We start from the raw sequence: 72,089 nt of genomic DNA on the forward strand, positions 1-72,089 counted from the left end.
GGGTTTATAGGGCCCTGATATAGGCCAGGCTATATGAGCAATGACCAAACAGACTCCAGTTTACCCTGATATTCCATATTAGGTAAGAAACGCTTCTTCCATGGGAAAGCCCCACCTCTGTACTCATTAATAATTGCCTAGCATAGTATACTTGACAACACAAAATAGCAATTCTTACACAATGTAAAATTGTTTCCTTTGGTTTCTATTAGCATCAGATCAATATTGGCATCAGATTCACCATTTTAGGTCAGAAGCCATTTTATCTAGAGGCACCAAAGTTTCAATTTTGAGGCAATGCTGCTTAGCTTCCCGTGAGAACATGTGCCTGCTAAACAATCAACCCCCCTTCAGCTTAAGCTTCTAAGCAGCTTATGAAATTCCTCTTGTGAGCTATGAATTTTATTTGTGAGTGCCGACATGCTGCTGCTCTCCTCAGAGGGACAGCCTTGGCGGTTTGCCTTGTGTTACCGACAATAAATCTCTTGCATGAAATTCCGGTGTGTGGTGTGGTCTTTGGACTTTGCATGTACTCTACAAGTGTCCTGTCAGTTTCCATTTTTTTGAGCAATGTACCCTGTCAGAGATTGAGGGTCTAGATGTTAGCAACCATTCCATAACCTGTACTCAACGAGGGTCATTTTGACCCACTTCCCTTCTGCTTGCTTGCTGCTATGCCAACCTGGAAAGTCCCGTGGGAATTACCAAGGTACCTATTGCATTGTCTTGCTAACTGCCTAATTCAGCTTCTGTACCTGCTTGCTTGTAGCTAAGTCAACTGGGATGTGTTTTTTTGCCTTTAAATACCCTAAAATGTTGAGGCTCAAGGATGTTTTCTGCAGAGATAACTTGGTCTTGTAGGAAGCAGTCCTGAACAGTTGGAATAAAGACTTTTTCAATTTGGACAAAACTGGGACTTGGTGTGTTTTCTGAGTGACCTGCTCCATAACAATATAACACATGGGTCAATGCTGTTTGTCCAAATTTATGCTAATCAGGGTTTAGAAAAGCACTAAAATTATTGGTCCACTCTTAAGTCTGAGCTACCATTCAGGTCTTTCTTACTTCAGTTTCCTCGCTGCTTGTCTGAAATTTCTCTTTTCCAGGCAGTTGAGGTCACAGTATCATACATGCTCAGGGGTCTGAAGCTGTAGCATTGCATGAAAGGGATGTCTGCATCTGGCCAGCCAGGCCACCATGGATGACTGTTGGCCATGTCCTGACTTACCTTGGCCCTCACTTGTCATGCCTCTGGCCTGTACCAGCACAGCACATTTTGTGTGGCTGGGGGCCCACCACCTATCTGTGCTTCAGCCTTCCCAGGCTGCCCCTCTAGCACTCCATAACTGCTTCTCAGTAGGGATTAGTGGACTGACTCTGAAGCTTAGCAACTGGGGAATCATGTTTGAGGTGGGAGATTTCTTATTGGATCTTCTTGATTTGGATCTCATCAGGACTTGGGACCTTCAGAAGACGCCCACCACTTCTTGGCTTTGCCTCTAATTTTCCCTGGGTGTGGAATTAGTGATCATACCAGCTCACCTGTGATATAACTCTAGAAGTTCCCCTCCAATCTTTGGAGTGTCTAGGTACCTACTAGCTTTCTTCTGGATCAGAGGATATTGGTCCTAATTGTCTGTGAATTATCATCCAGGTCACTTTCTCTTAGATGACGCAATCTTGTGTGCCATCCTGAAGAAAAGCTACATATATCCAACACTGTCAAATACAGTGTGGGTTCCCTTATGTATATTTTGGAGTGTGTGGGTTGGGGAAGTCTAAGGTAGAATTGTATAATACCTCTGGTTAAAGTGACACTATGTGGCCCATGGGAGGTGTAGGGCTAATACTCTTGGAAGTGCATATATGGAAGATAGGTAGACTTGTATCTAGGCACATTGGGTGGTGGCTAGTATCTGTGGGACACTCCTTTGTATACCCTTTGTGGAGTGTGCTGTGTTGAGTATGCATGAGTTTCTCCACTGGCTGTTGGAGTTATTCTCAGGAAATGCCCTCTGTGTGTCCTTGGATTTGAATGAGAATTAAGTTAACTGGCAACTTGAGAATTCATAGCTGTGGACCTTCTGAGAGGTGCTGAGGCACAGAAACTACTTCCCTTGTTGATGTGTCTCTCTCACTAGCCAGTGCTTTTTAGTCAGCCTATAAGCCCAAGTCTGCATTTTTTGGAGGGTACTGCATCTGGTGGTTATTCCTGTTGGGTTCAGGGGTGGTTGGCACAGGGTTTATGGCTGCTGCTGTATACTGTAGAGTACTAAGCACCTGATTCCCTCTTCTGGGGCTTGTTTTTAGTGGTCCTAAGCAATTAGTGACTATCTGAAATAGGAGTCATAAATTCAGGCTCTCTCTGGGTGCTCTGTGGCACAGAAGCCCCCACCCTGGCTGATGCAGATCACCAGAGTATCATCCCCATGCCTGGGACAAACTGTCAGCTGGCCTGCCTTCACCTGTGTTCCTACAGTTGGCAGTTGTAAATTGCTGTTGCTCCCCTCTGCTGAAGATCCTTTGTGTTGGTATTATCTAAGAACTTGGTGGCTGTCTGCAACTGTGAGCCTCTGAGTGCAGGTTCTGTCTGGGTGGTCTGTGACCCAGAAACCTCCACTGTGGCTTCTGCAGATCACCAGGATTTTACCTGTCAGGTGATGGGGTAGCGTGTCCCATGGCTCCTTAAAGGCTGTGGGGAACACTGGGATGGGATAAGCACTCTCTAGAAGTGATTTGTTCTTGGTCAGGCCCTCCCCCACTCCCCTTATGCATGGGAGGGGGAGGGGGTTTCAATGAGCTCCAGCTGACAATGATCACTCTACAAGTTCCTTCAACATAAATTACTAAAACAACCCATATCAGAAGTGTTTCCTGTGGAATTATTGGTTGCTATTTATAGTAGGGAAAAGCTATATTGGTTTAAGTTTTTCTAGAGAGACTTGCTAGCTGTGAACTAAAAAAAAAATGCCTACCTTGCCCAACAGATTTCAGCAAAAAATGTGGGCTAAATTATGTAATTTCATTCATCATCTTTATTGTCTTCTGGCTCATTTTAATGTGGATTGTTTTTCTTTCCAGCTGTTAAAGAAGTAAGTTTGATGCTTTCCCTCTGTTTATCTCTTTATTACCTCTCTCCTTACCATACCAGGATCAGGGCTAAAAGTCAAGAATTTTTTTTTTTTTCATATTTTATGCTCTAGTAACCAAACTTCAAGTCCCTCCCAGCCTCAAGCTGTCCAGTATATGTTTTAGATAATTTATCCTGTCACCCACATATCTGGTCAGCTGTTCTTTCACTGCTTCATTTCTGAGCTGTGAAGGGGTCAAGGATGGCTGCCTAGATCTGCTCCACCATCTAGAGAAACAGTTCCTCACATACTCTCTACTTTAATCATTTGTCAGATAATAGTTGGCAACGAATTTCTCTGATTCTGTTAAGTTTTTCCTTTACTCTGTTAAATGTCTCCTTTGTTATGCAGAAGGTTTTTAATTTAATGTAATTCCATTCATCCATTTTTTACTTGTTTCCTATGCTTTTGGGATTCTAACCAGAAAATCATTGTCTGTATCAATGTCTTGAAGTGTTTCCACTATGAATTCTTGCACTAGTTTGAACGTTTGAGTCTTACATTTAGGTTCTGATCCTTTTAGAGTTGGTTTTTGTGCAGGGTGACAGTTGGGGCTCAAGTTTCAATTCTTTTGCATGTAGATATCCAGTTTCCCCAGAATCAGTTATTGCCTTTTCATCAAAATATGTTTCTGGAGACTTTGTTGAGAATCTGTTGGGTATGGATGCACAGGATCATTTCTAGGGTATTTATTCAATTCTGTTGATCTAAGTACCTGTTTTTATGCCAGTAAAATGCTGTTTTGGTTACTATATCTCTGAAGTATGTCCTGAAATCAGGTCTTGGGATGCTTCAAGTTTTGCTCTTTCAGTTAAAGATTACCTTGTTATTTGGAGGTCTTTTGTGCTTTCATATAAATTTTATGACTGCCTTTTCTAGTTCTAAGGAAAATTTCAGTGATATTTTGGTGGGGAATGCTTTGGATAGTACGGATATTTAAACAAAATTAAGTATGGATATTTAAACAAAAATTTCATGAACATGGGAGATCTTTCTATTTTGGGGGTCCTCTACCTACTGTCATTGTTTTGTAATTTTCACTATATTTTTGCTTCCTTGATTAAATGTACTTCTCAGGAATATTTTTAGTACTTATGGTGAGTAGAATTGTTCTCCTGGTTTCTTCCTCAGCAAGTGTGTCATTAGTATGTAAAAACGCTAGTGATTTTTTGCATGTTGATTTTGCATCTTGCAACTTTGATGAATTCATTTATCAGTGCCCATAGTCTTTTGATGGACTCTTTAGATTTTTCCACATATTATCATATGACCTACAAGAGGGATAATTTGACTTCCCCCCTTTTAATAATAGATTTATAGCTTTATGGGCCTCAATGAGCTAAAATTTTTCCTAAGAGATTAGAACTGGAACCTGACTGAGTGTTGTGCATGTCTTAAAGTGTAATTACCTGATAAAACACACACACGCGCACACACACACACACACACAGAAAGGATATTCATAACAAGTCTAATAGATTGGAAATCTTTAAGATGAACAGAGAAGATGGGGGGAACTCCCCCTTAATCATGTTTCCTATATTAGCAGAGCCACAGATATCCCCACAAAGGGGGACCAAATGTTCATGAAGGGGACTCAGATGTTCTCACAAAGGAATACCAGATGTGTGGAAATAGATTCTAAGCATACTCACCAGGGGAGCTTACCAATGGGCCAAGAACTTGCAACTTTACTATATTCAGTTTCCTTTTTCTTAAATAGACCAGATGGAGGAGGGCACTGCACCTATTCAGGAAAATAAAGAAGGAAATCTCCAAAACACAGGGAATCCCGGCAGCTTCTTCAAAACTCCCTCAGACTCTCCACCTCACTTATGGAAGCAGCTCCTCCAGTCCAACCTGAGGCTCACAATCAGAAAGCGAGACTTGCCCAAGAGAGAGCTAGGGTCTCTCTCAGGTACTATCTGGGGTGCCAAAATTGAAACAAAAGCTCCGTTTTTGTCCCTGATGCTGATTCTATAATGAAGACCAAGTTTGGGGGAAAAGGAAAAAACAAATCATTGCTTTGCAGCAAAGGAGAAAGGCGAAGGAATCACCCCACAAAGGCTGCCATTCATCACACTAATACTCTGCTGGGGAGAGCACAACACTAAAAACGCGGACACAGCAGCTGTTTTCTGAGTAGTATTATCAGTTAACTTAATTAATGTTTAACTTATATCCTTGAAAAAGCTGTTTTTCCAGTTTCCAGGTCCAGAGTTTCCTTATTCTTGTGGGCAGTAAGTGGAAGGGAAGATTACTTGGTTAAAGGTTGTAAGAATGTCATTCTTCTTGTCCCTTGGCTGGGAACAGGAGAGAGAGAGATGATGAAAGAAGAAGAAGAAAAAAAAAAGGTCCGTTTTAATATAAACTGCCAGGTGTTGAACAGCAAGGTTTGTACCCAAAGCATGACGTGGACCCCTGTTTCAAGACCACTGCCTACCAACAAGGTCAAAGATTCATTTTCAAAGCCAAAAGTCATGTAAATGGGATCCACCAACAAATCTTCTACACATCACTTTAATGTCCATAGTTGTCTTCTAACAAATGCCCTTGTAACCATTACTGAAACACATTCTCTTTTAAACTAAAAAAAAAATTTTCCATTTGTCATAATAAAAAATATTGAAAATTCCTTCCAAAAATTTATTCCTTCTCTTATTGTAAATTTTAAATCTTCTTTGGTTTTTGTTTTAGGTTTCAGCTCTTTCCTAGATTCAGTGTAGATGGAGTTACTTTTTCTACTTTGGATTTACCTCAGTTAAAAGAGTTCTGAAATATTTTACTCTACATTTTCACCAGAAGTTCACTCTGAATTCTAACATGTTTCTCTTCATGTAAATTTTGGAATGTATGGCTGGCTGCATATTTCTAGCCAGCCTTAGAAAACAAAGAGATAAAAATGAATTAATATACATATAACTGGGGCACGATGGTCAAAATTATGCTTTTCTTTTCTTTTTTTTTTTAAAGAGAGAGTGAGAGAGGGAGAGAGAGAGAGAAAGAATTTTAATATTTATTTTTTAGTTATCAGCGGACACAACATCTTTGTATGTGTGCTGAGGATCGAACCCGGGCCGCACGCATGCCAGGCAAGCGCACTACCGCTTGAGCCACATCCCAGCCCCGAATTATGCTTTTCCATTAGCAAAAACTAAGTAGGCCATGTAGGTAACTATAAGCAGAAAAACAAAGAGCTGCAGATGAACATTTCACAAATCACCACAATCAACCTTTCTTGATGTTCAGATAAGATTCTGTACTGTTTTAGCATTAAGCTTGATTGCACAAGGCAGAACACTCAAATTAACAATATCTTCTAAAAGATGTAGTTATGTGAAAAGTATACAAATAGGTAAGAGAAGATGATTAGGGCATTGCATGGTCTCAGGAATTTGTTTCCTATTTTCCAATTTTGCTTGGGATAAGTATTTACTTTTCAATTCTGCTTCATTTTTTTTGTGGGGGGGGGGCGGTCTTTAACATGTCTGCTTCCATTTCCAAAGTTATCTCAGACATTGAGAAGCCTGAGTTCCTGCCATCAAAATGTCTTGTCAGTCTGCAATTAGGAGAAACAGAAATGTTAAAACACACCTTCTTCCCTTGTCTTCAGATGCACTTTGCAGGAGTTCTGCACCCCACTGGTCAGACTGAAGTCATGTGACCGTTATGGGTTGAATTATTTTCTTTATTTGATTGAATAAAATGAGAAAAGTAGTTTGATTCATCCCAGATAATAATTAGGAAGGAAATGGAGGACTCATTCTAAAGGAAGTGGTAAACAGATTCTGGAAAATAATGAATGGGCTGTCATATAACCACATTTTCCCCAAGTCTAGTATCCATTTAGTTATATAGATACACAGTTGGTAACAAGTTTCATCTGACTGGGAACTCTGGAAACAATGGCTCAAATATGGCTTATGAATCTCATTACTCTAATCATGCTTTTTTTTTTTACATTTTTATTGGTTCATTTTTAGTTATACATGGCAGTAGAATCCATTTTGATATAATTATACAAGCATGAAATATATCTTCTTTTAATTAAAACCCTTTTAGTAAATATTAAATTAAGTGTGAATGATGAGATTCACTATGGCATATTCATATATGTACACAGAAAATTTATATCAGATTCATTTCACTGTCTCTCCTTTTCCTATCCTTGCCAAACATGCTTCTTTTATTTAACTATCCCAACTATTTGATTTATTTTTTATCCCAACTTTTTCTTTCCCCCACATCTAATATATTAATGTATCATCCTTTTATATCTGTGTTCTTCAAAAACGTGTTGCTTTTTGTGTAGAAATTTAATTGTAACAAAAAATAGAGAGCTATGCTTCATGCATAATGCATTTCATTCAGCATCCACTTAAACACCTTCCCATATCAGTCTATGTCTAGCCTGTATCTTCCCTCTATATAGGATCCCATAGTGTACATCTACCACATTTCACCAATGTGTTCCCAATAGGGTAAACGTATCAGGTGTGCTTCTAACACCTCATTACCATTAAATTGTTGTGCTCAACATCATTGTATGTTCGCTCATGGAACTGTGGCCACAGTATGTTCAGAAGTGGGATTTCAAGTTCAACGTGTACATACTTAGATAAGATACTGCCACATTAGATAAGACACTGCCACAGCTCTCCCTAATCACTTCACCAATCACTAGATTTCCCAACTAGTTCCCATCCCTGCAGACTCTGGGTTTCTCTGGCTTTCTGATTTTCCCAAGTTAGTAATGTAAAATGATACTACTTTCTTTTAATTTTTATTTCTCATATCACTAGTGGATTTCAGTATCATTCATATGCTTTTATCTTTGGGGGTTTTTTATCTGTGAATGGCTTATTCACATACTTTGCTTATTTTGTAAATACTTAATCGTCTTATTAATGCCTGTGCAAAATTATCTTTACATTCCTGAGAGCACTGACAGGATATGTTCTGCCTTCCTTTAACTGAGGAAAAAAAGATAGAAAACTTTTCAAAGTCACTCATTTATTCAAGGAACATAACCACCACTTTGATTCCTCATCAGTGGTTTTACAAAAATCCATGAAGATCCCAGAGAGGTGCTTATCCACATGCCACAGTTAAAACCAAAACAGGTTAAAAGTTTAAAACTGGTATGAAAAAAATAAAAGAGATAAGTTTTAGAGAATAGTTTATTTCTGGAAGAAAGGAAGAGGAAGAAAGAAGTAAAATAATGCTACAACCAAAAGTAGAGATCAGCTGAGTCCCCCGACATCTGTGTGCAGTAAGCAGGATGCTTTCAGTCTCCAACAAGAGGACACCCAATTTGAAGACCTGAAAAAACCCAAGAAAGTGTATTGACCAACAGGACTGAGAAGTCCAGGATTCATTCAGGCTTTGAATGTGGTTTCATCTGGACTCTTCAGTGAGTTTGTTCCCTCTAATTTCTTGTCCATCTGATTTCATCGGTAGAATTGTTTTTCTGGTGCTGGAAAAGTAACGAGTGATGTATACCCACCAGGGTAACATCCAGAACAAGATAGACCATCTTTTTCCCCCACCATCAAAAATGAAATTCAGGCTGCACATAAACTGAGACAGACCCAATAGGACAGGCTCATATACTGACTCACCTCTTCAAGAAAATGTAAATGGATCTCTGTGATGTTATCTTGAATTAGAGGCTACCTGTTTATTCTTTAGCCCATCACATTGTCAAAGGAGGGATATCATGATTGCCTTGGGCTGAGCATCACAGCTGAGAGTGAAATCAATCAACTGAAACCACATTGCTCACAAGCAAATGTGGAAAAGTGAACTGGAAGCTGCATGAGTGGTAGCCAGTCATGTCCCATACAAGTAAAAACACTTCAGCTGACACCCGTTTACTTTCCTCCATTTCATGTTTTTACCTTTTCCTCTGTTCTTCTTTTCTAATTATTTCCCTGTATTTTGGAGTTATTCTCAGTAAATACGTTGACCACACAAACAGTCACAGCCAGATGTGTGATGAATGAAGACACGGCACGACAAGTGAATGCAGGAATGCATTTTTCAGGAGGAAATCCATGGGAGAATTTTCAACGTGTGCTGTCACCTGCACCTGGTCTCTCTAGATGTTTTCTTTTTCTTGGGTTCCCTCTTCTCACTCTCTAAGCAAAATAAGGCTAATTCCATTTCCGCAAGCTCACCTCAAGTAAATTCTTCCATGAAGCTAAGAAAGAAGCAATGAAAATAATAAATAAACTGCAGAATCAAATTGGGTAGACAAAATTTTCAAGCTCTGAACACAGTGATGATCTTTTTTCCTTCCTTCCTTTACACTCAATATGCACCTGCCGAATCGTAAGTGTATAGTAGGTGCCTAAGAACTGTTTGTTGAATCAATTTATGAATTTTAAAGTAATAGAGTCTGGTCACGGAGGTCTTTACTCACACTGATAGATGTGGTCATTAGTCAATGCCCATTAGTCAGGATTTCTGAATTTTCTGATTTGTCTACCTGTGGAAATTTATACCCCAAATTAGGTACTCACAGTGTTTTGCAATCATTCATAGATATGGACAGAGTGGTACAAAATGTAAGTCAAATGAAAAACACATTTCCTATGAAATATTAAAATGATGCTCTGTCTTCAGGTTTCACTTCTCACTACAGGATGAACTGCACGTTTCATACTTTGTGCTCTTTGTTACTATTTTTGCCAATTAAAATGACCTCAAACATCTCTAAAATGCTACCTAATGATCTTAAAGTGAGAAAAAAAGTTGTAATGTGAATTACAGAGCAAGTATGTGTTTTAGATAAGTTTTGTTACAGTTACAATACTGTTGCCTGAAAGTTCAATGTTAATAAATGAACACTGGAAAAAGAAAGATGAAGTTTGATGATTAGTATGTGAAGCTACTTGTTATGGAAAATTTATGCTATGATAAAGTTACAGGAAAAAAAAATTAAATGAGTGGTTTACTGAGATGAGAACTAATTATTTTACATGTGGAAAACAGCATCGTAGGAAGATTAAATGCCAAGGAAATTTGTGATCACATTAATCAGCATCAGGAAATTGTTAAACACTTCTCTGATAATATTTTTGTTTAAAGAAATACTGCATACATTGATTTACCTGCATTGAGTGTTTTACTTGTAAGTATATATTAAATAAGATTTTTAAACAAAATACACAAAACCAAGGTTATGTATTCATCAGGTAACAAAAATATTGTGAACAGACACTCAAAGGAACCTATCCCTCTATTTACCCTAGGAGCATGGCTCAGTGTTCACTAATGCAGTTTTTGCAGCAGCAACTGTAGAGAACATAACTCCTGAGAATGCACCTTACTCACCTGGACCTATTTCAGTCCTCAAGAGCAGCACTTTGACTCCATTTTTGATCCCCTCCTCAGTGATGCACTTGGGCCATATTTCAGGTATCACCACCATGAGGTGCCTCTCAACCTGAAAATGCATCTGTGACTCTTTCTGATGATTTTGTTAAAACAAAAATTATAATTCAGTAAGTCTGAGACCCAGGCCATAGAGTCTACATTTCTACCAAACTCCAATGTAATGAATCTGCTGAATATGGAAGAAAGACCTTCATCCTTCCCTGATCTTTTAATTAAGAGCACTTGGAACAAAAGTTTTATTCTCATAGTTCCATATAATTGAATAACGGAGTGGGTAAGGAGCAAAACTGTGTTTCTTCTCAGAAGCTCAGAGAAAGCACTGTAAAACTAGGAAAGCATGAAGTCTCTTGGCCAAACAAGACTTTTAACAAGTCGAACATCAAATATCTCAATTACAACATGGGTGTCAAGAAGACAGAGAATACAAGGTGCGGGGGGTGGGGGGGACTTCTAAGCTTTACCTAAATTCAACACAGGTTTTCACTGAGGACATGTCACATGCAGGCCAGACACTTCACCAGGTATACAGATATTTAAAAAGCATGTGCTTTGCTCTCAAATTTCTAAAACCTTAAAAGAAAAAATGAATTTACAAAACTTCCACAGAGGGCAGACAGTAAAGGGTATAGTTGAAATGTAGGGAGTTGCACACGTGAGGAGAGATTGTGTCCCAATGTAAATCAAGAAAAAAACCTCTGTAGGATGTGACATCTGAAACACATCTGATAATACATTTATATCTAACCAGGCAGAGCTTGTTAGGATCCTATTCCTAACAAGGTCACAAATCCTGCAAGATCACATAGAGCATATATTAGTAACTGATCATGGAATGGAAATGAATCACCAAGCTTTAACAAGGAAGTGATGTCATCAACACGTGGTGTCCAGGTGTAGACTGGGCACCTGGGTAGCTGGGTCCTCACTTCGAAGGGAGAGCACTGCAGGGAGCTTCACAGTGTGTCCTAAGTAAACCAAATGAGAACAGAGAAATAACAGACCTTCATAAGATAGAGGTGAGAACTGAGCAGAAAATGGAAATGAGTTTGGAAGGAGAAGGAAAAGTGAGGAAAAACACAAAAATGAAGGGAAGAACATTGGGGAGGAGGGACAAACAGGATAGATGGATACAAAGAACTCACCTGCGCTTCATAAACCCAAATCCAAGACCTGTCAGAAGAGCCAGGGCCACTATCACAGCCAAGAGGATTAAGCCCAGGGCACTAGGAGGTGCTGCAGATTCATGATTCAAATCCATTCCCGGTTTTACCCCATGCACTCCCTGTTGGCTGTATTAACCTATGCTAGTTTTCTTTGAGTTTCTACCTCACCAATCTTTCTTTCTATTTTTATCTCATTCCTTTACACAGATGAATCCTTCATCTATCCTACATCTTTTTGCTTCTACAGAGCCCTCATTTTTTTTTTTGAGCCCTCATTTTTAATTCTTCCATTCCTTGGATTAAAATATTTGTCTTCTTTTTTGGTCTGCAATCCTTAAACTCCCAATTTTTTAGCTGGTTCTCATGCCCTGCTAGAAAACCACTCCATCTCAATCCTGGGTCTCCATCTCTTACTACCCCAGTGGAGGACGAGGTCCTGCCCTCCTAGGCTGCTGTGCTTCACCCTGCAGGCCAGGCCAGCCGCCTCCCCAGCTGCCACATCCAGGGTTGTTCGGAGGTTCCAGGTCCCATCAGCATTGGGCAGGATGTCACCTCTCTGAGTGCCCTGCTGCTCCTGCTCACCTCGCATCCACATCACCCACACGGGCTTTGGGTAGAAGCCAGACATGTGGCACACCAGTGACAGATGGCCAGGTCCAGGGTTGTGACCACTGGACAGCCAGGCCTCAGGCTTCACTGCAAAGGACAGAAGAAACATTCAGACACAGACTGTGACATTGACTGAGGAGGTTCAGAACTCCACATGAGACCACAGAGGTATATTTTTCCCCCTTTTGTAAATGTCACTTGGTATCTTTTTTATCCTGAATTTGACTTTAAAATAGAAAAATTCTTAGAGTTGGGCTACAAGACTGACCTTGTCTCTGGAGATGAGCCTTCCCTGCATCAAGAAGACCCAAGGTGAAACGTGGGCAGGTGTCATTGAGGAGCCTATGTACCCTCTCTGTGTTGCCTTGTGTCAGACTGAGTCATTTGCAGACTTTCTGGACCTTTCTTCCACCCTTTTGAGATGGTCACCATGTTTTGTTCTAGAAGCTCATGAAATTATCTTGTCTATGAGTGAGTGATTTAACAAAAGATAACCATGGAGCATTCAAGTAGGACCAATGAGAAAGGAATCCTGGATAACAGATTTCAGAATACTTTATTCATTTTCACAAGTTCTGACTATTTTTTTTATTATTATAAATTTAGCAGAATGCTATATGTAAACCCACACTTAGTACCACATGCTTTTATCCTAAGTCAAACTATGTAGGATTCTCATTTCATCTTGGAGAGTTATAAGTATCCTTTATACATTACACTATATTAACTTATAACTTGAACAAATATTTACTAAACACCTACTCAGTGCCAGGCCCTCTGTTAGGAGGAGATACAGGATAATAAATGATTAAGACTAATACCCCAAGTTGATCACTGAGGTAGAAATATAGATTAGACAAACACCTATGAAAGGTAACCACATTAGAAAATATTAGTTCAATCAGGATTTTAAAAACTAGACTCTACCCTTTAAACTCAGCACACCAAACTCTATAATTCTCCCTACATTAACTGAAAGATCCTCTAATAAAGCAATTGCATTGCCAACCACTGTGTACGCATTAGTGTAACAAGATACTTGGTTCTTGGCAGGTGCTAAATGACGGGTGAGTGAAAATATATCAATGAAAGTCAAACAGAGGAAGCCTTTCTGTTTATCTTTTCAATGTTCCTGTGGTTTCCGTGATGGCTGCTGCCTTTTCCCTAAGAACAATGAGGAGTTGGTGATAGTTGATACTGTTGTAAAGGACAATCACAGGGGATTCTGAAAAAGTAGGTAAAGTAACCAGTGATGTCAGAGAAGTGAACGTGGTGGAGTGGGGGATGGGGTACAGAAGAGGACACATCGGGGGATAATTCAAAACATCAGGAGGACAAAATACAGAAAATGCTAAGGTAACAGCAGCTCTCCATTTTTCCAGATCCTTTTTCTTAACTTGAGGACCTCCTTGGACCTCTATCTGGTGAGAGAACCTGTTGAGAGCCACAACCAAGTCAAGATGGCGCCTGGTATTTTGCCAGAAGGAGTGGATGAGAAGTAACGCCAGCGAGCCATTAATATGATGATAATTGAGTTAAGCTGTGTATAATTATTAAGATAATGACTGATTGCTGTAACTGGATGATGCTAAATTGAAACAAGCTGTGTATTCAGTTGTGTATATAAACCTCTGCTGTCTGGCAATAAGGTGGCTCCTGCTACCTTGGGTGCCTGCTACTTTTGAGTTCTCACGGAGTTCCCATTGAGTTCCCGGTTGAGTTTCCGTGGAGTTCTGGAGAGTTCCCATTGGATTCAGGCAATAAAGTAGTTCCTGTGTGAACCTACATGTGGCTCGTGAGCTCCCGGTTATTTGTGCCCAGCCAGACTGCGGCAAGAACCACCAGGGTCCCTGACTGAAAATCTGAATGAGGCGAAATTAATCTGTGGATCCTGTATCCAGAGCTGACTCCGCAGGTCACACAACCAGTAGAGTAATGCATTTAATGCTCCATGATCACCACCTTGGATTTTATTGAATTTGTGTTTCATAAGTGATATTCAATGGAACTTGTGAGAAAGCTCACAGAAGCCTCCTCAGCTTGTGTGGGGTTCTTCCCCCCACAACCTCACCTGCATGATCAGCACTGTGCCACCTGCTCCCCACTCTCTGGGGCCTTGGCAACTCTACACTCGACCTCTCCACTTCCATCCTGCCACCATGCAGTGACCAGGTCTTATTGCAGGGCAGGCCCCTTCACCATCAGCCTCTGCCACTGTCTCATGTTGGCAGGCACAAAAGGAGAATTGGCCATGAACCCAACAGTGTCTGGACAGAACATAACTGCAGACATCCCATCCAGTCTGTACCATCTTGTTTTGTAACTTGCTGAGAGCCACGGCCGAGTCTGTATGGCCCCTGGCATTTTGCCAACAGTATTGATTGACAGGCGAGGCATTACTATCCGCCTCTGCCGCAACTTTTGAGTTCTCGCACTATTTTGGAGTTCTCGTGGGGATTTCCGGGGATTCCCCGAGAGTTCCCATTGGTTGGGGAAGTGCAGGAGGAGGGATTTCTGGGAGAGATATTTCCGGCTGGGGGTTTCCTGGACAAGAGGCATGGCGTTCGGGAGGATTCCCCGGGAGCTGTGTGAAGTGTTTTCCTGCAGTTCAAAAATAAAGTTTATTCCTGCATCAGTGGCTCGTGATTTGTGCCCAGTCAGACTGCAGCAATTGGCGGCCCGTGCGGGGAACGTCTGAAGCTTCGGGGTAAGTGAAATTGCTTGCCCCTAAGGGAAGGCGAGAGAGAGAATGGGTGACCATTTTAAAAAACAATGTGTTCTTGTTTTGATTTGTTTTGTGTTTGTTTCAAGCTGCCTATCCCTAGAATTTTCTCAGGCAGATTGGGAAAAATGGTTGGCTCAAGGTTTGAAGTTGTTCGCCCCTGAGGAAGAGATAGAAATAGACCACAAATGCACATATCAAGAAAATAGATGGATCCTTCTCAAAAATAGACCATATATTATGCCATAGGGCAACCCTCAGTAAATATACAGGGGTGGAGATAATCCCATGCATTTTATCTGATCATAATGGAATGAAACTGGAAATCAATGATAAAAGAAGGAAGGAAAAATCCTACATCACATGGAAAATGAACAATATGTTACTGAATGATCAATGGGTTACAGAAGACATAAAGGAGGAAATCAAAAAATTCTTAGAGATAAATGAAAATACAGACACAACATATCGGAATCTATGGGACACAATGAAAGCAGTTTTAAGAGGGAAATTCATCGCCTGGAGGTCATTCCTCAAAAAAAGGAAAAACCAACAAATAAATGAGCTCACACTTCATCTCAAAGCCCTAGAAAAGGAAGAGCAAAACAACAGCAAATGTAGCAGAAGGCAAGAAATAATTAAAATCAGAGCGGAAATCAACGAAATTGAAACAAAAGAAACTATTGAAAAAATTAACAAAACTAAAAGTTGGTTCTTTGAAAAAATAAATAAGATCGACAGACCCTTAGCCATGCTAACGAAGAGAAGAAGAGAGAGAACTCAAATTACTAATATACGGGATGAAAAAGGCAATATCACAACAGACGCTACAGAAATACAGAAGACAATTAGAAATTATTTTGAAAACCTATATTCCAATAAAATAGAAGATAGTGAAGACATCGATAAATTCCTTAAGTCATATGATTTGCCCAGACTGAGTCAGGAGGATACTCACAACTTAAACAGACCAATATCAATAGATGAAATAGAAGAAGCAATCAAAAGACTTCCAAACAAGAAAAGCCCAGGACCGGATGGGTATACAGAGGAGTTTTACAAAACCTTTAAGGAAGAATTAATACCAATACTTTTCAAGCTATTTCAGGAAATAGAAAAAGAGGGAACTCTGCCAAATTCATTCTATGAGGCCAACATCACCCTGATTCTGAAACCAGAAAAAGACACCTCAAAGAAAGAAAACTACAGACCAATATCTCTGATGAACCTAGATGCAAAAATCCTCAATAAAATTCTGGTGAATCGGATACAAAGGCACATCAAAAAAATTGTGCACCATGATCAAGTAGGATTCATCCCTGGGATGCAAGGATGGTTCAATATACAGAAATCAATAAATGTTATTCACCACAACAATAGACTTAAAGATAAGAACCATATGATCATCTCAATAGACGCAGAAAAAGCATTCGACAAAGTACAGCATCCCTTTATGTTCAAAACATTAGAAAAACTAGGAATAACAGGAACTTACCTCGACATAGTAAAAGCTATCTATGCTAAGCCTCAGGCTAGCATCATTCTCAATGGAGAAAAATTGAAGGCATTCCCCCTAAAATCTGGAACAAGACAGGGATGCCCTCTCTCACCACTTCTATTCAATATAGTTCTCGAAACACTAGCCGGAGCAATTAGACAGACGAAAGAAATTAAAGGCATAAAAATAGGAAAGGAAGAACTTAAATTATCACTATTTGCAGATGACATGATTCTATACCTAGAAGACCCAAAAGGGTCTACAAAAAAACTACTAGAACTAATAAATGAATTCAGCAAAGTGGCAGGATATAAAATCAACACGCATAAATCAAAGGCATTTCTGTATATCAGCGACAAAACTTCTGAAACGGAAATGAGGAAAAACACTCCATTCACAATATCCTCAAAAAAAATAAAATACTTGGGAATCAACCTAACAAAAAAGACTTATACAATGAAAACTACAAAACCCTAAAAAGAGAAGTAGAAGAAGATCTTAGAAGATGGAAAAATATACCCTGTTCATGGATAGGCAGAACTAACATCATCAAAATGGCGATATTACCAAAAGTTCTCTATAGGTTTAATGCAATGCCAATCAAAATCCCAATGGAATTTCTTATAGAAATAGATAAAGCAATCATGAAATTCATATGGAAAAATAAAAGACCAAGAATAGCAAAAGCAATTCTAAGCAGGAAGTGTGAATCAGGTGGTATAGCGATACCAGATTTAAAACTATATTACAGAGCAATAGTAACAAAAACAGCATGGTACTGGTACCAAAACAGGCGGGTGGACCAATGGTACAGAATAGAGGACACAGAGACTAATCCACAAAGCTACAGCTATCTTATATTTGATAAAGGAGCTAAAAGCATGCAATGGAGGAAGGATAGCATCTTCAACAAATGGTGTTGGGAAAACTGGAAATCCATATGCAAAAAAATGAAACTGAATCCCCTCCTCTCGCCATGCACAAAAGTTAACTCAAAGTGGATCAAGGAGCTAGATATCAAATCAGAGACTCTACGTCTGATAGAAGAGAAAGTTGGCTCCGATCTACATATTGTGGGGTCGGGCTTCAAATTCCTTAATAGGACACCCATAGCACAAAAGTTAATAACAAGAATCAACAAATGGGACCTACTTAAACTGAAAAGTTTTTTCTCAGCAAGAGAAACAATAAGAGAGGTAAATAGGGAGCCTACATCATGGGAACAAATTTTTACTCCTCACACTTCAGATAGAGCCCTAATATCCAGAGTATACAAAGAAATCAAAAAATTAAACAATAAGAAAACAAATAACCCAATCAACAAATGGGCCAAAGACCTGAACAGACACTTCTCAGAGGAGGACATACAATCAATCAACAAGTACATGAAAAAATGCTCACCATCACTAGCAGTCAGAGAAATGCAAATCAAAACCACCCTAAGATACCATCTCACTCCAGTAAGATTGGCAGCCATTATGAAGTCAAACAACAACAAGTGCTGGAGAGGATGTGGGGAAAAGGGTACTCTTGTACATTGCTGGTGGGACTGCAAACTGGTGCGGCCAATTTGGAAAGCAGTATGGAGATTCCTGGTAAAGCTGGGAATGGAACCACCATTTGACCCAGCTATTGCCCTTCTCGGACTATTCCCTGAAGACCTTAAAAGAGCGTACTACAGGGATACTGCTACATCGATGTTCATAGCAGCACAATTCACAATAGCAAGACTGTGGAACCAACCCAGATGCCCTTCAATAGATGAACGGATAAAAAAATGTGGCATTTATACACAATGGAGTATTACACAGCACTAAAAAATGACAAAATCATGGAATTTGCAGGGAAATGGATGGCACTAGAGCAGATTATGCTTAGTGAAGCTAGCCAATCCCTAAAAAACAAATACCAAATGTCTTCTTTGATATAATGAGAGCAACTAAGAACAAAGCAGGGAGGAAGAGCAGGAAGAAAAGATTAACATTAAACAGATACATGAGGTGGGAGGGAAAGGGAGAGAAAAGGGAAATTGCATGGTAATGGAGGGAGATCCTCATTGTTATACAAAATTACATATAAGAGGTTGTGAGGGGAATGGGAAAATAAACAAGGAGAGAAATGAATTACAGTAGATGGGGTAGAGAGAGAAGATGGGAGGGGAGGGGAGGGGAGATAGTAGAGGATAGGAAAGGTAGCAGAATACAACAGTTACTAATAGGGCATTATGTAAAAATGTAGATGTGTAACCAACGTGATTCTGCAATCTGTATTTTGGGTAAAATTGGGAGTTCAAAACCCACCTGAATCAAATGTATGAAATATGATATGTCAAGAGCTTTGTAATGTTTTGAACAACCAATAATAATAAAAAAAAATAACCACTACTATGCATAGTTGTGCTGACCACATCTTTAAATTTTTTTCTATTTTCTTATTCATGTAAAAATCCTTGTCAATCAAGAGCAAAAACAGAGCACAAGATGACAAATAGATTAATAGAACCAAATGGAATAAAAAAATAAGCCCACTTACACAGGGTCAGTTGATTTTAACCAAAATGTAAAGGTAATAAATGCAAACAACACATATTTTTTCAACACAAGTGCAATAATAACTGGATAGCCAGACGCAAAAAGAGAATAAACTTTGATTCATGCCTTAGGTCACATGAAAAAATTCCTTCAAAATGGATCATAGACCTAAATATAAAGCACAAAACTATACAACTTCTGAAAGAGAACTTCAAGGGGAAATTTTTTTGACTTCAGGTTGGGCAAAGATTTCTTTAAGGAAAACAATGACAGATTGGACTTCATCCAAATTACAAACTTACACACTTTGAAAACCATATGTCAACAAAAAGACAAACCATAAACTGGAAGAAAATACTGTAAATCACATATCTGATAAAGGTCTTGTCTAGAATATAGAAGGAATTCTCAAAACTCAGTAATAAGAAATCAAACAATCCTGTTTCTAAAACTTGCATAAGAGTGGAATAGATAACTTCACCAAAGAAGATACTCAGATGGCAAAGAAGCGCATGAAAGACACTCGAAGACATCATTAGTCACTAGTAAAATTCAAATCAAAACCACCATGCAATGCCACTACATACCCATTAGAATGGCTGAAGTTAAAGATTTTGACCACACCAAGTACTGGAGAGGATGTAGAGCAAGAGGAACCCTCAAACACTTTATGTAAGTTCCACTTACATAAAACTCTAGGAAATGCAAATTAATCTACAGTGACAGAAAACACATCAGCAGTTGCCCAGGGTTAGGGAATGAGTGGACAGGGCAGATGCTGAAATATGACTATGTTTTGATCTAATCCTTACCACCTATTATTAAATTTCTCCAATGCTATTGGAACCTAAAAAAAAAAAAAAAAATAGGAAAATTGTTACGATTTTTTGTTCCGTTTTTGTTTCATTCTGTTTCGGTTTTGTTTTGTGTTATCTTATTGAGTTGCGTTATCTTTATAACAGATTAGAAATTAGTAAAAAACAAACTGAAAGAGTGTTAAGTAAATTGTTAGAGGTTCAGACCATGGAGAAAGACATTTTAGATCAAGCAAAAGAGAAGGTCTCTCAAGCTAGTCAGACAGAGGAAGAAAATTTAAAGGAAGAAAGCTTAGAGGAGAAACAGCTATTAGGGAAAAAGCTACAACAGGAGGCTGCTACTAACACTGTTCTATCACCAGAGGGCGTAATTCAACCAACAGCTCCCCCTATGGAGATAGCTGAGTGGCCCTCAAACCCCGTAGTTGATAGATGGGATCCTGAGACAGGACCTCAAAGATTAGCATGCCCTGTACTTGAGCAAGCAGGAGGGCAGCGAATTCACTGTGCTTTAGATTTCAAAACAGTGAAGCAGTTAAAGGAGGCTGTAATAACCTATGGTCCTCAAGCACCGTTCACTGTAAGCATGGTCGAATCCATTATCAACTTGGACATGACGCCAGCAGATTGGGCTAGTATGTGTAAATCTGTGCTAAATGGAGGACAATATTTGTTATGGAAGGTTGCCAATGAGGAATTTTGCAGGGAGACAGCTAGGTGAAATGCAGCAGCCAGTTACCCTCAAAGAAATCTAGATATGTTGTTAGGAAAAGGACCTTATGAGGGTCAATGGCAACAAATTGAATATGATCCTGGCTTATACGCACAAATTGCTGTAGATGCAGTTAGGGCGTGGAAAACTTTACAGGGGCATGGAGATTTACAAGGTCAATTATCTAAGGTAATACAAGGAACTAATGAACCTTACGCTGAATTTGTAGATAGGCTTATTCAAGCAGCTTCCAGAATTTTGGGGGATACAGAACAGGCAATGCCATTTATAAAACAACTGGCTTATGACCAAGCAAATCTTTGCTGCAGAGAGGTCATTAGACCATGGAAACATGAAGATTTAAACACATATATTAAATTATGTAGAGACATTAATGAACAAGGGCAAGTCTTAGCAGCAGTACAACAGGCTTTAGATGCCAGACATCATCCAGACTTGTTTACGAACTCTATCATTCCCCTGGCTAAATGCCAGGTGTTATTTTGACTTGTTTACAGACTATAACACCAGTGAATGTTTTTGGCACCTTTGTCTAGTATGACCTAACCATGTTTATGTAGGTTTGTCTCTATGTCTTCTATTCTGTACCATTGGTCTACAAATCTATTTTGTTGCCAATACCATGACATTTTTTTTTACTATAGCTCTTAATATTAACCCTCCATGAGATACATAGGTGACAAGCATTTTCTCCTATTCTGTACATTGTCTCTTCACTTTGTTGATTGCTTCCTTTGCTGTACAAAAGCTTTTCAATGTGATGTTATTTTATTTGTCAATTTTTGCTGTTGTTTTCTATAATTTGAGGAGTTTTAATCAGAATATCATTGTCTCTGTCGATTTCCTGGGATATTTCTCTTGTTTTTTTCTGTTAGTTTGAAATTTCAGGTCCTTTATCCATTTTGAGTTGAGTTTTTACAGGTTCAGAGATAGGGGTCCAGTTTCTGTGTTCTACATGTGGATATCCACTTTTCCCAGCACTGTTAATTGAAGAGACAAGCATTTCTTCAATATGTGTTTTAGGGGCCTTTTTGAGAATCAGGTGGGTGGAGGTATGTGGGTTTATTTCTGGGAACTCCACTCTGTTCTGTTGGTCTGGGTGTCTGTTTTTATGCCAATACCAATCTGTTTTTGTTACTAAAGCCTTATTGTGTGTCCTGAAATCAGGTATGTGATGCTTACAGCTTTTGTCTTTATGCTCAAGATTGCTTTGGCTCTTTGGGGTATTTTTTGCTTCCATATAAACTGTAGGACTCCTTTTTGTATCTCTGTGAAGAATGCCCATTGGTATTTTACTGGGGACTACAGGATCTGTAGATTACTTTGAACAATAAGGACATTTTAACAACCTAAATTTTTCCAGTTCATGAGCATGGGAAGTCTTTCCTGTTTATGTGTTTTCTTTAATTTCAAGGCTACTTGTTCCCTGGGTTGTAGGGTGCCATCTGGGCTTGGAAGGCTAAGTCTTGGACTTTCTTCTTGGCTTGGTCTCCAAGTAGCTGGGATTGTGTTGTATATCCACCCTGGTTATCATGGGGAAATGATGGCAAATTTGAAAGTACACCAATACACTGTGACTACTAGGCCATAGGGAAGGACAAACTCTAGCAGTGGGTCCAAATTTAAGATGGCACCAGCCTAGATCATAGTGACTGGAGAAGGTACAATGGGGACTCCCACTCTGTGACAATACAATCATGTGTACTTTGGGCAACTCTACACATTTTGTTTGTGGTCAATGACGTCTGTGGAAATTTCCTGCACAGTCATCTGTGGTGGCAATGGGACCATTGGGAATCTCCAGCTTACTTTTTCCCCATAAGAAGTCTATCTTGGTCAATCCAGGTGGGACAGAGTGTGGGAGAGACAGGGTGACTCACGTTGCTACCTTTGGTTTTTGTGTATTACATGGATCGTGTTACTTTTCTACTAATCTCTGGCTTAGTTCCTTAGTCACCCCATTCTGAATGTAGTTGTATATTCTTTGTGTGTGTGTTTCAGGGGGAATAGTGATAAGCTTCTCTATTTTGCCATATTACTGACATCAATTTTTTATATGACAACAAAACAGTAAACTATAGCATTGATATGCAGTAACAACTTTCTTGTATTGTGTGTGTGTGTGTGTGTGTGTTTTCTGTCCCACCGGGATTGGTTCAAAGCCAAGACTGACTTTTCCTTTTGGTGAAAGAGTCAAGTGGAGATCTGCAGTGTTCCTACTGTCCCAGCATACAGCTGCACAGATTTCCACAGAACCCCCAGGCCCCCAATGTGGTATATCATATCTCTATCTATCTCTCTATCTCCATGGTCTGGACTCCTTATTCTCTTTGCTTATTTTGTATATTTATACATTTATTGATGAAACTCTGTCTCACTTATTTAGATTTATAATAAATCTTGATAAGCATTATAATACCTTTCCTACTTTGTATTTTTTCCAGTATATCTTGGATATTCTTGATTCCCTCCTTGCTTTTAAATATTTGTAGAATTCATTTGTCAACTTTCATGGAAATACTTACCTGTTGAATTTTATTTAAATCATACATATATGTAACTGAATTTGGGGAGAATGATGTCTGTAATATTGAGGGCTTTCTTTGTTTGTTTTGTTTTGTTTTTAATTTTTAAAGAAAACTGTGTGGTTTTGCTTGTGACATCATTAAAATTTTTCTTAGAGGCTATTGGTAGTAGAATACAAAGGAGTATTCCTGCCATTCATGTTGTTTATTGCTGGGAATACAGTTTTTATTTGTACACCATGCATGAAAAATTCTAGGGATTGAAGAGACCAAGGGTCATTGATTTTCTAGAGTACATTTGGAGTAGAGCAAAATCCCAGCAATATCAATAAATATAACAGCTTAGACAAGTGCACAGGAATTGATAAAGACCCTCTGTATGTCACCCAAAAAGTCCAGGAATATGAGAGAAAGCATGACCTGGAGAGACCTATTTGAGATAAAACCAGAAATATGTGGTTAGAGAATGGTAGTGCAATACAGACCCAAACTGAAAATTTCCTTTTTTTCTAGTGGTGGTGGTTAAAAATATTTTATTGTGAAACATAAAAACAGATAAGGCATAAAGCAAATATATAAAATTTAAAAAGACAATTTTACATTCAACTTCAATGCAGCAAAGTTGATGGGTTTCTTGAAACCAAGTCAAGAAACAGAACATTGCAGTGCTGAGGTTTGGTGTGGTTTGTCCCCAAAGGCTCATGTGCTGGAATCTTGGTCCCCAATGTAAAGATATTGAGAGGTGGTGGATCTTCAAGGGGTGAGTCCTCAAAGGCTCAAGTGTTAAATGTTTGGTTACCAGGGTGGGTTTAATGGGAGGTGGTGGAAATTCTGGGAGGTAAAGTCCTTAGGTCTTTGAAAGCTTGCCTTTGAAGAGTATTGTAGAATCTCTGCTTCTTTCTCTTTTTTGTCTTCCTCTTCTTTGGTCCCTGGATTGTGATGTAAGGAGTTTATTCTGCCATTTTCTCCCTGCATGATGTGCAGCCTTGCCTTAGACCCAGAGTGATGGGGCTACCAGATATGGGCTAGAACCTCTAAGACTCTGAGCCAAAGAAACCTTTTTCTCTTGGACAATTAATTATCTGAGGTATTTCACTATAGTGATGGAAAACTTGCTAACACAGGATACTTGTCTATATTCATCAGCTTTCTACCGAGGAGTAAGAAGTTAATACGTGAACTCCGAAGACATCATATGTGGTGTTTAGTGTGTAGGTTCAACTTCAATCTTCTCTAACATTCTCATAAATTTCTGAATTAAAAACCAGTTGAGATATTCTCATGAGTGTGTATGTGTTCTCACTACCTTGGCTATACCTGATTACTTCAGCCCAACTTCTGGTGCTCACAGTGGGCAAGGCATGTAAACAGTCATCATGTAAATAAAACATATTCAGTGAAGCTCTCATTCTTTCCTCTGCACTTTTTCTGATATGCTATACTTATGATTGGTTAATGTGTGCTTTTCTCTAGAGTTTTGCCTTTTATCTTTCTGTTCTTTTAACCTTGTGTTGAATTTAATCATTGGTATTCAGTAGATATAGATTGAATGTTATTAAGAAATAAATGTACAAACAATAGCTTTGTTTTACATTTGTCTTATATTCTTAATTTCCACGTCTCTTGACTTTCTTTCTTCACTTTGGAAATTACAATTATTTATCAGACTCATTGACTTTACCTTGAAGCTTTTACTTTTTTCTTTTTTTTTAAATTTATTTTTATTTTTGTCAGAATTTTGAATGTTTTAATGAGGTATAAAAATGATGCAAGATTAGTCATGTACACCACACTGAATTTTCATAAATTGATCATTCACAGATAAAGAAACAGAACATTATGATCACCCCAAAACTTCAACTTGTTCCTGTTCTGAATGTTAAACACTATTCTGATGTTTAATAGCATAATTTTTGCCCACTTTTCTCATAAATGGACTATATAGTCTATTATTTTCTGGGATTTGCTTTTGTCAATTATTAAATTTGCAAAGTTCATCCATAATGTTGCATATATTTGTAGATCATTTATTTCCATTGTGGTTTGTTTAAGTGGATTTTATTGTTATGTTTTGCTTTTTTGTTAAAGAGACAACTATTTTCTCACTTGACATAAAATAAATGGTGATTCACTAGAGATTCCAAAAATATTATAATTTAAGTAGATTGAAAAATGTATTAAAAGTTGAGAGCCGCTCATGGTAGGATACTGCTACCCATATGTGTTTGTAAGTTCATAGCTGATTTGATGAATAATACCACAGTCTATGTTGAAAGGTTTTAATCACATGGTTTTCATAACTTGATATGTTCACTTATTTGGTTTATTTTGAAAGCCTTTATATTTAGAATGAGTCATATAAAATAGAATGGAACTTACCATAAAAAATCAATCATAAATATTTATATGTAGCACATTTTCTTTCACTTTATTTTTAAAAAATATCTAATTAGTTAAACATGACAATGGAATGCACTTTGACACATTATACATAAAGGAGTATAACTTTGCAATCTTCTGCTTGTACGTGATGTAGAGTTTCATAGGTCATGTAATCATGTATGCACATATGATCATAATATCTAATTTATTCTATTATTTTTCCTACCCCATACCTCCTCCTTATAATCAAAAGTACTTCTAATCTTCCCTAGCCACCCTCGCTTATTGTGTATTAGCATCCATATGCCAGTGAAAACATTTAGCCTTTGGTTCTTTAGGACTGGCATATTTCACTTAGCATTGGAGTCTCAGCTCCATCCATTTACTGATAAATGGCTTAATTTAATTCTTCTTTAAGGATGAAGAATATTCCGATGTGTTTATATACCACAGTTTCTTTATCAATTCATCTTTTGATGGGTACCTAATTTGGTTCCATAGCTTGGTTATTGTCAATTGAGCTGCTGTAAACATTGATGTGGCTGTATCATTATAGTATGCTGATTTTAAGTTCTTTTCATATAAACTGAGGAGTATGATAGCTGGGTAAGATGATGGTTCCACTCCCAGTTTTCTGAGGATTCTCATACTACTTTCCATATTGACTGCAACAATTTGTAGTTCCACCAAAAGTATATGATTGTATCATTTTCCCCACATCTTTGCCAACACTTATTGTTGCTTGTATTCTGGATAATTGTCATTCTTACTGAAGTGAGATAAAATCTTAGAGTAGTTTCGATTTTCATTCCTCTAATTGCTAAAGGTGTTTAACATTTTTTTATGTGTTTGTTGATATATTGTAATTTTTATTCTCTGAAGTGTCTGTTCAGTTCTTTAGCCCATTTATTGATTGGGTTATTTTGTTGTTGATTTTGTTAAGTTTTTTGTGTTTTTTATATATCCTGGAGATTAATGCTCTAGCTGATGTACAGGTGGTAAAGACTTTTTCCCATTCTGAAGGCTCTCTCTTCCCATTATTAATCATTCCCTTTGCTGAGAAGAAGCCTTTTAGTTTGACTCCTTCTCATTTATTAATTCTGGATTTTACTTCTTGAGCTTTAGGAGTCTTGTTGAGGAAATTGGTTCCTAAGCCAATATGGTGAAGATTTGGGCCTACTTTTTGTTCTATTAGAGGAAGGGTCTCTGGTTGAATTCCTAGGTCCTTGATCCACTTTGGGTTAATTTTTGTGCAGGGTGAGAGATAGAGGTTAATTTCATTTTGCTACATATGGATTTTCACTTTTGCTAGCACCATTTGTTGAATAGGCAATCTTTTCTCCAGAAAATGTTTTTGGCACCCTTGTCTAGTATGAGATAACTGTATTTATGTGGGTTTGTGTCTGTGTCTTTGATTCTGCTTCATTGTTCTACAGGTCTGTTTTGGTGCCCATGCCATGCCATTTTTTGTTACTATAGCTCTGTAATATAAGTTTAAGGTCTGGTATTGTGATGCCTTCCATTTCAATTTTCCTCCTAAGAATTGTTTTGTCTATTCTTGTCTCTTATTTTTTCAAATAAATTTTATGATTATTTTTTCCACTTCTATGAAGAATGTCACTGGGATTTTAATAGGAATCACATTAAACCTTTATAGCACTTTTGGTAGTATGGACATTTTGACAGTATTAATTTCACCTATCCAGGAGCATGGGAGATCTTTTCATCTTCTAAGGTCTTCTTAAATTTCTTTCTTTAGTGTTCTATAGTCTTCATTGTAGAGTTCCTTCACCTCTTTTTTCTAGACTGATTCCCAAGTATTTTATTTTTAGCAGGGGCTATTATGAATGGAGTAGATTTTCTAATTTCTAAAAAACAAACAAACAAAAAAACTTGGGACTCAATCTAGCAAAAGTGGTGAATGACCTCTATAATGAATGCCTTTTTTTAATCCTGAGATTGACATGTATCATTAATTCTGGAAATTTTTTGTCAAATTTCTTTAAATAAATCCTCTAACGATTATGTATTTTCTCTTTTATGAAATCCTTATTGTACTTATAATGGGATTCCCAATAATCTTTTTATTTCAATTTATTTTTTTTTTGGTATGGAATTTAACCCAGAAGCAGTCTACCACTTAGCTACATTTTCATTTTATTTCTTTTGAGACAAGATCTCACTCAGTTGCCCATGCTCCTCAAATGTGCAAACCTGCTACCTCAGTGTCCAGAGTTGCTGGGATTAATGGCAGGACTACCTCACCTAGCTAAGCTTCATATCTTTTGATACCTTTTCATTTTCAATAGGTTTTTATCTTGTATTACATTAGAAGAAACTTTTCAGATCATCTGCTTCAGAAATATTTCAAATTTATTTCACTTTTTCTTGTTTAATTCACTTTTTTGAATTTTTTTATATAATCATAGCAATAAGAGTTATTTTCAAGGTTAAATTTGCTTTACAAATGAACGTGGTATTTTACTTTTTAAAAGATGTCTTTTTATTTTTTATGATTTCTTTTCATAACTTTAAGCATTTCAAATGTAATTCTCTTTCTGTGAGATTTTTAGGCGGAAATAAAATATTTGTTTTGTCTGACAACTTCCATTCATGTTAGATTATATTTTAGCTTTTTTCCCTCTAGATTTGCACTATGGCCTAATGCTAAGAAAGGCTTTCTGTATGGGTATTCTTCACAGTTTGTTTGAGGGAGTTCTCTTGATGAGCTTTGCTTTAAATTTCACCAGGTATCATAGAAATATTATAAATTTAAATTTATTTTTATTTTACTACATATTTGTCCCAATATTATGTAAGTAGTTATTTCAAAACCCAATACTCAGAAAAGTTATTTGTAATTCTCAGAATGAGAAAAACAGAAGAAAAACCAAAGCAGATCCACATTGAATAAGTTGATAGACAAATTTCCTTTCCTATGTAATTGGGTGATGTTTTTCTATTTCATTCTGTCACAGAAGGGTATGCAAGAAACCTCCTTTCCAACTGTGATCTAAGAACTCAACTTCAGATTCAAGAGACTAAAACAGCCCAACCCCTAGGAAACCCAGATATGACAATATCTTTCATACACTGGTATCAAATCCTATTTGCCCCTCCTGATATACATTACGTCTTTGCTTTCTTCCCAAGAGGACTCCCTTATTTCACCCTAAATGCAGCTCTACAATTAAAAGAGATTAAAATATCATCTCACATTTCCAGGTGTTTTCTACTGGCATGTCTTGTAAGTTATGTAGTGGGCCATCTGACGAAGAATATCATCCTGTGTCTTCTCTATTTACACAGAGGATTCCAGGAGCCATGTGATGAGTTAACATTCTAGGTTTGGAAAGTGAGTCAAGGAGGAAGGATGGAGGTTAGACTGAACTGAGAGGAGGGAGTGAGAGAGCAGAGATGAGGCCCTGGGAGCTGAGGGAAAAGCTAAGTGAAGAAGGACACTGCAAACCTGGGGGAGTGGGAAGGGAGGAGGGAGGAGCAGAGTGGGGAAGAGGACACATGGGTGGGAGGAGAGGGGAGCACAGCATGTCACAAAGAACATCAGAGCCACAAGGGATACCCGCTGATACTCCATCATTCTCTTTCATCCTCTTACATCTAAGGATACTGAGGCCAGAGTAACCACAAGGTCTTTGCAATTCAAAGCAGGTGTCCCATCGGGGGGAGGTCACCCTGACTGTCAGCCTGAAGCTCCTTTCACTACAAGAAATTCACTGTGTAGTTCCAAAACCACACAGGCCACATGCAGGGAGCCAGCAAGGGGAGACAAACCAGAGGAAGTGTGGGAGGGGAAGAAGGAGCCAGTGCAGGCAGGAAGTCATGACTGGCATGTGGGTTTCTCTGGGAGGGAAATTGCAGTTGGTGTTGGTGAGGTGGGAAGTTAGAGGGCTGAATGAGATCATGTGGAGTGGGCAGCTCACATCTGAGTTCTGGGGAAAGCTGGGTGTGGAAGGAGAAATTCAGGAGTCGTGGTGGTGTGCAGGGGAGCAATATCTAGCATGTTAGGAAGAACACAAGCATGCTTGTAGCCTAAGCAGCAATGATTCACGAACAGAAATTCAAAAGAAATGCATCCTGGATGAATTTAGGGTGGCTGGGATGCCTTGGATGGAATTCTAATCAGCATATATGTTACTCATGCTGGCTTTTCCCCATGTTTTCCTGTGACCTTGGAGCACACAATTTTCTGATTCTGGTCACTTCCCACCTATTTTGTCTTCTGACTTTTTCTACAGTGTTGCTCTCTCTAAGCTCCCCCAGCTCTCAGCCCCCCCACGCAGTTCCCAATGGTCTCCATCCTTTCCTCTCTCCTCCTCAGACCTTGTCTTTCACCCTCCACAGCTAAGAGTTCACTCAGGGGTTCAGTGGACTGGGGAGCTGCAGATCCTCAGTGGGACTCTGACCCAAGCACCAGTTGCTACCTGTATTCCTGACCAGAGCCAGCCTACCAGAGGAAGATTGAGGGAAAGGAACTTGGGGTTTTTCTTTATTTCTTTTTATAATTTACTCCCTTCATTCTTCTACTGTTATGATTTACATATTAGGAGCCCTCCAATTGCTCATGAGTGAGACAATGAAAGAAGGGTTTGAGGTGAAATGATTGAGAGCCTTAGCCCAATCAGGAAATAAATTCCCCTGATAGGGATTAACTGAGAGATGAGTGCAGGCTGATAACATGTGGCTGGGGAGGTGGGATCCTGGGGCTGTTCCTTTGGGGTATATATTTTGTCCTTGATGAGTCCAGCTCTCTCTCTTCTTCTTGGTAGCCATGTCCAGACCTGCTTTCCTCTGCCACAATGTTCTGCCTCACCTTGGGCCCTGAGATCTGGAGTTGGCCATCTATGGGCTAAGAGCTCTGAATCCCTGAGAAATAGAGGTGAAAGAGGACACTTGGATGGGAAGGGATGGAAAAACAGCAAGTCACACAGAACATCAGAGTCACAAGGGTTAATAGCTAATATTTAGTTCTCTCTAGTCATTTTAAATACAGGGACACTGAGGCCAGGGTAACTCAATGCAGGTGTCTCATTTAGGAGATCACCATGAAGCTCAGTCTGAATATCCTTTTACTGCAAGAAATTTTCTGTGAAAGAAAGAAAAAACAGTCTCTATGTAGGGAAGGGCAAGGGAGAAAGTTGAGGAAGTGTGGGAGGGGAAAGGAGAAGCCCAGTACAGGCAGGAAGGGTGACAGGAAAGGGAAGAACTGGGAGAAAGGCTAGGAAGAAATGAAAGAGGGAGACCAGGCAGAGAAACACATGAGAGTTTACTTGTCAGAGCTGACCAATAAAGGCCACCTCTCCATAGACAAAGAGTGGCAATACAGGCCTGAATTTGGGGACTCTTTAGTGACAGGCTCAGGAATCAGAGCCTGGTGGGTCCTAATGCAGTTGGTTTAAGGGGGGGGTTGGTATGAGAAAGTGGTGAAACAGCCTTGGGCAGAAAAGAATGTGGGCAGTGAAAGGTGAGCCTACATCAATCTTCTGTAGCTTCCTCTTGCTGAGAAGAAACAGAGTCTGGACCCTTGTTATGGGTTGAGGCATTAGTGATAGTCAGGAGGTGCCCATTGATGATGACTCTGGATGGCCCAATTTTGGTGAGGGGTTGAAAGTCCTATAACAGAAGCTGGTTCATGGTTTGGTTAGAAATCCTTTGAATGTGGTCTTGAATAACCCTAATGATGCAGGGGGAAAAGCATTAACAGAAGGTCTATGGCAAGGAGAGAGGTCAGGACATAAAGTGCCCACTGTAGAAGAGGGTTACTTAGTTGCCATTCTTCAGCAGAGGAGAGATGTTGTTTCAGGTGTTCAAGATCCTGTTGGGGTTGTTTTATCTTGTCCTTTATTATACCAGATTGATTGACATAAAAATAGCCCTCCAGACAAAGTCTTCCTTTTTCAGCAATAAGAAGATCAAGGCCCCTTTGATTCTGCAGAAGCTAATGAATGAAGCTGGGATTGTATGGTTAGAATGAGGGAGGAGGGCAAACACAAAAAAAGGGAAGGAGGGCACTCATGGCTCTGCAGTGTCCTCGTGGCTCTCAGAGACTGAAGGAAGATTGGGGGTTCTGGCCTTGGAGAAATGCAGCTTGGGAGGACCTGCGGGTGTCATTGTGTAAAGGGCAGAGAAACCCATTTTAAATGGAAATTATGAACCCAATATGAGATGCTCTCAAGGTGGGACGCCAAGGGAGTGGTAAGAATGACCTGATAGAGTCCAGTCCATTTTGTGAAGAGTTGAGAGGAGGAGGGAGGGCCTGCTGAAGGGTAAAAAGGTACCAGGGCACCAGGAGACACAGTGGGAGAAGGGGAAGAGGCAGAACTAGGCTTTGCCAGAACAGCATCACTGTTTTCACAAAGAATGTTCTTAATGTATGCAAGAATGGGACAGAAAAGATGAGAAAATAGAGGTAGTGGAGAATCAGAGGGCGGTGAGCTGAGCAGGAAGGTAGGCCATCCATATAGAAGCTGAAAAGGGGAGGTGTTGAGTGGCTTCTTTGGAGGGCCTGTAATCTAAGAAGAGCCAAGGGAAGGAGTTTAGTCCAATTTAAATGTCCTCCTTGCCAGAGGACTGGGGATGGTAAGGGATATGAAAATGCCTGGAGAAGTTGAGAGCCTTAGTTACAGACCTTGAGAACTGGGAAGAATTAGACTGGAAGGGGGTGGGGAGGCTGAATAAAGAGAAGACAGGTAGGTGGAGATTGAAGGTGGGATTTTTGGATTGGGAGTTCCCCATGGTGAGTTGGCATGTTGGAGTGGCTACAGTCAGTTGTTCCCATCTCTAGGCCAAACCAGAGTAGGGGGCAGAAACTATAGAGGGGACAGGAGTGAAAAGTGGTCATCCCCACAGAATTCACTGTCCCCAGGGCTGAAGCCTTGTGGGGACTGAGAGAAGGGGGTCATCACTTGCTATTTCCATAGTCCCAGGCTTTGCCCAGTAGAGCGTCTTGGTTGCCTGGCCAGGGCTTGCATGAGCTCGGCTGAGGAGCTGAGAACCAAGACCAGAGAGTGAACTTGCCAAAGGGAAGGGATAGATGAGAAGCCACCCATGGTCAGATGTCAGGGGCAGCACCTGTAGAGGCACTTGGATGTATGGAAGGGCAAGAAGAGTCACTTGGTCACCAGGCCTGGAAGAAGGCATAGGGAGAAGAAACCAGAACAAGTCCCAATAAAATCGCAGGGTGAATGGAAGAAGGTATGTGATGATTATCCTGGGCCTTCAGGCCAGGGTCCCAAAGCAGCTCAAATCCCCAGAGGCAAGACCAATGGGAGGGCCTGGGCCTGGATACCAATGAAAGAAAGGTGGCCAGGACTAATCAACACATACCTGGGCTAAGCAGAAGTCTAAGGGGCTGCTCTATGCAGAGGAAGGGAAAGCAAGGGGAATGAGTAGGTCTAAGGAATCCCTTTTGCTAGAGGGCTTCAATGATAGGCTGTCAGGGTAGGAGTGTTTGTCAGGAGAGTGGGTATTGTGATTTGGCCAGGAAATGGAAGGGGTTTTTGAGATGGATGTGAATGGCCTCATGGTGCCAGGCAATATAAGGACTTGAGACATCCCAGACAGTAGGGTCCACCTTGGCAGGGGTAATGGGAAGGCACTGGCAGATGGAACACAGGGTTTGTTCCAAGGTAAGGTTGAGGATCAAGGGAGCAGCAGGTGAGTCTAGATGGAAGCATATATGAGGGGAGAAGGAAAGTGTGGTTCCAAACTTTGTGAGGATGTCCCTTCCCATAATAGGGACAGGGCACCATGGAATGACCAAAATGGAGTGAGTAAAAGCTAGAGAACCAAAGGCACAAACAAGGCTAGATGTTTTCATGACTGGTAAGGTTTCATAGGATGAGTGGTAGGCCCCCAGAACTCCTGGAGTACTGAATATGTAGCCCCTGTGTCTAGGTGGAAGGAGACAGGCCTACCTGAAAGAGGCTAAGTTCCCACAAAGTAATGGTAGTGGTCCGGTGGTGGAGACCTGGGCCTCATCTGTCCTCTGTAGCCAGTCCCATGAGTTTGAAAGGGGAACCAGAAAGGCTGGATGTCTGGGGCCTGCTGTGAGCTCAGGGACAGTCAGCAACCCAGTGTTCCTTCTGATGGCATTTAGGACAAGGGCCCTAGAGGCTTGTGACATGAAAGAGACTAGTGACCAATCTGACCACACCTCTAACAGGGTTAGGGTGGTCCTGAGGGAACCTTTTATGGCCCAGTGGAACCAGGGACAGATGCTGAGGCTGTACAATGGCTTGAGCAAGCATGTGATATTTCTGCTTCTGGGCCTTCTCATCTCTCTGTTACACCTTAAAAGTTACTTTCAGAACTTCAGCTTGGGGAGTTATGGGACCCCTCTCAAGGTGCCCTAGTTTGGTCTTAATATTGGGGAAACTCTTGGAAAAAAAGTAGGTCTCCCATCTGGAGTCTCAGGGTCAAGATTAATGTACTGTAATAAAGTCTTGGTCAGGTGATCTCAAAGTGCTGAAGGGTTTTACTTCATCAGCATAATTTCTAGCTTGCTCCCAAACCCGCCTGTACTTCTCGCTCAGGAGGGTGTTAGACAAGATAGGACCCAAGCAGGTTTTCTATCTGTGAAAGATCTGACAAAGAGAAAGGCCCGTGAACCTGGATTACACCAACTCCTCCAGCCACCTTGCATAGAGGACTCAGAGATGCAGGTTGGGCTGTGGCAGCCCATGAGCATGTGATGCAGCAGGAGGAGAGAAGGGTGGAGAGGCTGAGGGGACAGTTGCTGAAGAGGCTTCATTAGACAGAGAGGGGAGGTTAGAGCTAAGCAGACTTGTGTGGGAGAGCAAGAGTTGCAGAGAGAGGGCTTAGAGAGAGGAGAAAGCCTGAATGTATGATCTCTTTCCATTTTCCCAAATACTCACAATAGTTGAAAAGATCCTGGATAACATCGGGATCTGAGTGCCGTTAAGTTGCCATTTAGAGTCCTTATCCAAAGGATATTGAGGCCAGATCTGATTGCACAAATGAATAAGTTTTGGGGAGCTTAATTCTGGGGTGAGAAAGAGAGTCCCTAGGATAGCCAGGAGGCAGCCTGAGAGACTATGGAAAGGAATGGATGAGGACCTGTGCTTGGTGAGATGTAACCCAAGGCTGAGAGGTCTCACCAGGAACAACTCCCAGTCACCCTTGGTGGGTTTTTTCTCAAAACCCAGGACCCAAATGAAAGAACACCTGTAGACCTGGTTGACAGTAGGGATCAGCTATAGCTTTGAAAACATGGCTGGGGATCCCCCCAACCACACGGTAACTCTGGGAGTGCCAGACAATCAATGGTCACTTTATGGGACCTATAGGTCATTTAAGTCAATCAGAGACAGGGGTCTTACCTGAAATGTCTGGTGGTGGGTGCAGAGAGGGTATTGGGCAGAATGGAGGGCCTGGTTTCACAATGGTGTTGGGATCAGGGCCTGGGGATGCTCTGTGAACCTCAAAGAGGGGAGCGAGAACACTGAGGAACCTGATCCTGGATTTGGCAACAATGAAAGGAAAGTGAGGAACCAGGAGACAGGGGAGCAAGAAATAAAAGATGGAGACCAGGCAGAGATACACAGGAGAGTTTATTTGTCAGATTTGACAAATAAAGACCATCTCTCCATAAAAGAGTGAGGCAATACAGGCTTGGGGCTCAAGACTTTTATGGGGGAGGCTCAAGGATTAGAGCCAGGTGGGTTCTAATGTGGGTAGTTAAGGGTGGGGTTGGTGTGAGGGAGTGGTGAGCTTTTCCTGGAAAGGCCCTTGGATGGAAAAATGGCGGCTGTCACTTAAGATGGCTGCCCAGATGCTAAGCAATGACCTTGCAAAGGGTTATGTCAGACAGGGGGTTTTTCAGGAGGGAAGCTGAGGTTTGTGTTGATGAGGTGGGAGCAGACAGATGGCAAAGTGAGATTGTGTGGGGAGGGGAGTTCATGTCTGGGTCTGAGGAAAGCTGTGTGGGGAAGGAGAAAATCAGGAGGTTTGGTGGCATGGAGGAGAGAAACAAGGAGACATTTTAAGAAGAACATAAGCATGCTTGTTCCCTAAGCAATGATGATTCAAGAAGAAGAATCCTGAGGGAAAGACTTGTGACAAAGGGAAGAAGTCTGGATGCCCCTGGGATAGCTGGATCATCCCACTTGGCTGAGTTCTATTTGGCATGTGTCCCAATCACCTGGATTTTCCTCATCTTTTCCTGCGACAATGGAGCATACCACTATCAGTGATCTTTATAACATCTCCTCTGCCAAAGATGTTCTCTTTCATTTTGGTCCTGATCACTTCCCACTTATTTTGTCTCTTGACTCTCTCCTACAGTGTTGCTCTCTCTCAGATCCCCCCACTCTCAGCATCCCCCAGGCAGCTCCCAATGGTCTCCATCCTTTCCTCTCTCCTCTTCAGACCTTGTCTTTCACCCTCCACAGCTGAGAGCTCACTCAGGGGTGCAGTGGACTGGGGAGCTGCAGATCCTCAGTGGGACTCTGACCCAAGCACCAGTTGCTACCTGCATCCTCACCAGGAGCCACTCTACCAGAGGACAGTAAAGGGGAAAGTAACTTTGAATTCTTCTACCCCTCCACTAGTTTAGGTATGAGTTGTCCCCCAAATGCTCATGTGTGAGACAGTACAAGAAATTTGGAGGTGAAATGACTGGGTCATGACAGCCTTAACCCAATCAGTGCATAAATCCCCAGATAGGGACTAACTGAGTGTATCTGCTTTGGCTGGGGAGGTGGGTTCCTGGGGGTGTGCCTTTGGGGTATATATTGTGTCCTTGATGAGTATAGCTCTCTCTCTCTCTCTCTCTCTCTCTCTCTCTCTCTCTCTCTCTCTCTCTCTCTCTCTCACTCTCTCTCTCTCTCCTTCTGGGTGGCCATGTGCAGAGCTGCTTTCCTCAGCCACACTCTTCTGCCATGATGTCCTGCCTCACCTTGGGCCCTGAGGAGTGAAGTTGACCATCTATGGACTAAGAGCTCAGAAACAGAGACCCAAAATAAACTTTTTCTACTTAAAATTGTTTTTTTTTCAGGTCCTTTGGTCACAGAAGCAAAATGCTCACTAACCTCTTCCTCCCTCTCCTGCTTCTGTTATATCCTTTGTTTCTCTTATCAGTTCACTACATTTTGGTCCCAGAATCGCATTCCTTATTTAGTTAATTTTTTTCCCTCTCTTTTCTACTCTAAACCACCTGTCTTCTCCATGCTTTCCCCACTTTACACTCAAGTGCAGCAGTCATATATTTTGTATGATCCAGGGGAAAATGAAAATATGGAGACTTGTCCTATTCATTCTGGCTGCTATCACAGCATGCTGGGTGGTTTATAACCACTAGAAAATTATTTTTCTGGAGTCTGGACAGTTCACAATCAAGGTAGATTTTGTTTGTAAAGGGTCCTGCATTTTGGTTCATCAAAGGCTCCTTCAGAATATTTTTTCCATGGTGGAAGGGTAATTTGGTCTCTCTGGGCATCCTTATTATAAAGTATTAATCTCATTTCTGAGGTTGAAACTGCATGACCTAATCACCTCTCAAAGGCCAACCTCCTAATACCATAACATGGGTGGTTAGGATTCCAATATATGAATTTGGGGAAGACATAAAGATTCAGATCATAGCAGGTTTGTGCTCAAAAGGTAGGGGTGGGAGTGCTCTTAAAAGTACTAACATACAAAACTTCTTTATTTCTATGAAAGGTTATGTCTCTGTGTTTTTATTTAGTTTCCCAGTGTTGCATCCCTTGGGCACAGAGATACTCTCAGGATGATTGCAGGAATTCTTACCACCTGGGGGCTCCACTCCATGACGTTAGACAAGCTATCCATTGGCTGCCTGGTTCCTGCTGCCCCAGCTATTCTAATTGCCTGTGCTGGACTGAAGGGTGAAGTTAATCTTCCTTTTCCCAATGGTCACCCCAATACTTTGTACATGGGTAACCACTGAGAAATTGGAACCAAATTGCATGGAGATGCATGTGATAGTTGGAACAAGAGTGGGCAAGTGGCTCACCCTGACCGGCTACAAAACAATTTGGTACAGACATTGAATAGGATAGCTGCACCTAAGTTCTGCCCACACACTGTTAGGTGTATGTCCCCTTCTCCAATTGTGCCTGAAATGCATAAAATAATGGTAGAGGTTGATGACAGAAGGGGCCTTCAGTGAGACATGGTCAGTGCAGTGGTGGCAGGATAGAGGTAGATAGAAAGACTCTAGAGTTGTCATGGTCTGAGATACTGAGGAGCAGGTGGAGGAGTGCTGAGCATGTAAGTGAGGCTGTGGGAGGAAGAACCCTTCATAAGCTGAGGAGGCTTCTATGAGCTCCATGCAAGTTTCATTGAAACCCATATTAAAATAAATTACTATAAAATTCAAGGTGGTGATCACAGAGAATTAAATGTGTTACTAGTTTGGCTGCATGTCCCACAGAGCCAACCCTGGATACATGATCCACAAACTCAGTAGGTGATACTGTTTCAGAGGACAATCCAAGGGGCTTTTGCAAAAAGAAATAAAGTGATCAGTGATGTCAGAGATATGAATGAGGTGGAGTGGGGGATGGGACAGTGAAGAGAACACATGGGGAATAATTCAATTGTTATAATAAGAGAAACACTTAAGATCCTGGGTTCCATACCCAGCAATAAAAGTGTTCCTAGAGGTAAGGGACTTTTCAGAGCCACACAAGACTTGTTCCATAGCAGTTGAACTAGGGGAAGATGACCAGGATGGAAATTCGTGACAGTGAGAGAAGTTGGAAGACTGGGCAGGGAGTCAGAATAGCTGGGGAAATGAGAAACTGAGTAGGTGCTCAGGGTTTGGGGAGGGAGCAGATTGTCTTTGTTTCAGGCGAAAGAGGTTTGTCTTTTGGTTGAATAAGGAAGTCAAAAGAGACATCTGTGGGGGTAGGTTTATTTAGAACAGAAATCAAAGGACAACTACTGCATCTGCATCTGCATCTGCAAGGGCCATGCTGTTTCTGCTACTCCCCTTGCTAGCTGCTCTCTTCCCAGGAGGTGACAGTGCTGTTGGTAAGAACTGGGGCATCTGACCAGGTGTGTGTGTGTCTCTGTGTGTGTGTGTGTGTGTATGTGGTGATGGTAGTTTCCCCTGCACATACCTGGAGACAACCAAGCTGGCCCCATTCTGCGTGTCCTTACTCAAGCCCTCTGTGCTCTCATGGAGGCTGTGGAAAGAGCATGGGACCCTGGGGGGCCAGCAGATGTCAGCTAAGGTAATGGTGTCTCTCCACTTTTCCAGATTCTGAGACTTTCCCAAGTCTCTCCCTCCCAATGTCACATTTCTGCCTATTCCATCTATTATTTTGCCACAGGGTTTGAGGAGCCTGTCTCCTACCATCTCCTCCAGACATCAACCTTTCACAACCATTCCTGGGTACATCTGAGCTCAGGCTGGTTGGGGCAGGTGCAGACTCACAGCTGGAACAGCAGCTCGGGTGTCTTCATTTTCCTGTATCCCTGGTCCAGGGGCAACATCAGTAATAAGGAGTGGATGGATCTGGAAAGGTTGTACCAGTCATACTTCCTTGAACATCAAGGATTTTATATTTCTCAATTAATGTTTAAAGGTGAGTTTAATTTCCCTTGATGGGGAGAATAAAGGGATGAGGGGTGGGCATCTTAGTGACCTTTCATTCCTCAGGGTAACAGCCTACTCAACTCTGAAACTTATTCTACTCTCTTCAGCATAAAACTGCAATCACACCCTGGGCACATGTGATAAACAGAGCCAGATTCTTCAAAAACTTCAGGTTTTTTTTGTTTGTTTGTTTTTTGCCACTGTGACCTGCTCTGTGATTGACAGCAGGGCTGTGTTTCATTATCTCCCCTCAGAGGCATCCTGTGGCCACCCTTTTCCCCAGTCTTCAATCAGATGCCTTCAGCTTCCTTACTTGTTGGGTGACTCCTTAAAGGGTAATTTTCTCTCCCATTTAATCTCTTCAGTCATCCCTGTGTAAACTGTCAGAGTGGCCATGGATACATTCTCCCAGGTTTGTTAGAGTCTCAGCTCTCTCACATTAAGGCCTATCTCCCCCACACCATCACTATCATCTTTTAACAATTCCCTCTCTTCCTCATCTTATCATCTCTTCCTCCACCTCCAGATCCTACCAGTTCCCCTTTCTGTGAACCTCTGGTCAAACCACACTTGGGTCTTTTCTCTTAAACTCCAAAAACTCCCTTTTGTTTTTATTGTCTTTTGTTCTCATCTCATCCCATTTTCTCCCTTTTCTTTCTTTTCTCCTCTAATTCATTACTCTTCTTCCCCAGATCCCTTTGATATGCAGATGGCAGCAGGCTGTGAACTGCACTCTGCGAAGGGCTTCCTAGGCTTGAAGCAGGTAGCTATCCAAGGACATGAATTCATGAGCTTCCAGAATAAAACATGGTCACCATCTCCCAAGGGTGGAAGGAAGGCCCAGAAAGCCTGCAATATACTCAATCTGAACCAAGTCCTTACGCATATGGCACATAGGCTCCTCAGTGACACCTGCCCGCGTTTCGCCTTGTCTCTTCTTGATGCAGGGAAGGCTTATCTCCAACGTCAAGGTCAGTCTTGTAGCCCATCTCAAAGAATTTTTTCTATTTTAAAGTCAAATTTGGAATAAAAAGAGGATACCGAGTGACATTTCCAGAAGGGGGAAGTATATATCCATGTAGTCTCATGTGGAGTTCTGAGCCTCTCAGTGTATGTTAAAGTCTGTGTCTGGATGTGTTTTCTGTCCTTTGCAGTGAAGCCTGAGGCCTGGCTGTCCAGTGGCCCCAGCCCTGGACCAGGCCGTCAGCTGCTGGTGTGCCACGTGTCTGGCTTCTACCCAAAGCCTGTGTGGGTGATGTGGATGCGAGGTGGGCAGGAGCAGCTGGGCACTCAGAGAGGCGACATCCTGCCCAATGCTGATGGCACGTGGTATCTTCAAGCAACCCTGAATGTGGCAGCTGGGGAGGTGGCTGGCCTGGCCTGCAGGGTGAAGCACAGCAGCCTAGGAGGGCAGGACCTCATCCTCTACTGGGGTGGTAAGAGCTGGGACCCAGGCTGGAGATGGGTGGTTTTCTTCTAGCAGAGCATGAGGACCAGGTTAAAAAATTGGGATTAACAAATTCCCAATCAAAAAAGAAATATATATATATATATATATATATATATATATATATATATATATATATATATATATGTAATTCAAAGAACAAAAGGATTTAAAATAAAGGATCTGTAGATTAATTTTGAAACAACATCCTTGTGTCCACTTGAATCTGCAGCACCTCAGAGTGCCCTGGGCTTGATCTTCTTGGCAGTGATAGTGGCCCTGGCTCTTCTGACAGGTCTTGGATTTTGGTTTAGGAAACACTGGTGAGTTCTTTGTATCCATCTGTTCTGTTCATTCCTCCCCCACAATGGTCTTTTCTTCTTTTTTTGACTTTTTCTTCTCCTCTCATCCACATTTCTATTTTCTCCTCCATTCTCACCTACACCTTATGAAGATCAGTTATATTTTTGTTCATTTAGGACACACTGTGACGCTCCCTGTAGTGCTGTCCCTCTGAAGTGAGGACCCAGGGTACACCTGAACACCACAGAGTGATGACATCACTTCTACTCATCTTGTTAAAACTTTCCATTCATTTCTGCTCCATGATCATTTACCAAAATATGCTCAATGTAATCTTGCCGGATTTGTTGTTCTGATCGGGCTTCTGTGACTTCAACTCTGAATGGAACAGGATGTCAGCAGTGTCAGCCTGGTTAGATGTAATTGATCATCAGATGCATTTCAGATGTCACATCCTCCAGGGGTCCTTCCTTGATCCACAGTTGGAAGCCATCTCTCCTCCATCTATGCATCCCCACATTTCAGCTGTACCCCTCTCTGCCTAGCATCTGTGGCAGGTGTGTAGGTTCATTTCTTCTTTTAAGTTTTTAAAGTTTAGAGCAAAGCATATGCTTTTTGAGTATCTGAATCCCTGATGAAAAGTCTCAATAAAACCTGTGTTGGATTATGTAAGGCTTGTAGTTTTTGTTGTTGTTGTTGTTTGTTTATTTTATTTTTTTTTTAAATTCTCTGCCTTCCTGACACCTGTGTTGTAGTTGAGACATTTGATGCTCTTCTTGTTAAGTCTTGCTTTGCCAGGAGACTTCATGCATTCCTAGTTCTATATTTTTTTCTGAGTCTCTGAGGAGATACACAGTTTTTCCTCTTACCAATTCTGTTTTTAGATTTTAGGGAAATATTAGCATAAAACTATTGCTCCAAGAACTCTAAACCAATTGAGCAGGGGAGGATGAAGGTCCTCCATATTCAGTGTGGTTTATGGTCAAGCAGCAGATTCATTACATTGGAGTGTTGGTAGAAATGTAGACTCTGTGGCCTGGTGTCAGACTTATTGAATTCCAGTTTTCATTTCAACAAAATCATCAGAATATTCACAGATGCATTAAAAGTTGAGAGGCACCTCATGGTGGTGATACCTGAAAAATGGTCCAAGGGCATCACTGAAGAAGGAATCAAAAATGAGGAGTCAAAGTGCTGAGGACTTAAGTAGGTCCAAGTGAGTAAGGTGCATTCTCAGGAGTTATGTTCTCTACAATTGCTGCTGCAAACACTATTAGTGAACACTGAGCCATACTCCTAGGGTAAATAGAGGGTTAGTTTCTGTTGAGTTTCTGTTCACAATATTTTTGTTACCTGATGAATACATAACCTTGGTTTTGTGTATTTTGTTTAAAAATCTTATTGAATATATATTTACAAGTAATTCATTGTATAAAGTATATCTTTAAACAAAAACATTATTTGAGAAGTATTTAACAACTTCCTGACCCGAATTAATGTGATTACAAATTTCCTAGGCTTTCAATCTTTCTACAATGCTGTCTACCATATGTAAAAAAAATGCTTAGGGGGGATAGGAAGGGCAGCAGAATAGAACAGACATTATGATTGCTGTATGTATATAGGTGACTCTATGACCAGTGTGATTCTGCAATCTGTTCAATTAGAAAAATGAGAAATTATACCCCAATAATTTAAATGTATGAAATGCGAAGATCATTGTAATGTCATGTGTAGCTAATAAAAATAATAATTTTTTTAAAAAATGCTGCATCTCAAGAAACCACAAATTTAGTTATCGTGGCTTTATCATAGCATTATAGATGTTACTTTACAAAGTAACTTCACCTACCAATCATCAAATTTTATCTTTCTTTTTCCCGTGCATTGTGTTATTCATTAACATTGAACTCTCAGACAACAGCATTATAACTATAACAATGCTGATGTAAAGCTGACCTTCTTACACTGTTATACACATCACAGCCTTTTTCAGTCAGAGAACATTGGATAGCAGTCTAGAGATATGTTTTGGGCCATTTAAATTGACAAGATCAGTAACGAAGAGCACAAAAGTGTGAAAAATATGACACTCTCTAGGCCACACAAAGGATGCTTGTCCTGCAGTGAGAAGGGAAACCTGAAGACAGAGCTTCACTTTTTTTGACTTTCATAGGGAATGTGTTCTTCATTTGACTCACATTTTATACCACTCTGTATATATCTATGAATGACTGCAAAATCACTGTGAGTATTTAGCTTGGGGTTATAAAAGTTTCCACAGGTAGACAAATTTAGAAATTTAGAAATCCTGATTAATGGGGATTGACTTATGACTACAACTGGCAGTGAGAGTTAAGATATCCACGACCAGACTTTAGTTACTTTAAAATCCATAAACTGATGTAAAAAACAATTCTTAGGCAACTACTATGCACTTACTGTGCAGTAGGTGCATATTGAGAATTATGTAATGGAAGAAAAAAGTTCATCACTCTGTACTGAGCTTGAAAATTTTGCCTACCCAATTTGATTCCGCACTTCATTATTTTCATTATTTCTTTGTTCTTAGCTTCCTGGAAGGACTTGCTTGAAATAAATTTGGGGAAAGGGACTTAGTCTCATTTTGCTTAGGCTGCTGAGAAGAGGGAATTCAGGAATAGGGGAACATCTAGAGATACCATGTACAGATGCCAGCACATGTAAGAAATTTTCCCATGGATTTCCTCCTGAAAAATTCATCCCTGCATTCACTTGTCCATCCTTCATTCATCACACGTCTGGTTTTTACTATTTGTCTGGCAGACATATTTACTGTGAATTGTTCCAAAAGGAAATTAGGCTTATTTAGATTACAAATACAGTGTTCAGACCTTATTTAAAGCTGACCATAAATGGGAAAAATTATGGAGGAAGTAGCCCAGATGCAGATAAAATCATCCATTTACAACAAAGTAATTTCATCTATGAAGATCCCTACACCAATGTATTTTACTTAAAAGTACTAAATTGGGTTTGCCTGTTCATCCCCAAACCCTTGTTTTGAAGACTGCCATCCTATAATTACAATACAAGAGAAAAATTAGTAACAATGAGAAATATACAAGAATATACCATGCAGAATATTTAAGTATGTTTCCAGGGTTAAAGCCCTTCAGTTCTTTCAGGATTTGATCAGCTAAAGAAGTAAGATCTGAGATATCAATCTTACTCTTTTGTATATCTTGAATATGATGATGGAGCTCCAAAAGATCAAGCTGTTATTATTACTTTGCTAAATACCCAACAAATGGTTTTTAATCTCCTCCCAATCCCATTGTGAAGCATTGTATTTGGCAGCAGTAACACACACATACTTATAACTAGCATGACATTTAAGTCTTTCCTTGAATTTCAAAGCCAAAAGTTCATTACTAATATTTATTTTTTTTTAAAGAAAGAGTGAGAGAGAGTGAGAGAGAGAGAGAATTTTTTTAATATTTATTTTTTAGTATTTGGCGGACACAACATCTTTGTCTGTATGTGGTGCTGAGGATCGAACCCGGGCGGCACGCATTCCAGGTGAGAGCGCTACTGCTTGAGCCACATCCCCAGCCCCCATTACTAATATTTATGACAGTAGCCTCTGAAGTATTTATCTTAGTCTCAATCCTTTCATTAATATTAATTTTATTATGAAGAGCCTTGGAAGTATTTTGAGCCAAATTATTAAGAAAATTTTCATGTTGAATATTTTGAGATATGGCCACCAGTGCTGTGACCAATGAAGCAATAAAAGAAACCAAGGCAACAACTCCCACTTTTGTGAGTCCAAGAGCACATTTAGGTCTCACTAGCTGGGCATGTATTTGTTGTAAGACTTGAAAACCAGCATCAGTGTACCACGGCTCTGAAATATTAGCTGGCAATAAGACAAAAAGGGGGCTAATGAAGTATCAGTGTTCCTTTACCTCTATTATATCTGGTGATACAGTTAGTTAAATTACACTTACTACTTGTTATAAGATATTTATTATTTTCCCTTTTAACTTTTACATTTGAAGTAATTAAAATGTAAGGAGATTGAACACAGGCTCATAAGCCAAAGCAAGAACCTTCCTTACAGTTCTTGCCTACAAAGTCTGGTAAAGATTTGTCAGTAAAATGTAGCAATTCTGAGACAGCTATTAAGCACCAAACATCTTTCTGAATACCACCTTCGCTGAAAGTCAAGATGTTGCTAACAAATCCTCCAGGAGTCATGGCAGTACTCTTGCATAACTGTCTTTTGTCAATTATAGGAGACCAGTCCAAAATATACCCAACTAGGCACCTTTTGTTGTATTGGAAAATATTTATACAATCCATCCACTTAGGAAAAATGCCAATTTCTATCACAGAATGGTTAGTACAATGAGGTATTTATGGACATTCTGCTGAGATGACTGGTTTGTTATGAGAAAGTCCCATTTTAATAACTGATCTGATATAAGGTTTTGAGTCTCCAATAACAGTACAATTAGTTGGTCTAGGTCTCCCAATTGCTTTCTTTTCCTTAAGTGACACTCTTAGACAGCCAACATGTTTATCATGGGACCAACACAAAGGTAATTGGGCACTATAGCCAGAATAATTAAATCCAGTCCCATGGTTGGGAGTAATATGGGTGTCTGTAAATCCTCCTATCATGAATGAGTCATTACTAAATACTGGGAAGGATTCTCCAGTCCACACTGCTGGGTGTACTAGAGGTGGATCTGGATAAATATATCCAATAAGTTTCCCCCTGATTCCCTTTTATCTGACAGCTCCATAGAGCTATTTTTGCAGCAAGCATCATCATTGGAGATTTGACTTTTCTTTGCTATCGAATCATTCGTGCAGCCTGCAGTATCAATTTCTTCAGGTCCTTCCACGAGATTAGCTGCCTCATTTATTTTCTTGGGGCCATCTTTCTTCTTCTCTTCTTTTGGGATTTCTTCCTTTTGAGGGAAGTCTTCTCTGGGTTGACCTTCAGTCATTTGAATCTTCGTTCTCTTTCCTCTATGTCTGAGTGCATGTTCAGGGACTCAAATAGGATGAAAAGAACCTTCTGGGAAAATACAAGCATGACCTCTGTCCCACATAATCACTGGATCTGGTCCTTTCCATTGACCAGTCTGTAAGTCCTTCCAACAACCTCGGCCTAAAGGGCCTGTTGCTGTGGAAGACATGTGTCACTCAGCTGCAGTGTGACCTTCTGAGTCACAATTTTAAAAAGTTAAACAGAGCATGATTAAGGTTATTTTAGGGGAGTCATAGTCATATCTCTCCCTTTTAGTTTTTGTAATTGTGGCTTAATAGATAAATGAGCTCGTTCCACAATTGCTTGACCTTGGGGATTATAAGAAATTCCTGTTTTATGGTCAATTCGAAACTCTTGGCAAAATTGTTGAAAAGAAGAGCTTACATAAGCCAGTGCATTATCAGTTTTAATCTGTAAAGGATACTCTAATACTCCAAAGGCAGCTAAACAATGAGAGATAACATGCTGAGTATTTTCTTTTGCATGGGCTGAAGCAAAGATAAATCTAGAATAAGTATCTACAATTATATGTAAATAACATTGTTTACCAAATTGAGGAATATGAGTTACATCCATTTGTCATAATTGATTTGGTTTTAATCCATGGGGATGTACCCCAGATGGTAAAGATGGAGTGTGTATAACACACTGGGGGTAGTGAAGTACAATTTGACGAGGTTGTTTTCTAGTAATATTAATTTTTTAAATGTAAGCTAGAAGCATTTTGATGGTGTAAAGAATGCGAAGCTTGTGCACAGCCATACAAAGACATTTGCTGACAAACAACAACCAATTTATCAATCGTCTCATTCCCTGATGTTAGAGACCCTGGAAGATTAGTGTGGGCTCATATGTGGCCTATAAAACATGGGTGCTTTCACATTTACACTGTCCTTTGTAGGGTATGAAACAAAATGAATAACTCTTGTGAAGATATATATCCAATAATTAAAGTTTCAATATTTTTTTGTAACTCCAACTGCATACATGCTGTCAGAATAAATATTTATGAGCTCATTTGCAAAATAACTTAAAGTACAAATGAGAGCTTGTAGTTCTGCTCATTAGGCAGAAGCATATGAGGTTTGTTTAACCAGTGTATGAACATGACTATAAAAACCTGCTTTACCTGAACTTGAGCCATCAGTGAATACTGTTAGTGCACCATTTATTGGTTGTACATGTACAATCCATGGGAAAATGAATGGCATTATTAATGCAAATTGAATAATTTTATCACAAGAATAATGACTCCCTATCTGACCAGGAAAATTAGCAAAAGCTACTTGCCATAAATTAGAAGTTTGAAAGAGCCAATCATTATGTTGAGCAGAAAATGGAATGATTATAATATTAGGTTCTGATCCAACTAGCTGTAAAACTCTTGTTCTGCCCTTTATCAATAATTGAGCACCAAAATCATGAAAAGGAGTTTTGAGGAGAGTGGGCTAAATGAATCCACACAATAGCTCCCAATGTTTTCCATACCACCCCGTAGGAGTGTGAGCAGTTGGAAATATCAATAAATATGTAGGCTCTTGAGGATTAATTCTAGTAAGTTGAGCATTTTTAATAGCAATTTCAACTTTCCTCAAAGCCCTTCTTGTCTCTGTCATGAGCTGACAAGAAGAAGTTGGAGAAGGATCTCCCTGTAATATCAGGAATAAAGGACATAAATCTGAAATAGTTAACTTTAAAGATAGCCTCAGCCAATTAATATCTCTTAATAATTTTTGAAAATCATTTAGGGTGTGCAGCTCCTTGACTCTTATTTGTATGTTTTGAGAATGGATTGTATGTCCTTCAATCACATGACCTAGATATTGAAAAGGAGTTGTTCTTTGTACCTTCTGAGGTGCTATGCACAAACCCAATTGCTGTGAGTGAAGTCTTTAATTAAGAAAAAAATTTAAGAATTAAAAATTTTAACATGAGCTAAAAGTATGTCATCCATTACATGAATCAGGGAATTTTCCCTTCACGGGCGTGATAGCCTGTGTCACAAAATTTTGACATAGGGTAGGACTGTTCCACATTCCCTGAGGCAGCACTTTCCAGCTATATCTTTTTAACTGGTTCTTTAAAGTTAATCTCTGGGACACTAAAGGCAAACTTTTTAGAGTCATCTAGGTGCAAAGGTACAGAGAAAAAAATTTTTAGCTCTACTACTATCAAATTATAATAGAAAGGAATAGCTGAATGAGAAGGAAGCCCAGATTGGAATACCTCCATGGGCTCTATGACCCAATTAATAGCCCTAAGATCTTGTAATAATCTCCAATTACCAGTTTTTTTTTCAACTACAAAGATGGGTGTTTTTAAAGGCTGAGTGTAGGCTCTAAATGACCAGCTTGAAGCTGTTTTTTTAACAAACATATTGGCTATTTTAAGTTTTTCCCCTGTTTGGGGCCACTGACTAACCCAGATTGGCTCTTCTGAGAGCCAATTAATTTTCTCTGCTGTTCTTTTGAGTCAGGGAAAGGTCAGGGCCCCTATCAAAAATTTTAGCTGAATGTGTTAATTAATCTCTGTCTCTGTCTAGAAGATTGGGTCATAGGTAGGTATTTGTCCTGTAAATTTCTCTCAGTTTCCCTAGGAGTAGATCCTTGATTAAGTTCCTCAAATAACCTGATAGAATTTGGAGTTAATAATAATAATCCTAGGCTGCATAGAATAGCTCTACCCCATAGGTTTACCAGTAATGTGTCCAAAACATAAGGCTTAAAAATTTCAGTATTACCATCTTGATCTTCCAGCAAAGATACCTGGCACTCTGGGCAGGTTGAGAGATCTGCCCTATGCCTTTTAAATTGGCTGGCACAGTATGTAAAGTCCAGTTTGGGGGCCAAAATCAGCAAGATAAAATAGATTTATCTGCTCCAGTATATATGATATCTCAAAATTTTTATGAATGATTTTAAGTTCCAATAGAGGGTACTCCTGCCAGATTAATTGAGCTCAATACACTGGGTCTGGAGACCCCAAAGTTGAGGTTTTAAGCAGGCTATTCATGGAGTGACAAGGTAAAAATACTAATTGTGCCAGCATGTTTTTAGAGAGCCAAATAGCATGAGGTGATTTCACAGTGACTATTAGCTCATCTCTAAAATCTGGATCAACAACTCCTGGCATTACTTGGATTCCCTCTTTAAAATTATTATGTCCCCAAATTAGACCTATAGTACCTGGGGGTAATGGCCCATGGATTCTAGTAGGAACTCACTGTGGTCCCATTTGAGGTGTTAAATCTATTACTGTGGCTGCTTGTAAAAGTATTGTCTGGGTGGAGCTGACTAGTAATAATGACAATCTGCCATAGTTGGCTGTGATGACATCAAAGCCTGTGACTCTAACTCCTCCCCCACCTGGATTGTTTGGTGGGCCTGGGGTGGGGCCTGTATTTTGTTTTTTGGCCCCAAAGGAGGCAGAAGTGAAGTCAGAAATGGAGGTGGGCCACCACTATATCTGTTTCCATCTTGGCTTTTTGTTCTGTAATGCTGCCAGCACCAACGGGGAAAGGTTTCTGACCTGTTGTGCAAAGATTTGCAGTCCAGTGCCAAATGCCAAGTCCTACCACAATTAAAATACCACTCACAAGAATGGCATCTCTGGGATTGGGGCTGAAGTATCTGCTTTAAAGCCGTGGCAAGTGTAAAACCTTGTAATAGTGTGGAACCAACATCCGCATAAAGGCGAATAAATTTAGAGACTGCTCCTTTTTTGATGAAAAGGTCGGAGAATTTCCTGACAAACTTTATTGGCATTTTCCAATAACTATGAATTTGGAAGTGCTTGAGTCCCCAATTGACCTCTTAGCTTCCTGGTACAGGCATGCTACGGAATTGTAGAATTGTTCTTCTGTTTCATGTTTTATCTGATTGAAAGCTAAATTTGTTTGATCTCAGAAAGATATTTGGAGCCAGGCTTTTTTTGGCATATGCAATGATCTGATCACAGGTGGCTAAATCATAATTTACTTCTCTCTACATCTGCAAATTCTCCCGTTTCCGTTAACATTTCTAAGGGAGCTTCAAAACCTTGTCTCCTGTTTCTCTCAGCCTGTTAGGTACAATAATCAGTCCAGTGAGATCATCAAAGGACATAATCACCTCCAGAAAGGCATGTTTTTGCCATTGAAATCCAATTATTTGGGGATGAAGACTCCCAGAATAATGAATCAATCAGGCTTTGCACAAAAGGTGAATTAGGGCCATAGGTACTGAGAGCACTTTTGAGCTCCTTTGGAGTCTTAAAGGGAACTACAGTGTGCATGCAAACATGCTGATTTTGTTCACTAATCTGCTTAAAGACTGGAAAAAGCTGAAAACCTGTAATGTCTTTCCCCATCTCCTGTGCTCTTCTAAGGCCATGTTGTAGCGTCATAAGCATGGCGACCACCAGTTCAGAGTAATTACTGAACCCCGTTCTCCCAGAGGAGAGTGGCTGCATTCAGATGGTGGGTGCCAGCTCAGCTAAATGCAATTTAGCAAAACTCTCCTCTAGGTCTTCCTCACCTTCAGACTGAGTCCCCTCAGATTGTGACTCTTTTTTGTCTGTGTATTACTGTCCATTTTGCTCCTCTCCATTTGGAATTTGCCTCACAGAATTCTGATTGGGACTAGTTTCTTCTTTGGAACATGCCCCTTGGTGGTCTTCTAGGCTGTTGAGTTTGTTCAGCTCAGGGAGACTAAACTTTTGATTTTAGGACTTGCCCTGAGACCTTGGCAAGCTGCAGATTGAGCAAAAATTGACTCTGCCCTCAGTCCCACCAAGGAAAGAGAGAATTGCTTTGAAGGAGCCTTGGGCTGTTTCTCCTGCTCCAGACTCCTAACTGCTTTCTGAAGCTCATTCAACAGGTCCTCAGGGGACAGACCACTGGTCCTGATCTAGGTCATCAAAGATAAACAAACATTTCTAAAGCAGTCCAGACCTTCTGAACACTCTCTATTGTACTTTTAGACAGCTTGGCAAAGAAACACACTTTATATAGTTTTCTACCTAGTCTCTCCCAAGTACATAAATCTGGTGTGTCTTGCTGACAAAACTACAGGCACACCTAGCATGATCCCTCATTCTGGGTGCCACCTGCTCCCCTGACCTGTGAGGGCACCTGAACTTAAGGTCGCTGGTGTGAATTTCCTGGGACACCAAATAAAACACAGACACACACTTTGCCTTTAAATTAAGTTTCAGGATGACTCCTCTGCTCTCGGCCTCAAGTTCCCCAAATGGGAGAGCAAGGAAAGACATGAGAGGTGGGCAAGAGAGAGTGAGTATGTTCAGGAGTGGGCTTTTATTGGGAGGAACTTCATTCTTAGAAAGTTCCATCCAAAAAAGGTCAGGAGGGGCAAGGTTATGAAGGACAGGTGAGTGTAATTTGACTCAAGGGGCTGTAGGATGGCACACCTATGCCTGAAGATGCATCATCTAGTCCCAGGACCAGGGCAATGTCCAGGTCACTAAGAGAGTGATGTCAGTCATGGGAAGCAGAATGCAAATCATTCAGTGACAACACTTGCCATAGGTTTTCTCTTCTCTTCTGTTTTAGCATCTCTATTATAAAAGAAACCCAAGCATGATCCACTACTTAGAAGTTTCCTTCATGGCTTCTCTTTCCAGTTAGTAACCTCTTAAAGGCAACCAATACTCTGATCTCTACCAACCTAGACTAGTTTTGATTCAATGTTTTGAAACTCACATTCTGAAATCTTTTTTTTTTTTTTTTTCTTGATGCTGGGGATCGAACCCAGGGCTTTGTGTATGCAAGGCAAGCACTTTACCAACTGAGCTATATCTCCAACACATTCTGAAATCTTAATGGTAACTACTGCGATATGCCTGCCTTTCTTTGCTGGACATTATATCTGTGGCATCTATCCATGTTGTTGCATAGCAGTAGTTCAACCTTTTTGGTGTTGTGTACTATTATGTCACATGATTGTGCAATATTTTTTTCATTCTGCTGTAAATGGATATTTGAATTGTTGCCAGATTTTAGCTATTTTGAACAATACTGTTTTTAGAATTTTTGTACATATCTCTTTTTCCCCCTTTTTGATGGTACTGGAGATTTAACCCAGTAGCACCTTATTTCTGAGCCACATCCACTTTTACTTTTAAATTTTATTTTGAGATAGGGTCTTGCTCAGCTGCACAGGGTGGCCAGAAACTTGTGATCCTCCTGCCTCAGCCATACAAATACCTGGGATTACTGGGTTTTGCCTGTCTTTATGAACATAAGCACTTATTTCTCTTAGGAATACACATAGAACTGAGATTTCTGGGTCAGCCATAATGTATTTTTTAATTTTTTTTTATTTTACATTTTATTTTTACTTATTAACTTGAAAAGCTTGAAAGCCTAAGTCTTGGACTTTCTTCTTGCTTGGTTTCCAAGCATATGGGATTATGTTGTAATCACCCTTGTTATCATGGGGAAATGATGGCAAAGTTGAAACTGTACCAATACACTGTGACCACTAGGATGTAGGCAAGACAAACTCCAGCAGTGGGTCCAAATTTAAGATGACACCCAGTCTAGATCATAGTGACTACAGAAGGTAAAATGTGGACTCAAACTCTGTGAAAGTACAATCATGTGAACTCTGGGCAACTCTAAATTTTGTTTGTGGCCTGTAAGGTCTGTGGAAATCTCCTGTGCAGTCATCTGTGGTGACAACTGGGACAACTGGGGATCTCCAGCTTACTTTTTTCCCATAAGAAGTCTGTCTTGGTCGATCCAGGTGGGAGAGATTGTGGGAGAGACATGGTGGTTTACATTGCTACCCTCGGTTTTTTTGTATTACATGGATCCTGTTACTTCCCTGCTAATCTCTGGCTTACTTCCTTAGTCACTCCATTCTGAATATAGTTGTGTTTTCTTTGTGTGTGTTTCAGGGGAGTAGTAATAGGCTGCTCTCTTTGGCTATATTACTGACTTAAAATTTCCTTTTTTTATATGTCAATATGACAGTAAATTATAGCATTGATATGCAGTACCACTTTCTTGTATTGTGTGTGTGTATATATTTTCTGTCCCAAATTGGCTCAGAGCTGAGATTGATTTCTCCTTATGGTGAAAGAGTAAGTGGAGATCTGCAGGTCCTACTGTCACAGCATACAGCTGCACAGATTTCCACAGAACTCACAGGCCCCCAAGCATAGTATATCTTATCTGTATCTCTCTGTCTCTATGGTCTGGCTCCTTATTCTCTTTGCTTATTTTATATACTTATCCATGTATTGATGCAATGAATGTGCTCATGGTGCCAGGCAATAGAAAGACTTGAAACATCCCAGACAGTAGGGTCCAACATGGCAGGGGGTAATGGGAAGGCACTGGCAGATGGAACACAGGGGTTGGTCCTAAGGTAAGGGTGAGGATCAAGGGAGCAACAGGTATATCTAGATGGAAGCATATATGAGGGGAGAAGGAAAGTGTGGCTCCCAACTTTGTGAGGACGTCCCTTCCCATAATGGGGACAGGGCACTGTGGAATGACCAAAATGGAGTTAGTAAAAACTAGAGAACCAAAGGCCCAAACAAGGCTAGATGTTTGCACGGCTGCTAAGGTTTCATAGAATGAGTACTAGGCCCCCAGAACTCCTTGAGGACTGAATATATAGCCCCTGTGTCTAGGTGGAAGGAGGCAGGCCTACCTGAAATACGCTGAGTTACCCTGAGTTCCCGGTGGAGACCTGGGCCTCATCTGTCCTCTGAAGCCAGTCCCAACAGTTGAAAAGGGGAAGTAGAAAGGCTGGATGGCTGGGGCCTGCTATGAGCTCAGGGACATTCAGCAGCCCAGTGTTCCTTCTGATGGCATTCAGGACAAGGGCCTGAAGGCTTGTGACATAAAGGAGCCCAGTGACCCAAGTGACCACATCTCTAACAGGGTTGTGGTGTTCATGAGTGAACCTTCCATGGCCCAATGGAACCAGGCACAGATGCTGAGGCTGTACAGATGGCTTAAGAAGCATGTGATATTTCTGCTTCTGGGCCTTCCCATCTCTCTGGTTATACACCTTAAAATTTACTTCCAGAACCTCAGCTTGGGGAGTTAGGGGACTCCTCTCAAAGTGCCTTAGTTTGGCCTTAATATTGGGGAAAATATTGGAGATAAAATAGGTCTCCCATCTGGAGTCTCAGGGTCCAGATTAGTGTACTGTAATAAAGTCTTGGTCGGGTGATCTAAAACTGGTGAAGGGTTTTACTTCATCAGCATAATTTCTCCCAAACTCGCCTACACTCCTCAGGCAGGAGGGTGTTAGACAAGAGAGGACCCAAGATGGTTTTCTATCTGTGAAAGATCTGACAAAGAGAAAGGCACATGAACCTGGATTACACCATCTACTCCAGCCACCTTGCATAGAGGACACAGAGATGTGGGTTGGGCAGTGGTAGCCCATGAGCATGTGGCAGGAGGAGAGAAGGGTGGAGGGGCCAAGGGTACAGTTGCTGTAGAGACTTCATTAGACAGAGAGGGGAGGTGAGAGCTAAGAGAACTTGTGCAGGAGATCAAGAGTTGCAGAGAGAGGACTTAGAGAGAGGAGAAAGCCTGAATGTATGACATCTCTTTCCATTTTCCTGAACACTCACAATAATTGAAAAGATACAGCCTAAACAGACCAATATCAAGTGAGGAAATAGAAGAAGCCATCAAAAGACTACCAACCAAGAAAAGCCCAGGACTGGATGGATATACAGCAGAGTTTTACAAGAACTTTAAAGAAGAACTAATACCAATACTCTACAATCTATTTCAGGATATAGGAAAAGAGGGAGAACTTCCAAATTCATTCTATGAGGCCTGATTCCCAAACCAGATAAAGACACCTCAAAGAAAGAAAACTACAGACTAATATCCCTAATGAATTTAGATGCAAAAATCCTCAATAAAATTCTGGCAAATCGGATACAAAAACATATCCAAAAGATCATGCACCATGATCAAGTAGGATTCATCCCTGGGATGCAAGGCTGGTTCAATATACGGAAATCAGTAAACGTTATTCACCACATCAATAGACTTAAAGATATGAACCATATGATCATCTCGATAGATGCAGAAAAAGCATTTGACAAAGTACAGCATCCCTTTATGTTCAAAACACTAGAAAAACTGGGGATAACAGGAACTTACCTCAACATTGTAAAAGCTATATATGTTAAGCCTCAGGCTAGCATCATTCTAAATGGAGAAAAACTGAAGGCATTCCCTCTAAAATCTGGAACAAGACAGGGATGCCCTCTCTCACCACTTCTATTCTCGAAATACTGGCCAGAGAAATTAGACAGACAAAAGAAATTAAAGGCATTAAGATAGGAAAAGAAGAACTTAAATTATCAATACTTGCGGATGATATGATCCTATACCTACAAGACACAAAAGGGTCTACAAAGAAACTACTAGAGCTAATAAATGAATTCATCAAAGTGGCAGGATATAAAATCAACATGCATAAATCAAAGGCATTCCTATATATCAGTGACAAATCTTCTGAACTAGAAATGAGGAAAACCACCCCATTCACAATATCCTCAAAAAAAAAAAAAAATACTTGGGAATCAACCTAACAAAAGAGGTGAAAGATTTATACAATAAAAACTACAGAACCCTAAAGAGAGAAATAGAAGAAGATCTTAGAAGATGGAAAAATGTACCCTGTTCATGGATAGGCAGAACTAACATCAACAAAATGGTGATATTACCAAAAGTTCTCTATAGATTCAATGCATATCAATGCCAATAAAAATCCCAATGGCATTTCTTGTAGAAATAGATAAAGCAATCATGAAATTCATATGGAAAAATAAAAGACCCAGAATAGCAAAAGCAATTCTAAGCAGGAAGTGTGAATCAGGTGGTATAGCAATACCAGATTTCAAACTGTACTACAGAGCAATAGTAACAAAAACAGCATGGTACTGGTACCAAAACAGGCGGGGGGACCAATGGTACAGAATAGAGGACACAGAAACCAATCCACAAAATTACAACTATCTTATATTCGATAAAGGGGCTAAAAGCATACAATGGAGGAAGGATAGCATCTTCAACAAATGGTGCTGGGAAAACTGGAAATCCATATGTAACAAAATGAAGCTGAATCCCTTTCTCTCACCATGCACAAAAGTTAACTCAAAATGGATCAAGGAGCTTGATATCAAATCAGAGACTCTGCGTCTGATAGAAGAAAAAGTTGGCTCCGATCTACATATTGTGGGGTCAGGCTCCAAATTCCTTAATAGGACACCCATAGCACAAGAGTTAAAAACAAGAATCAACAAATGGGACTTACTCAAACTAAAAAGTTTTTTTCTCAGCAAGAGAAACAATAAGAGAGGTAAATAGGGAGCCTACATCCTGGGAACAAATCTTTACTCCTCACACTTCAGATAGAGCCCTAATATCCAGAGTATACAAAGAACTAAAAAAATTAAGCAATAAGAAAACAAATAACCCAATCAACAAATGGGCCAAGGACCTGAACAGACACTTCTCAGAGGAGGATACACAATCAATCAACAAGTACATGAAAAAATGCTCACCATCTCTAGCAGTCAGAGAAATGCAAATCAAAACCACCCTAAGATACCATCTCACTCCAGTAAGATTGGCAGCCATTAGGAAGTCAAACAACAACAAGTGCTGGAGAGGATGTGGGGAAAAGGGTACACTTGTACATTGCTGGTGGGACTGCAAATTGGTGTGGGCAATTTGGAAAGCAGTATGGAGATTCCTGGTAAAGCTGGGAATGGAACCAACATTTGACCCAGCTATTGCCCTTCTCGGACTATTCCCTGAAGACCTTAAAAGAGTGTACTATAGGGATACTGCTACATCGATGTTCATAGCAGCACAATTCACAATAGCTAGACTGTGGAACCAATTTAGATGCCCTTCAATAGCTGAATGGATTAAAAAATGTGGCATTTATACACAATGGAGTATTACTCAGCACTAAAAAATGACAAAATCATTGCATTTGCAGAGAAATGGATGGCATTAGAGCAGATTATGCTAAGTGAAGCTAGCCAATCCCTAAAAAACAACTGCCAAATGTCTTCTTTGATATAAGGAGAGCAACTAAAAACAGAGCAGGGAGGAAGAGCATGAGAAAAAGATTGACATTAAACAGGGATGAGAGGTGGGAGGAAAAGGGAGAGAGAAGGAAAATTGCATGGAAATGGAAGGAGACCCTCATTGTTATACAAAATTACATATAAGAAGATGTGAGGGGAAAGGGAAAAAAATCAAGGGAGAGAAATGAATTACAGTAGATGGGGTAGAGAGAGAAGATAGGAGGGCAGGGGAGGGGGGATAGTAGAGGATAGGAAAGATAGCAGAATACAACAGTCACTAGTATGGCAATATGTAAAAACGTGGATGTGTAACCGATGTGATTCTGCAATCTGTATACGGGGTAAAAATGGGAGTTCATAATCCACTTGAATCTAATGTATAAAATATGATATGTCAAGAGCTTTGTAATGTTTTGAACAACCAATAAAAAAAGAAGGGGGAAAAAAAAGAAAGAAAAGATCCTGGACAATATTGGGATCTAGAGTGCCATTAAGTGGCCATTTAGAGTCATTATCCAAAGGATATTGAGGCCAGATCTGATTTCACAAATTAATAAGTTTTGGGGAGCTTAAGTCTGGGGTGAGAGAGAGTCCCTAGGATAGCCAGCAGGCAGCCTGAGAGACATGGGAGAGAATGGATGAGGAGCCGACCATGTTGAGATGAACCCAAGACCAAGAGATCTCACCAGGACCACTCTCAATCATCCTTGGTGGTTTTTCTCAAAACCCAGGAGTAAAAAACACCTATAGACCTGGTCAAGAATAGGGATCAGCCATAGCTGTGAAAATCATGGCTGGGTGTCCCCCAAACCACATGGTAACCCTGGGAGTGCTGGACAATTGATAGTCACTTTCTGGGACCCTTAAGTTGTTTAAGTTGACCAAAGACAGGAGTCTTACCTGAAATGTCAAGTGGTGGGTGCAGAGAGGGCATTGGGCAGAATGGAGGGCCTGGTTTCACAATGGAGTCTGGATCTGGCCTGGGGATGCTCTGTGACCCTCAAAGATGGGAGCAAGCACACCGGGGAACCTGATCCTGGATTTGGGCAACAATGAAAGGAAAGTGAGGGACCAGGAGCCAGACGAGTAAGAAATGAAAGATGGAGACCAGGCAGAGATACACAGGAGAGTTTATTTGTCAGAGCTGACAAATGAAGGCCATCTCTCCATAGACTGAGAAAGGCAACACAGACTTGTGGTTCAAGACTTCTATGGGGGAGGCTCAGGGATTAGAGCCAGGTGGGTTCTAATGTGGACAGTGACGGGTGGGGTTGGTGTGAGGGAATGGTGAGCTTTTCCTGGAAAGGCTCTTGGGTGGGAAAATGGCAGTTGCTGCTGCAAACACTGCCTTAGTGACCACTGAGCCATGCTCCTAGGGTAAATAGAGGGGTAGGTTCCTTTGAGTTTCTGTCCTCAGTGTTTTTGTCACCTGATGAATACATAAGTTTGTTTTTGTGCATTTTATTTGAAAATCTTATTTAGTATATATTTACGAGTAATTTATTTTTGCTGTAGATCTTTAAACAAAAACATTATCTGAGAAGTGTTTAACAATTTCCTGTCCCTGATTAATGTTATCACAAATATCCTTGGCTTTTAAACTTCCAACAATGCTGTCTACCATATGTAAAAAAAGTCAGGTATCATCTCAAGAAACCCCAAATTTTGTCGTTGGTCATAGTTTTATCATAGAATAGATGTTATTTTACAACATAACTTCACCTAATAGTCATTAAATTTTATCTTTCTTTTTCCAGTGTATCTCTTTGTTCATTAACATTGTACTCACAGCCAACAGCATTATAACTACAACAAAGCTGATCTAAAACACCTTCTTCCTGTGTAATACACATCACAGCCTTTTTCAGTTTAAGGACATTGGATAGCACTGTGGAGATATGTTTGGGCCATTTAAATTGACAATATCAGTGACAAAGAGCACAAAAATGTGAAAAACATGGCACTTACTAGGCCACACAGGATGCTAATCCTGTAGTGAGAAGGGAAACCTGAAGACAGAGCTTCACTTTTTATTTTTTTTTACCTTCATAGGGAATGTGTTCTTCATTTGACTTTAATTTTGTACCACTCTGTACATATCTATGAATGTCTGCAAAAGCACTGTGAGTACTTATTGCAGGATTACAAATGGTAGAGAAATTCAGAAATCCTGACTAATGGGGATTGACTAATTACCCCAACTGGCAGTGTGAGTCAAGACCTCCATGACCAGACTCTGTTACTTTAAAATCCATAAACTGATCTAACAAACAGTTCTTAGGCATCTACTATACATTTACTTTACAGCAAGTGCATATTGAGTATACAATAATGGAAGGAAAAAGATCATCACTGTGTTCTGAACTGGAAAATTTTGCCTACTCAATTTGATTCTGCAGTTTATTATTTCCATTGTTTCTTTGTTCTTAGCTTCCTGGAAGGACTTACTTGAAATGAATTTTGGGAAAGGTACTTAGCCTTATTTTGCTCAGGGAGTGAGCAGTGGGAACCTAGGAAAGCAGAACATCTAGCGAGACCAGGTGCAGGTGATAGGACACGTAAGAAATTTTCCCCATGAATTTCCTCCTGAAAAATTCATTCATGCATTGATTTGTCCTTCTTAATTTCATTGCACATCTAATTTTACCTTTTGTATGGCAAACATATTCACTGAGAATAGTTCCAAAACAAAATTAGGCTTGATTAGATTACAGTGTGCAGATCTTATTTAAAGCTGACCAGAACTGGGGGAAAATATGAGGGAAGTAGCCCAGATTCAGATAAAATCCTCCATTTACAGCAAAGTTTCATCTACAAAGCTCCCTACACCAATGTATTTTATTTAAAGTACCAAATTGAATTTGCCTGTTTATCTTAAAGTAGTGGGTAAAAAAAAAAAAAAAAAAAAAAAAAAATATATATATATATATATATATATATATATATATGTTTCCAACAGACAAACAGCTGTCACTGCAGGTGAGCATTCTACATCAGGCACCAGAATCTCAATTTAGAACAGAGTGAAACAGCAATTTTTCTCTTTAAACACCTGCTGACATTAGTCAATGTTTATATTTCACACTAGGTCACGTGGAGAGCTAAAAAGTTAACCAAGGCTGTAAGGCTGTGGAGTATTGAGACTTTCTTAGGAATAAACAAAAAGATTGATTTTTGAATTTTGTGTACATGTGTGACAACAGAACATGACAGCACCAGACACCTCTGTACAATTCTAGTGAAGCAATTGTGACAGAGGCTCTCTTCAGTTGCATGTCACATCCTCTGTGCCTTTGTGCCTAGACTTTTCCTGCAGTGTGACTGGGACTTCTGAGAGAAGCTACTTAGCATTTGCCAATGCTCAGAACTGCAAGTGTCAGTGTGTAACAATCCTTGACAATTAATGGATGGGAGGTCATGAGTTTGTACTCCTCTCATTTCTCAGGTAGATATTCAAAGACAAAATCAGTATGGAGAATCAGAAGCCCCCAGAAAGATCAGATCCCATTTTTTTTTTTTGTAGCAGCGACCAGCCTGATAACATCATAACCCTTCTCTTATTTCCTGTTTTACCTTTCTTATTTTCCCACTCATGGTCATGTTATCATGTCCCCAAATAAAATTTTATCTTTAAAGCTCCCAATGCCAATATACCCTACTTTGACTTTCTCTTCTTTTCTGTTTTATGATCTCCACTATGAAAAAAAAACCCAAGCATGATCCACTACTCTTATGAAGAATATTTTCAGCACTTAGAAGTTTCCCTCGTGGCTTCTCTTTCCAGTTAGTAACCTCTTAAAGGCAACCAATACTCTGATCTCTACCAACCTAGAGTAGTTTTGATTCAGTTTTTTGAAACTCACATTCTGGAATCTTAATGGTAAGTACTATGATATGTCTGCATTTTTTGCTGAACGTTATTTCTGTAACATTTTTCTTTGTTGTTCCATAACAGTTCAACATTTTTTGGTGCTGTTCTACAATATTTTTTCCATTCTGCTATAAATGGATATTTGAATTGTTGCTAGATTTTAGCTATTTTGAACATTACTGCTTTTATAATTTTTGTTTTATGTAGATTTTTTTTCCTCTTTGATGATACTGGAGATTTAACCCAGTAGCACTCTATTTCTGAGCCACATCCCCTTTTATTTTTAAATTTTATTTTGAGATAGGGTCTTGCTAAGTTGCACAAGGTGTCCAGGAAATTGTGATTCTCCTGCCTCAGTCATCAAAATAGCTGAGATTACTGATTTATGCAAGTCTTTGTGAACATCAGCACTTGTTTCTCTTGGGAATACACATAGAAATGAGATTTCTGGGTCAGAGATAATGTGTATTTTTAAAAATTTCTCTATTTTGCATTTTATTTTTACTTATTAACACATACTAACTGCACATATTAATGGTGTGATATTTCTATATGTGCATATAGCATTCAAAAATCCAATCTCATTTTCCTTTATCTACTGCCCCCTTCCTTCACAACTGCTATTAATTACTATTCTATATTAATATTGAAAATTTTTAGCTTTCATGTATGAGAGGGGATATGCACTACTGGTCTTTCAGTTTCTGGGCTTGTTTCATTTAATATAATGTCCTCCAGTTCCATCCATTTTGCTGCAAATGGCAGGATTTTCTTTATGGTCTACTAAGAGTCCATTGTGTATACATAGATTATAAATTCATCCATCTGCTAAAGGGTACCTAGGACAATTTTATATTTTAGCTTTTGTGAAATATGTTGCATAATCATGACGGTCTAGCTTTCTCTTTTGCATGATGTTTTGCTTTCCTTTGGATAAACACCCAGAAGTGAAATGGCTGAATCATGTGGTAGAACTATTTTCAATTTGTTTGAGGAAATTCCATACTACACTGTTCTCCATGGTGACTGTGCTAATTTACACGCTCACCAGCAGTGTGTGGGAGTTCCTTATTCTCACCAGCACTGGTAAGTTATTTATTTATTTGTTTATTTGGTCCCAGGGATTGAACCCAGGGAAATTTTACCACTGAGTTAGATCTCCAGTTCTTTTATTACTATTATTATTATTATTATTATTATTATTATTATTATTAAATTTTGAGACAAGTCCTGATAAATTGCCCAGACTGGCCTTGAACATAAACTCCTCCTGAGTTAAGGATTAAAGGTCTGTGCCACTGCACTCAACCAGTCATTATAAATGGGGTGATATGATTTCTCATTATAGTTTTGATTTGCATTTCCCTAATGGCTCATTATATTGGGTATTTCTTCATTTACTTATTGGCCATTTGTTTTTGTTGAGAATGTGTTTTTAGATCAGTTGTCCATTTTTAAGTGAACTACTTTTTCTCTTAGTTTCATATGTATTCTTTTTTTAAATTTTTTTTATTTGTTATACATGACAGTAGAATGCACTATATCATACATAGTTGGAATATAATTTCTCATTTTTCTGAGTGTACACGCTGCGGACTCATATTTGTCATGCAGTCACATATATACATACAGAAAAAATATCTGTTTCATTCTACTATCTTTTCTATCCCTATATCCCTTCACCTCTCCTCCCTTCATTTCTCTCTACCTAATCTAAAGTAATACTATTCTTCTCTAATGCCCCTCACTTTATCATGAATTAGCATCTGCATATTAGAGAAAACATTCACCCTTTAGTTTTGTGGGATTGCCTTATTTCGCTTTGTATGATATTCTCCAATTCCATCCATTTACTGGTAAATGTCATAATTTCATTCTTCTTTAAAGCTGAGTAATATTCCATTGAGTATATACACCACATTTTCTTTATCCATTCATCTATTGAAGGATACTGACATTGGTTTCATAGTTTAACTATTGTGAATTGCTATAAACGTTGACATGGCTGCATTACAGTAGTATGCCAATTTTAAGTCCTTTGGGTATAAACTGAGGAGTGGGATAGCTGGGTCAAATGGTGGTTCCATTCCAAGTTTTCTGAGGAATCTCCATACTGTGTTCCATAGTGGTTGCACCAATTTGCAGTCCCTCCAGCAATGTATGAGTGTACCTTTTTTACCACACCCTCACCAACATTTATTGTTGCCTGTATTCTTGATGATTGCTATTCTGACAGGAGTGAGATGAAATCTTAGTGTAGTTTTGATTTGGTTTTCTCTAATTGCTTGAGAGGTTGGATACTTTTTCATATGTTTGTTCATCAATTGTATTTCTTCTGTGAAGGGTCTGTTCCATTCATTAGTGTGGGAGGGGAAGGAGGAGCCAGTGCAGGCAGGAGTCATGACTGGCATGTGGGTTTCTCTGGGAAGGAAATTGAGGTTGGTGTTGGTGAGGTGGGAAGTCAGAGGGCTGAGTGAGATCATGTGGGGCGGGCAGCTCGCATCTGAGTTCTGGGGAAATCTAGGTGTGGAAGGAGAAATTCAGGAGTTGTGGTGGTGTGCAGGGGAGCAATGTCTAGCATGTTAGGAAGAACACAAGCATGCTGGTAGCCTAAGCAGCAATGATCCAAGAAGAGAAATTGAAAGGTGGGTTTAGTGATAAAGAAATGCATCCTGGATGACCCTAGGGTGGCTGGGATGCCCTGCATGGCTGAATTCTAATCAGCATACACCTTACTCACGCTGGCTTTTCCCCATGTTTTCCTGTGTCCTTGGAGCACACAATTTTCTGGTCCTGGTCACTTCCCACCTATTTTGTCTCCTGACTCTCTCCTACAGTATTGCTCTCTCTCAGTTCCCCCAGCTCTCAGCATCCCCCAGGCAGCTCCCAGTGGTTTCCATCCTTTTCTCTCCCCTCCTCAGACCTTGTCTTTCCCCCTCCACAGCTGAGAGCTCACTCAGGGGTGCAGTGGACTGGGGAGCTGCAGATCCTCAGTGGGACTCTGACCCAAGCACCAGCTGCTACCTGTATTCCTGACCAGAGCCAGCCTACCAGAGGAAGATTGAGGGAAAGGAACTTGGAGCTCTTCTTTATTTCTTTTTATAATTTACTCCCTTCATTCTTCTATTGTTATGGTTTAAATATTAGGAGACCCCCCATGCTCATTGTGAGACAATGAAAGAAGGGTTTGAGGTGAAATGATTGAGAGCCTTAACCCAATCAGTGAATTCCTTCCCTAATAGGGATTAACTGAGTGATAAGTGCAGGCTGATAACATGTGGCTGGGGAGGTGGGATCCTGGGGCTGTTCCTTTGGGGTATATATTTTGTCCTTGATGAGTCCAGCTCTCTCTCTTCTTCTTGGTAGCCATGTCCAGACCTGCTTTCCTCTGCCACAATGTTCTGTCTCACCTTGGGCCCTGGGATTTGGAGTTGGCCATCTATGGGCTAAGAGCTCTGAAACCCTGAACCCCCACATAATCTTTTCCTCCTTATAATTGTTCTTGTCATATTATTTGGTCATAGAGGCAAAGAAAAGGTGACTAAAATAGTCTTCCTCCTTCTTCAGCATCTGTTATGCCCTAGTCTCTCATCAGCTTATAATATTCTGAACCCAGAGTCTCGTTCCTTATTTAGTTAATTTTCATACTTCTCTTTCCTACCCCAAACCAACTTCTCTCTCCTTGTTTTCCTGACTCATACTCAAGAGCAGCAGTCATATATTTTGTGGGAAAATGTATGGGAAAAATGAAAATGTGGAGCCTAGTTTTATCATGTTGTGGTTGTTATCATAGAATACCATAGACATGGTGGTTTATTGATACCAGAAATTGATTTCTGACACTTCCAGAAGCTGGACCGTCCAAAATCAAGGTAGATTTGTTTTCTGGTAGGACCTGAGTTTTGATTAATCAAAGCCACCTTCAGAGTATGTCTTCCCATTGTAGAAGGGTTATGGAGTCTCTCTGGGGTCCCTTTTATAAGGCACTAATCTTATTTCAGAGGGTTAAAACTGCATCGATCAATCACCTTCCAAAGGCCCCACTTCCTAACACCATCACATGGGTGATTAAAAATCCAGTATATGAATTTGGGGAAATTTAAAAATTCAGGCTCTAGGAGGTATGTCTTCAAAGACTGGGGGTGGGGTGCTTTTAAAGGTATTAAAATATAAAACTTCTTCATTTCTGTGGAAGCTTTTATTTAGTTTCCCAATGTTGCATCCCTTGGGCACAGGGATACTCACAGGATCATTGCAGGAACTCTTAGGCACCTGGGGGTCCCACTCCATGACTTCATGCAAGCTACCCACTGGCTGCCTGGTTGCTGCTGCCCCAGGTGTTCAAATGATCTTTGCCTTTGCTGACTGAAAAGGGAAGTTACTCTTCCTTCCCAAAGTGATCAGCCCAACACTTGGTACATGGGTGGCCACTGAAAATTTGCAAATACATGGAGATGCATGTGATATGCAGAGTAAGGGTGGACAAGAGGCTCACCCTGGGTAGTTACTGTTAGAGTCTGTAAACAAGTCAAAATAACACCTGGCATTTAGCCAGGGGAATGTTAGAGTTCGTAAACAAGTCTGGATGGTGCCTGGCAAAATGCCAGAGGGAGTGGTTTGAGAAGTAACAAAAGCGAGACATTAAGTGTGGAGATTCCTGATTGGTTGACTGCTGTATCTAGTTTATGCTAATTAGATAGGCTGTGTGGAATGTATAAATACTGCTCCTGTCCTGCAATAAACAGCTTCCACTTTCCACTCCTGCTGTATCAATCTACGCAAGTTGCTCATCACCCCCCCCACCCCCCCCCACCCCCCCCCCCCCCCGGTTATTTTGCCCAGCCAGCCGGGCTGCGGCACACTGGAGAAAAGATAGCCTATTCAACAAATGGCATTGGCAAAACTGAAAATCCATATGTAACAAAATGAAACTAAACTTCTCTCTCTCACCCTGCACAAAACTCAACTAGAAGTGGATCAAAGACTTAGGCACTAGAACAGAGACCTGCACATAATAGAAGAAAAAACAGGCTTAAATCTTCACCATGTTAACCTAGAATCAGACTTATTTAACAAGACTCCTAAAGAACAAGAAGTAAAATCAAGAATCAATAAATGGGATGGATTCAAATTAAAAAGCTTTTTCTCAGCAAAGGAAACAATCAATAACATGAGGAGAGAGCCTACAGATTGGAAGAAAATCTTTACCACATGCACCTCTGATAAAGCATTAATTTCTAGGATATATATAAATCAGTCAAAAACTTAATACCAAAAAACAACAATGAATAACCCAATCAATAAATGGGCTAAGAAACTGAAAAGACACTTCACAAAAGAAGAAATATAATTGATCAACAAACATATGAAAAAATGTTTAACATTTCTAGCAATTAGAAAAAAGCAAATCGAAACTACACCAAGATTCCATCTCACTCCTGTCAGATTGAATACAGGCAATTGTCAAAGAACACAGGCAACAATAAATGTTGGAGAGTATGTGGGGAAATAGGTACACTCATATGTTGCTGGTGAGGCTGCAAATTGGTGCAACCCCTATGGAAAGCAGTATGGTGATTTGTCAGAAAACTTGGAATGGAACCACCATTTGATCCAGCTATCCCACTCCTCAATTTATACCCAAAGGACTTAAAATCAGCATGCTATATTGATACTGCCATGTCAATGTTTATAGCAGCTCAATTCACAATAGCTAAACTATGAAACTAATCTAGGTGTCCTTCAATAGATAAATGGATAAAGAAAAATGGTGTCTATACATATGGAGTATTACTCATCCATAAATAAGAATTAAATTATGGCATTTAACTGTAAATGGAGGGAGTTGGAGAATATCATGGTAAGTGAAATTAGGCAATCTCAAAAAATTAAAGGCAGAATGTTTTCTCTAATATGCAGATGCTAATTCACAATAAGGCAGGGGGAACTAGAGAAGAGAAGTGTTACCTTAGATTAGGTAGAGGGAAGTGAAGGGAGGAGAAGAAAAGGGATGTGGGGATAGGAAATATAGTAGTATAAAACAGACATTATTACTGTATGTATATGTATGACTACATGACCAATATGATTCTATAACATGTACACTCAGAAAAATGAGAAGTTACATCCCATCTATGTATGATATAGCAAAGTGCATACATGTATTCTACTGTCATGTATAACTAAATAAAACAAATGAAAAAATTGAAAAAAAGAGTACATATGAAACTAAAAGAAAAAAGTATTCCACTTAAAAATGGTCAGTGAAAAGGGACTTCTCAAATAAAAATAAATGGCCAATAAATAAATGAAGAACTACTCACTAATAATGAGCCATGAGGGAAATGTAAATCAAAACTCTAATGAGAAATCTTCTCACCTCATTTATAATGACTGTGAGAGTGCAGTGGCACACTCCCTTAATCCCTGACTCAGAAAAGGGGAGTCCAAGTTGAACAGCAATCTGGGAAATTTATCAGGACTTGTCTCAAAATAAAAATTTTTTAAAAAAATAACTGGAGATATAACTTAGTGGTGAAATTCCCCTGGGTTCAATCCCCAGAATCAAATGAATAAATAAATAAATAACCTACCAGTGCTGGTGAGAATAAGGAACTCTTACACACTGCTGGTGAGAGTGTAAATTAGTGCAGTCACCATGGAGAACAGTGTAGTATGGAGTTTCCACAAACAAACTGAAAATAGATCTACTACATGATTCAGCCATTTCACTTCTGGGTATTCATCAAAAGGAAAGCAAATCATCTTGCAAAAGAGAAAGCTAGACAGTCATGTTAATGAAAAAATTTTCACAAGAGCTAAGATATAAAATTGGCCTAGGTACCTATCAACAGATGGATGGAATTATAATCTATATATATACAATGGACTATTAGTAGACCATAAAGAAAGTACTTCTATTTGCAGCAAAATGGATAGTTCTGGAGGACCTTCTATGAAACAAAAAAAGCCCAGACACTGAAAGACAAGTAGTGCATATTTCCTATCATACATAAAAGCTAAAAAGCTTCAACCTGAATATAGAATAGTAATTAATAGTAGTTATGAAGGAAGGAGGAGCTGGATAAAGGAAAAGGAGATTGGATCCTTGAATGCTAAATGCTTACGTAGAAATATCACACCAAACACCATTAATATGTGCAGTTAGTATGTGTTAATAAGTAAAAATAAAATGTAAAATAGAGAAATAAAAAAAAACATCATCTCTGGCCCAGAAAACTAATTTGTATGTATATTCCCAAGAGAAACAAGTGCTTATGTTCATACAGACATGCACAAAGAGGTGATCCCAGCTATTTGGACGGCTGAGGCAGGAGGATCACAAGTTTCTGGCCACGCTGAGCAACTTAGAAATACCCTATCTCAAAATAAAATTTAAAAATAAAAGGGGATGTGGCTCAGAAATATTGTGTAACTAGGTTAAATCTGCAGTACCATCAAAAAGGGGGAAATAGAAATGAACAAAAAATCTAAAAGGAATATTGTTCAAAATAGCTAAAATCTGGCAAGAATTGAAATATCCAATTATAGCAGAATATTGTAATATAATGTGACATAATACTACACAAAAACAAAAAAGTTTCAACTACTGTTATGGGACAACATTAAAAAATGCCACAAAAATATGCTTAGCAAAAAATGTATTCCAGGGCTGGGGATGTGGTTCAAGCGGTAATGTGCTCGCCTGGCATGTGCAGAGCTCTGGGTTCGATCCTCGACACCACATAAAAATAAAATAAAGATGTTTTGTCCACCGAAAACTAAAAAATAAATATTAAAAAATTATCTCTCTTTCTTCTCTCTTTAAAAAAATGTATTCCACTTGAAAGTGGCCAAGACATATCATAGTACTTACCATTAAGATTCCAGAATGTGAGGTTCAAAAAACTGAAATGAAAAATTCTCTAGGTTGTTAGAGATCAGAAAATTGGTTGCCTTTAAGAGGTTACTGACTGGAAAGAGAAGCCATGAGGGAAACTTCTAAGTGCTGAAAATATTCTTTATAAGAGTAGTGGATCATGCTTGGGTTTTGTTTACAGTGGAGATCCTAAAACAGAAGAGAAAACCAAAGTAGTCTATATTGGCATTGGGAGCTTTAAAAATAAAACTTTGTTAGGGGACATGATAACAAAGACCATGAGTGGGACACTAGAAAAGGTAAAAGAGGAAAGGAGGGAAAGCCAATACATGATGTTATCAGGCTGGTCACTGCTACAAAAACCTGGGATCTGATCTTTCTGGAGGCTTCTGATTCTCCACACTGATTTTCTCTGAATATCTACCTGAGAAATGAGAGGAGTACATATTCATGACTTTCCATTCATTAATTGTCAAGGATTGTCCACGGGTTATTACACACTGACACTTGCAGATCTGAACATTGACAAATGCTAAGTAGCTTCTCTCAGGAGTCCCAATCACATTGCAGGAAAAGTCTAGGGACAAAGGCACAGAGGATGTGACATGCAACTGAAGTGAGCCTCTGCCACAATTGCTTCAGTAAAATGGCACAGAGGTGTCTGCTACTGTCATGTTCTGTTGTCACACATGTACACAAAATTCAAAAATCAATCTTTCTTGTTTATTCCTAAGAAAGTCTCAATAATCCACAGCCTTACAGCCTTGATTAACTGTTTAGCTCTTCACGTGACCTAGTGGTAAAATATAAACATTGACTAATGTCAGCAGGTGTTTAAAGAGAAAATTTGCTGTTTCACTCTGTTTTAAATTGAGATTCTGGTGCCTAATGTAGAATGCTCACCTGCAGTGACAGCTATTTGTCTGTTGGAAATAATTTTTTTTTACCCACTACTTTAAGATAACAGGAAAACTCAATTTGATACTTTTAAGTAAAATATATTCATGTAGGGAGCTTTGTAGATGAAACTTGGCTGTAAATGGAGGATTTTGTCTGCATCTGGGCTATTCCCCCTAAATTCCCCCAGTTATTGTCAGCTTTAAATAAGATCTGCACACTGCATTTGTAATCTAATCAAACCTAATTTCATTTTGGAACTATTTTCAGTAAATATGTCTGCTATACAAATAGTAAAAGCTAGATGTGTGATGAATGAAGGAAGGACAAGTGAATGCAGGAATGAATTTTTCAGGAGGAAATCCATGGAACAATTTCTTACAGGTGCTATGTCACCTGCACCTGGTCTGTTTAGATGTTCCCCTTTTCCTGGGTTCCCTCTTCTCAGATGCCTAAGCAAAATTAGGCTAAGTCCCTTTCTCTGAATTAATTTCAAGGAAGTCCTTCCAGGAAGATAAGAACAAAAGAAACAATGAAAACAATAAACTGCACAATCAAATTGGGTAGGCAAAATTTTCAAGATAAGAACATGGTGATGATCTTTTTTCCTTCCAATACTTCATACTCAATATGCACCTGCTGCATAGTAAGTGTATAGTAGTTGCCTAAGAACTATTTGTTACATCAGTTTATAGATTTTAAAGTAACTGAAGTCTGTCATGAATGTCTTAACTCTCACTGTCAGTTGGGGTCATTAGTCAATCCCCATTAGTCAGGATTTCTGAATTTCTCATTTGTCTACCTGTGAAAACTTTTATCACTTCAAATTAAGTACTCACAGTGCTTTTGCAATCATTCATAGATATGTACAAAGTGGTGCAAAATGGGAGTTAAATGAAGAACTTTCGTATGAAAGTAAAAAAAAAAAATGTCTTCAGGTTTTACTTCTCACTATAGGATGAGCATCCTGTGTGGCCTAGTGAGTGCCACATTTTTCATAGTTTGTGCTCTTTGTTACTGATATTGTCAATTTAAATGGCCCCAAACACATCTCTAACATGTTATCTAGTGTTCATAAACTGAAGAAGGCTGTGATGTGAATAACAGAGGAATAAAGTATTTTAGATCAGCTTTTGTTATAGTTATAATGCTGTTGTCTGAGAGTTCAATGGTAATGAACAATGCAATACCATGGAAAAAGAAAGATAAAATTGTTGATCAGTGGGTGAAGTTACTTTTTAAAGTGACAACTATAATTCTGTGATAACGCTAGACAAACAACTAACTTTGGGGTTTCTTGAGATAACAACAGATTTTTGGGGGGTATGGTAGACAGCATTGTTGGAAGGTTGAAAGCCTAGAAAAATTGGGATCACATTAATCAGGGACAGGAAATTGTTAAACACTTCTCTGATGATGCTTTTGTTCAAAGAAATACTGCAAACTATGAATTACTTATAAATATATATTAAATAAAATTACTAAACAAAATACACAAAAAACAAGGTTATGTATTCATTAGTTAACAAAAATATTCTGAAAAGAAACTCAAAGAAAACTACCCACCTATTTACCCTAGGAGCATGGCTCAGTGTTCACTAACAGTGTTTGCAGCAGGAGCTGTAGAGAACATAACTTCGAGAATGCACCTTACTCACCTGGATCTACTTCAATCCTAAGGGCAGCACTTTGTTCATTCTTGATTCCCTCTTCAGTGATGCATATGGGCCATATTTCAGGAATCACTACACTGAGGTGCGTCTCCTCTCAACCTTTAATATATCTGTGAATCATCTGATGATTTTGTTGAAATGAAAACTGAAATTCAGTAAGTCTGAGACCAGGCCACAGAGTCTATATTTCTACCAACACTCCAATGTAATGAATCTACTACTTAACCATAAATGACCCTGAATATGGAGGACCTTCATTCTTCCCTGCTCTTTTGGTTTAGAGCACTTGGAACAATAGTTTTATGCTAATATTTTCCTAAAATCAAATAACAGAAAAGGTAAGAGGCAAAACTATGTTTCTCCTCAGAGACTCAGGAAAAAAAAAACGCAGAACTGGAATGCATCAAATCTCCTGGCAAAGCAAGAGTTTTAACAAGAAGAGCATCAAATATTTCAACTTCAACAAAGGTACAAAGAAGGCAGAGAATTAAAAATGTAAAACAAACAACAACAACAAAACCTACAAATCTTACATAATCAACACAGGTTTTATTTTGATAGCATGTTATATTCAGGCCAAACATTTCACCAGGGATACAGATACTCAAAAAGCATGTGCTTTGCTCTCAAACTTTTAAAAGAAGAAATGAACCTACACACCTGCCACAGATGCTAGGCAGTAAGGGGCACAGTTGAAATCTGGGGATGCTCAGATGGAGGGGAGATGGCTTCCCACTGTGGATCAAGGAAGGACCCCTGGAGGATGTGACAGCTGAAATG

The 72,089-nt window shown here is 39.7% G+C and overlaps 2 protein-coding genes and 1 pseudogene across 5 annotated transcripts in view; 1 reads left to right on the plus strand and 2 right to left on the minus strand.

Annotated features, from left to right (window-relative positions):
- Window positions 1-8,374: 8,374 nt before the first annotated feature.
- LOC114079132 (T-cell surface glycoprotein CD1a-like) lies at window positions 8,375-14,052 on the minus strand (annotated as a pseudogene).
- Window positions 14,053-38,484: 24,432 nt separating this feature from the next.
- LOC114079110 (T-cell surface glycoprotein CD1a-like) lies at window positions 38,485-41,082 on the plus strand. The gene is made up of 6 exons (XM_071618795.1): window positions 38,485-38,545; window positions 38,848-39,102; window positions 39,806-40,084; window positions 40,268-40,546; window positions 40,793-40,883; window positions 41,040-41,082. Exons 1-6 carry the CDS (start codon window positions 38,485-38,487, stop codon window positions 41,080-41,082), a joined length of 1,008 nt encoding a protein of 335 aa, XP_071474896.1.
- Window positions 41,083-71,838: 30,756 nt separating this feature from the next.
- Window positions 71,839-72,089, minus strand: part of LOC114079113 (T-cell surface glycoprotein CD1a-like) — a 3,336-nt gene continuing 3,085 nt past the window's right edge. For all 4 annotated transcript variants that reach the window (XM_071618283.1, XM_027920236.3, XM_027920234.3 and 1 more), the window contains one exon: window positions 71,839-72,089. This exon is cut by the window's right edge and continues 96 nt beyond it. The gene's annotated coding sequence lies outside the window, so the exon portion shown is untranslated.

Source organism: Marmota flaviventris, chromosome 10, assembly GCF_047511675.1.
Source record: "Marmota flaviventris isolate mMarFla1 chromosome 10, mMarFla1.hap1, whole genome shotgun sequence".
Lineage (NCBI taxonomy): Eukaryota > Metazoa > Chordata > Mammalia > Rodentia > Sciuridae > Marmota > Marmota flaviventris.

What these genes read in the sequence shown, in the direction of transcription:
- LOC114079110 (XM_071618795.1), top strand. Translation starts at nt 38,485, where the DNA reads ATGCTGTTTCTGCTACTCCCCTTGCTAGCTGCTCTCTTCCCAGGAGGT. An exon ending in AGGAGGTGACAGTGCTGTTG is followed by an intron (nt 38,546 to 38,847) that starts GTAAGAACTGGG and finishes ATTTTGCCACAG; the next exon opens with GGTTTGAGGAGCCTGTCTCC. An exon ending in TTCTCAATTAATGTTTAAAG is followed by an intron (nt 39,103 to 39,805) that starts GTGAGTTTAATT and finishes CTTCTTCCCCAG; the next exon opens with ATCCCTTTGATATGCAGATG.